Source organism: Grus americana, chromosome 14, assembly GCF_028858705.1.
Source record: "Grus americana isolate bGruAme1 chromosome 14, bGruAme1.mat, whole genome shotgun sequence".
NCBI classification, from domain to species: Eukaryota; Metazoa; Chordata; class Aves; order Gruiformes; family Gruidae; genus Grus; species Grus americana.
In genome coordinates, this window is record NC_072865.1 from 1,921 (window position 1) to 72,336 (window position 70,416).

Below are 70,416 nucleotides of genomic sequence, written 5' to 3' on the forward strand. Positions count from 1 at the left end.
GCGATGAGGTCACCCCTCGGCCTTCCCTTCTCCAAGCTGAACAAACCAAGTGACCTCAGCCGCTCCCCCTAAGTCTCGCCTCGGAGACCTCTCGCCATCTCGGTCGCCCTCCTCCGCGCACGCTCCGAGAGCGTTGTTCGGCGGCACCGCTCTCGACTGGAACCTAACGCTGCACGTAACTCAACTGAGCGGAAAGGAAATGACGGGCTAAAGGGACAAATACACGATTTAAGGCAGCCGCAACGATGGCAGATGTCTGTCCGTAGCCCTTCTATTTATTTCACAGCGCTCCTGCGTATCAAACGAACGGTACCAGAGCAGAAAAGGTATACGGCGTGGCCACGTTACCCCTCGGGGAGGACGGCGAAAGGAGAGAAGATCTAGAAAGAGGAAGCAGCTGGTACTTCGCTTTTGGTAACAGAATTAACATCAACACGTTCCTTCCCTTTGAAATTGAAAACGCCACCCAATTCTCTGCCACTGTTGACCACCGACACTTGTAAATTTCTAGTGAAACAGCTGAGGAAAACAAAGTTTCAGGTCCCTGGCTAGGGGAAGAAACCAGGCAAGCGCCGCCGTTCCTTCCCCCCGACAACACTAGCAAAAAAAACCAGCCGCTGGGGGCGAGCGTTCCTCCGAAAGAAAAATCAGGTGAGAAACCGCATTTTTATTTTCAGCTTACCTACAGGATAAATGTCTTTGTAGTTGCTACAAAACGTGTAAACTGCACAAAGATTAAGTTTTGTAACCGATCTAAGGTTCAGTACGAAAAAATACCTAAAGGAGTACGCAAAGTCCCACTCATCAACAATTATCTGACCCTGTTTCATATTATAAAAAAAAAAAAAAAAAAAAAAAGTAACGCTAATCACACAGACAAGCCCAGGAACCCTCAACATGAGAATCTTTCCGTTCAGCCGGAGGCAGAACGAGTACTTACCACGGGCATCCTCATCTGGCTCTCCGCTGCTAGCAGAGCGGCACGCCAACGCTGTCCGGTACACGCCGTAGTACGCCTAGTTGCTTCTACGTATTTACCGCCGCCTGATTTGATACTCTCACAAAGAGATCGACGAAAAAGCCACCCTTTCTTTGAAAAAATAAAAACCAAAACCACACAGTTAAGGAACGGTAGGCGAACGTATTTCTAAATCATAACCCACGGCTTGCAGGCAGACCAAGAGCAGCTCTGACGATGCGGTACGCTCATCAAACATCTTTCACGCAGGAATAACAGATGTACTCCTTTACCACGGGACGCAGCCGGCACAGGGACAAATTTCATGCTGGTTTTGTCACACGACCGTCCTTCTGCACCAGCCAGTGGGTTCAGAATTAAGGACGGGACAGGCTAAACGCTCACACGAGCCTCCTATCCGTAAGAAACTATTAAAAATAGAAAAAAAAACTTCCACGTTTTAGATCGCGTTGCCTTAGGGACTGCCTCCTTCAAAGCCTGCCTGTTGGGGGGGGGGTGGGGGGGCGCGTGTGCGCGCACGCACGCGCGTGAGGCGTGGAAATCGGTCGCAGAATTCAGTTGCCTAACGAGAGACGGCCCTTCTCCTCGCAAGGCAAACGTTTCAAAACGTCGTACTCTTTTCCGATTTTACCGGCTGGTACTGGGGTTGCCCTACCAGCATGAGTTGGGGACCCGTCCCTCTGGGTCCGTGCGACGCCAAATTAAATATTCTGCAAGTAACCGAGCAGGAGATGGAAAGTAAGCTAAGATACTCTCTGCCGTACAACGTTTGTTCGCCATCGTCCCCGAGGGAATCGCACAAAGCCCACGCTTGCCGAACCGGTACGTCGGAGGCCCTACGGGAAACGGCGCTGACGTTTCGCCAAGCTCTTCTCCTGTCAAGAAGAGGACCTTTTCTGCGGCATCCCTATTGGCGTTCGGCCTGCTTTCGGCTCATTCTGGCAGGTCAGCTTTCAGAGAAAGCCTGAGATTTCAAACCGCCAAGCAACATTCACCATTCTTGCTCTCTGACTACGGGGAATTTCAGCGAATCGGAACGCTACTTGGAGCCACGTTCCGGGTCTGTTTCGCCGCAAACCAAATATCTAAGCCACGGACCGGGCGCCCGTAGAAAAATTACTTTAAAAGATTAAAGACAAGCACAGTACTCACTTTTCTGAAATTTCTTCCGGTAGCGCCATCAATTTAGCGGCCGAACCCAGCCGTCGAAATTCCGGTGCAACGGAGCGAGCAGGAACGCGTCCGTGCCGCTCTTCCCTGGCCACGGAGCCTTCCGCTCTACCCGTTACTGCGAACGTACGGAGCATCGGCGCAGCGGCACCTGTGGAATAACGCACCGCCCACAGCTATACAGAAGAAGAATCCGAGACGACGGTAGAAGACCCCAGACCAAAAGTCACCGCGGGACTAAGGGACGCGCGGACAGCGCGCGAGGGGCGGGTGTCCGGGACCCAAGCGGGATCGGCCCGGGATTTCTTTGTTCGGGGTCCCTCTCTTTGGAGGCGCCCCGCCCGGGCCGATCCCGCTGCTGCACCTTTCAGTTACGTTAATTATTTTACAAAATCCGACACCCGGAGACTGCTGCCGGAAGCCTCGGGTCGAGCCCGAAGGAGGAGGAGGAGGAGGAAGCGCGCCCGAGAAGAAGCGTGCGCGCGACACCGTGAACGGGGTGCGACGCTGGGGCGGCAGCTGCTCCTCCTCAAACAGAGACAGAGAGAGAAAGAAGAGGGGGAAAGCCACAGGGTACAGAGGGCGGAAGTGGAAAAGAGGGGCCGGGAGCCGGACAGAGGGAGGTGGAGAAAGAGGCCGTCGGAAGGGAAGGGACGGGCTGCGGGGCAGAGGGGGACTTGCCAGCGCCAGGTTCGCGTTTCCACCCGATAATCGTAAAGGTCTCTGCCAACCTCGACGATTCGGTCGCTTTAAAAAACAATCGGGATCTCGAGGCGGACCGAGAGAGAGAGACGGAGAATATAAAAACGGTCGCGGCTAAGAGGGCAGAGAGGGAGGAATCGCGAGACAGGGAGAGGCAAGCCGGGCAGGGGAAAAGTCCCGACAGGCTTCTGCAGCGACAGGGAGGAATTGAAGATTCGAGAGAGGGAGCTGGACAGAGAGAGAGACGGGGAAAGGTAAGACGGTGGCGAGCTACCGGGCAGAGAAGCAGAGTTTAAAGCCGGGGACCGGGAGAGGGACAGAGAGGGAAGGAGAAAGGAACGAAGGGACGGGCTGCGGGGCAGACAGGGAGGAAGGAAGGAAGGAAGAAAGAGGGACAGGGAGCCAGACGAACCGCGACGGGGAAAGAAAAAGGTACCGACGGGCTAGGAGGCAGAGAGGGGAGACTTTAGAAAAACAGGGACGGGGAGCGAGACGGAGCCAGACCGAAAAAAGGAACCATAGCGACGGGTGCCGGGACAGAGAGGCGGGCCTTCAAAACGAGGGGCAGGGAAGAGGCTCAAGAGGGACGGAGAAAGAGAGAGACTCACGACGACTCGCTACGGAGCCGAGAAGGAAGACCTCGAACAACAGGAACGAGGAGCCGCACAGAGAGAGCCAGAGACGGCAGAAATACCGACGGGCTACAGGACCGAGGGGGGAGGAATGCAGAAACAGTGGCTGGGGGCCGGACAGAGAGACAGGGAGAGAGAGAAGGAAACAATAGCCACGGGCTACGGGGCAGAGAGAGCGAGGACCTAAAAAAAGGTGGGGACAGGCAGCCCGTCAGAGCGAGATGGAAAAAAGAACATAGCGGGGAGCAGAAAGCAAACCAAAAAACCCCACAGCGGGGTGGGAAAGCGAGGGGGCAGAGGAGGGCCCGCGACGCAGAGGAGAGGCGATGGGGCCCCGCGGGCCCAGGACTCACCGCAGCTCTGGCTCTCGGCGCTGCCGGGAGAGCTTGCCAGCGCAGACGCTTCTTTCTCCGCTCTCCGCCTTTCCTTTGCTGTCACTCCGGTCGCTCGGCTGTCCTCCGCCTAAGAGAATACACGGGTGTCTTACAGCTCCGAGGAGACGAGTCTGCCTAGATGAGTAGCCTGCCTCCTGCCTCCCTCCCTCGGTACGCGGCCGCACCGTGCTTTGGATTACGCGTGGCGACCCTGCGGTGCCCGTCGGCAGCCTGACCTGCCGCGGAGCGCAACGAGGGATCTTTCCTCACCCGGCGAGGCAGGCGCTCTCTTGCCTGCAGCGGGAGGCAGCTGCCGGCCGGAGAGCCTTCCATCTCTTCTTCTTCTTCTTCTTCTTCTTCTTCACCTTTCTCTGGCCATTCCAGCTTCCCTTAGGGCAGCTGCTGTCCACGGCCGGTAAGCGCTCCGCCGCCTGTCCCTTTTCGCCCCCACGCCACGAGGCGAGCCAGGCCAGGCACAGGCGAGGCGGGTGCAGTCGACGGCATCCCCAAGGGAGGGACGGGCAACCACGTCCTCAGCGCGGCCTGGGAGAGGGAAAGAAAAAGCAGTGGCCGTTACTACCGGAGGTCGGCCCTGGCCGGAGACCCTCCTCCTTCTGCAGGGGCTTCCGGAGACGCCGCTCTTTCCCCGCGCTGCTGCCGCTGCCGCCGCCGCCAGCACCCCCGTTCAGGAAGAAAGCGGCACAGGCGAGGGCCAGCTTGCCGCCTTCACGCCAGGGCTCGGGGGCGGCCTGGGGCTGCCGGACAGGCTTCCGGAGAGTCCGACCGGTAGCGCTCGTCTCGGGACACCGGGCAACGCCTCACCGCGCGCGCGCGCTCTCGTAGCACGGCCGCACCGCTGCTCGGGAGCGGCTGGAGCCTGCAGAAAACCACTCGAAACCGGCAAAAAAACCCCAACCTCGCGCTCCTGCGAGAGCAAGTCGGGCTGTCCGGCAGCCCCGTCCGCGAAAACGACGCCTCCCGGCACGCACTGGCAAGCGCCGCGTGGCAGCCATTAGAGTGCCGTAAGACTACACTTCCCGGCGTGCTCCGGGGAGCCAATATGGCCGACCAGCAGCCGCGTGCCCCAAGACTGCAACTCCCGGCGTGCCGCGGGAGGCAGCCTTCCACGCTTCCTGACCCTGCGGGGACACCGTCCCGTGCCCTCACCCGAAAGCCGACTCACCCGAAAGCCCCGCCGAGCCGCGACGGCAGCCCCGAGCTCCGCAGCGCGGCTCCGGGCTGGCGCCCCCCCCCCCCCGCCCCCGCCCCCGCCTCCCCTCAGCCACCTCCGAAAGGCGCGGACGCCCGCCGGCTCCGGGCAGCCCCCGCCGCGCGGCTCCGGACGGTCTCCCCGCCCGGTTCCGACACGGCGCGCACCCCCCCCCCACCCGCCGCACGGCTCCGGGCAGCCCCCCTCCCCTCTGTGACACGGACCCCGCCGCCCCCCCGCCTCTCCTCGGAGGCGGCACCGCTGCCGCCGCCCTCCTCGGGGCTTTCCCCGGGACCCGCCGGTCCGTCCCGCTGCCCCGCTCACCTTCTCCCTCCGTGCAGCCGCAGCCCGGCGACGCCTCCGCTCCTCCCTCGGCTCACAGCAGCCCCTGCACACCGGCTGCCGGCAGCCGGTTCCGGGGAGGGGGCGCGGCGCTGCACTGCGCATGCGCGGCGCTGCCGCTGCAGTACCGAAATTTGGTCGCTAGGCGGCAGCACCGAGCGAGCAGGCGCTGTGCGCTGCGTGAGGGGCGGGGCTTGGCGTGCGTCGGGGGCGGGGTTTGCGTGAGGGGGCGGGGTTTGCGTGAGGGGGCGGGGTTTGCGTGAGGGGCGGGGTTTGCGTGAGGGGCGGGGTTTGCGTGCGGGGGCGGGGTTTGCGTGAGGGGGCGGAGTTTGCGTGTGGGGGGGGGCTTGGCGTGCGGGGGGGCGGAGTTTGCGTGGGGGCGGAGTTTGCGTAAGGGGCGGAGTTTGCGTAAGGGGCGGAGTTTGCGTAAGGGGCGGAGTTTGCGTAAGGGGCGGAGTTTGCGTAAGGGGCGGAGTTTGCGTAAGGGGCGGAGTTTGCGTAAGGGGCGGAGTTTGCGTAAGGGGCGGAGTTTGGCATGGGTCAGGGGCGGAGCCAAGAAGCATCACTTTTGGATCCCCAGGATACGAGCAATGTGACCTTGTTGAATACGTTAATACCCCCACACACACCTCCTCCCCTGCCCTCCGTCACGGCCCCTCGCCCCCCCCGCAAAGGAAGCGCCAACGCAGCCGGCACGGCAAAAGAGACCGCAAGCGTTTATTCAGTCACACACAGAGCCGGTCCCGGGAGAGACTCCGCACCGGGGCTCGGGGCCCGGCCCTGGGGCACCTCGGCTGTCCTACCCAGAGCCACGCTCGCCAGTCCGGCGTGGAACAGACACACGGTCGGTCCGTCAGGCTGCTGGAGAGCTGGGCTGCTATGTGCAGGCTGCCGCCAAAACCGAGGAGCCAGCTGCAGGACGCTAGAAGAGAGGAGAAAAGGGGCAGCCAGCTGGATGGGGGGGCGGCGGCGGCGAGCGAGAAAGCGCGAGGCAAGGAAAGGGACGGCGAGTGAAGGACGGGGACAGGGAGCCCGACAGAGAGGGAGGAAGAAGCGGCAGGAAGAGAGGCAGCGGGACGGCGACCGACAAACCAGGACGGGGAGCGGGACAGAGAGGCAGAAACGACCCTGGGCGGGCAGCGCCACGGCGAGGGAGGAAAAGAGAATAAGGGCAGGGAGCCGGACCGAGAGGTACGGCGAGGGACAGCGGCACGGGGAGCAGGACAGAGCAACAGAGAATAAAAAAAGGAAGCGGGAGCGTGAGAGAACCGGGCTGGGGAGCAGGGAGAAGGAGAGATAAAAGGAGAGAGCAACAGAGGGAAAGAGGACCGGGGAGCGGGACGCTGGGGCAGAGTGAGAACAAGAGGGGCAGGGAGCAGGACAGAGGGGCAGAGGCAGAAGGAGGACAGAGGGACAGAGAGACAAAAGAGGGAGACGAGGACTGGGCAGAGGGGAGAGAAAGACGGGGGCAAGGAGCAGAGACACAAAGGTGCCAGGAAAAGGACGGTCAGATGGAGCGAGAAACAGGGTCGGGGAGCAGGACAAAAGGACAAAGAAAAAGGCGAGGAAGAAGGAAGGAAGGATAAAGGTGGGACAGGGAACGGGACATACGCAGTGAAACAAAGCAGAACAGAGAAGAGAGGACAGGGATTGAGGAACAGAGAGAGAGACGCAGGCTGGTACACAGAGACGGCGAAGGTAAGCAAAACCAGCGACAGGCAGGAGGACCTGGTTCTGACAACCCATCGCTCCCGGTGTCGCTTCCACGGCCTCAAAAAATGCGACGTGCCGCAAGACAAGAGAATGGGAGAGTGAAAGCAAAGGCACGGGAAACTTAACGCTCTTAGTAATTTCACTGAGCATCACAGCTTACAGTTACTCAATGTCTTCCGGTGTCACAGGGTGAGGTACAACTGATTTCGTCTCCATATCTCTGGACAGAGCTTTTCTCATATCTGGGGGGGGGGGGGGGAAGAAAAAAAAAAAGATATTCTAAGACGACAGTCCTTGCACAAAGCCACGTTCAGCGAATTCTCTATTACAATAAGGTCGTTTCTAACCCAGAAGATTTCACAGAATCATAGAGTATCTCAAGTTGGAAGGGACCCATACGGATCGCCGAGACCAAGCCCCCGCTCCACGCGGGACTACCTAAAACTAAACCGTGCGACTAAAAGCATCGTTCAGATGCTCCTTGAACTCCTGACAGGCTCGGTGGCTGCGACCGCTTCCCTGGGGAGCCTGTTCCATGACTGACCGACCGCCCTCTCAGTGAAAAGCCTTTTCCCAACGTCCGGTCTGAACTTGCCCTGACGCAGCTTCGTCCCGTTTCCTCGGGTCCTAGTGCCGGTCACCGGAGAGAGCGGAGGTCAGCGCCTCCCCCTCCGCCGTCCCCCTCGAGGAAGGTGTAGACTGCGATGAGGTCACCCCTCGGCCTTCCCTTCTCCAAGCTGAACAAACCAAGTGACCTCAGCCGCTCCCCCTAAGTCTCGCCTCGGAGACCTCTCGCCATCTCGGTCGCCCTCCTCCGCGCACGCTCCGAGAGCGTTGTTCGGCGGCACCGCTCTCGACTGGAACCTAACGCTGCACGTAACTCAACTGAGCGGAAAGGAAATGACGGGCTAAAGGGACAAATACACGATTTAAGGCAGCCGCAACGATGGCAGATGTCTGTCCGTAGCCCTTCTATTTATTTCACAGCGCTCCTGCGTATCAAACGAACGGTACCAGAGCAGAAAAGGTATACGGCGTGGCCACGTTACCCCTCGGGGAGGACGGCGAAAGGAGAGAAGATCTAGAAAGAGGAAGCAGCTGGTACTTCGCTTTTGGTAACAGAATTAACATCAACACGTTCCTTCCCTTTGAAATTGAAAACGCCACCCAATTCTCTGCCACTGTTGACCACCGACACTTGTAAATTTCTAGTGAAACAGCTGAGGAAAACAAAGTTTCAGGTCCCTGGCTAGGGGAAGAAACCAGGCAAGCGCCGCCGTTCCTTCCCCCCGACAACACTAGCAAAAAAAACCAGCCGCTGGGGGCGAGCGTTCCTCCGAAAGAAAAATCAGGTGAGAAACCGCATTTTTATTTTCAGCTTACCTACAGGATAAATGTCTTTGTAGTTGCTACAAAACGTGTAAACTGCACAAAGATTAAGTTTTGTAACCGATCTAAGGTTCAGTACGAAAAACTACCTAAAGGAGTACGCAAAGTCCCACTCATCAACAATCATCTGACCCTGTTTCATATTATAAAAAAAAAAAAAAAAAAAAAAAAAAAAAGTAACGCTAATCACACAGACAAGCCCAGGAACCCTCAACATGAGAATCTTTCCGTTCAGCCGGAGGCAGAACGAGTACTTACCACGGGCATCCTCATCTGGCTCTCCGCTGCTAGCAGAGCGGCACGCCAACGCTGTCCGGTACACGCCGTAGTACGCCTAGTTGCTTCTACGTATTTACCGCCGCCTGATTTGATACTCTCACAAAGAGATCGACGAAAAAGCCACCCTTTCTTTGAAAAAATAAAAACCAAAACCACACAGTTAAGGAACGGTAGGCGAACGTATTTCTAAATCATAACCCACGGCTTGCAGGCAGACCAAGAGCAGCTCTGACGATGCGGTACGCTCATCAAACATCTTTCACGCAGGAATAACAGATGTACTCCTTTACCACGGGACGCAGCCGGCACAGGGACAAATTTCATGCTGTTTTTGTCACACGACCGTCCTTCTGCACCAGCCAGTGGGTTCAGAATTAAGGACGGGACAGGCTAAACGCTCACACGAGCCTCCTATCCGTAAGAAACTATTAAAAATAGAAAAAAAAACTTCCACGTTTTAGATCGCGTTGCCTTAGGGACTGCCTCCTTCAAAGCCTGCCTGTTGGGGGGGGGGGGGGCGCGTGTGCGCGCACGCACGCGCGTGAGGCGTGGAAATCGGTCGCAGAATTCAGTTGCCTAACGAGAGACGGCCCTTCTCCTCGCAAGGCAAACGTTTCAAAACGTCGTACTCTTTTCCGATTTTACCGGCTGGTACTGGGGTTGCCCTACCAGCATGAGTTGGGGACCCGTCCCTCTGGGTCCGTGCGACGCCAAATTAAATATTCTGCAAGTAACCGAGCAGGAGATGGAAAGTAAGCTAAGATACTCTCTGCCGTACAACGTTTGTTCGCCATCGTCCCCGAGGGAATCGCACAAAGCCCGCGCTTGCTGAACCGGTACGTCGGAGGCCCTACGGGAAACGGCGCTGACGTTTCGCCAAGCTCTTCTCCTGTCAAGAAGAGGACCTTTTCTGCGGCATCCCTATTGGCGTTCGGCCTGCTTTCGGCTCATTCTGGCAGGTCAGCTTTCAGAGAAAGCCTGAGATTTCAAACCGCCAAGCAACATTCACCATTCTTGCTCTCTGACTACGGGGAATTTCAGCGAATCGGAACGCTACTTGGAGCCACGTTCCGGGTCTGTTTCGCCGCAAACCAAATATCTAAGCCACGGACCGGGCGCCCGTAGAAAAATTACTTTAAAAGATTAAAGACAAGCACAGTACTCACTTTTCTGAAATTTCTTCCGGTAGCGCCATCAATTTAGCGGCCGAACCCAGCCGTCGAAATTCCGGTGCAACGGAGCGAGCAGGAACGTGTCCGTGCCGCTCTTCCCTGGCCACGGAGCCTTCCGCTCTACCCGTTACTGCGAACGTACGGAGCATCGGCGCAGCGGCACCTGTGGAATAACGCACCGCCCACAGCTATACAGAAGAAGAATCCGAGACGACGGTAGAAGACCCCAGACCAAAAGTCACCGCGGGACTAAGGGACGCGCGGACAGCGCGCGAGGGGCGGGTGTCCGGGACCCAAGCGTGGAACGGCCCCGGGATTTCTTTGTTCGGGGTCCCTCTCTTTGGAGGCGCCCCGCCCGGGCCGATCCCGCTGCTGCACCTTTCAGTTACGTTAATTATTTTACAAAATCCGACACCCGGAGACTGCTGCCGGAAGCCTCGGGTCGAGCCCGAAGGAGGAGGAGGAGGAGGAAGCGCGCCCGAGAAGAAGCGTGCGCGCGACACCGTGAACGGGGTGCGAACGCTGGGGCGGCAGCTGCTCCTCCTCAAACAGAGACAGAGAGAGAAAGAAGAGGGGGAAAGCCACAGGGTACAGAGGGCGGAAGTGGAAAAGAGGGGCCGGGAGCCGGACAGAGGGAGGTGGAGAAAGAGGCCGTCGGAAGGGAAGGGACAGGCTGCGGGGCAGAGGGGGACTTGCCAGCGCCAGGTTCGCGGTTCCACCCGATAATCGTAAAGGTCTCTGCCAACCTCGACGATTCGGTCGCTTTAAAAAACAATCGGGATCTCGAGGCGGACCGAGGGAGAGACGGAGAATATAAAAACGGTCGCGGCTAAGAGGGCAGAGAGGGAGGAATCGCGAGACAGGGAGAGGCAAGCCGGGCAGGGGAAAAAGTCCCGACAGGCTTCTGCAGCGACAGGGAGGAAGTGAAGATTCGAGAGAGGGAGCTGGACAGAGAGAGAGACGGGGAAAGGTAAGACGGTGGCGAGCTACCGGGCAGAGAAGCAGAGTTTAAAGCCGGGGACCGGGAGAGGGACAGAGAGGGAAGGAGAAAGGAACGAAGGGACGGGCTGCGGGGCAGACAAGGAGGAAGGAAGGAAGAAAGAGGGACAGGGAGCCAGACGAACCGCGACGGGGAAAGAAAAAGGTACCGACGGGCTAGGAGGCAGAGAGGGGAGACTTTAGAAAAACAGGGACGGGGAGCGAGACCGAAAAAAGGAACCATAGCGACGGGTGCCGGGACAGAGAGGCGGGCCTTCAAAACGAGGGGCAGGGAAGAGGCTCAAGAGGGACGGAGAAAGAGAGAGACTCACGACGACTCGCTACGGAGCCGAGAAGGAAGACCTCGAACAACAGGAACGAGGAGCCGCACAGAGAGAGCCAGAGACGGCAGAAATACCGACGGGCTACAGGACCGAGGGGGAGGAATGCAGAAACAGTGGCTGGGGGCCGGACAGAGAGACAGGGAGAGAGAGAAGGAAACAATAGCCACGGGCTACGGGGCAGAGAGAGCGAGGACCTAAAAAAGGTGGGGACAGGCAGCCCGTCAGAGCGAGATGGAAAAAGAACATAGCGGGGAGCAGAAAGCAAACCAAAAAACCCCACAGCGGGGTGGGAAAGCGAGGGGGGCAGAGGAGGGCCCGCGACGCAGAGGAGAGGCGATGGGGCCCCGCGGGCCCAGGACTCACCGCAGCTCTGGCTCTCGGCGCTGCCGGGAGAGCTTGCCAGCGCAGACGCTTCTTTCTCCTGCTCTCCGCCTTTCCTTTGCTGTCACTCCGGTCGCTCGGCTGTCCTCCGCCTAAGAGAATACACGGGTGTCTTACAGCTCCGAGGAGACGAGTCTGCCTAGATGAGTAGCCTGCCTCCCTGCCTCCCTCCCTGCCTCCCTCGGTACGCGGCCGCACCGTGCTTTGGATTACGCGTGGCGACCCTGCGGTGCCCGTCGGCAGCCTGACCTGCCGCGGAGCGCAACGAGGGATCTTTCCTCACCCGGCGAGGCAGGCGCTCTCTTGCCTGCAGCGGGAGGCAGCTGCCGGCCGGAGAGCCTTCCATCTCTTCTTCTTCTTCTTCTTCTTCTTCACCTTTCTCTGGCCATTCCAGCTTCCCTTAGGGCAGCTGCTGTCCACGGCCGGTAAGCGCTCCGCCGCCTGTCCCTTTTCGCCCCCACGCCACGAGGCGAGCCAGGCCAGGCACAGGCGAGGCGGGTGCAGTCGACGGCATCCCCAAGGGAGGGACGGGCAACCACGTCCTCAGCGCGGCCTGGGAGAGGGAAAGAAAAAGCAGTGGCCGTTACTACCGGAGGTCGGCCCTGGCCGGAGACCCTCCTCCTTCTGCAGGGGCTTCCGGAGACGCCGCTCTTTCCCCGCGCTGCTGCCGCTGCCGCCGCCGCCGCCAGCACCCCCGTTCAGGAAGAAAGCGGCACAGGCGAGGGCCAGCTTGCCGCCTTCACGCCAGGGCTCGGGGGCGGCCTGGGGCTGCCGGACAGGCTTCCGGAGAGTCCGACCGGTAGCGCTCGTCTCGGGACACCGGGCAACGCCTCACCGCGCGCGCGCGCTCTCGTAGCACGGCCGCACCGCTGCTCGGGAGCGGCTGGAAGCCTGCAGAAAACCACTCGAAACCGGCAAAAAAACCCCAACCTCGCACTCCTGCGAGAGCAAGTCGGGCTGTCCGGCAGCCCCGTCCGCGAAAACGACGCCTCCCGGCACGCACTGGCAAGCGCCGCGTGGCAGCCATTAGAGTGCCGTAAGACTACACTTCCCGGCGTGCTCCGGGGAGCCAATATGGCCGACCAGCAGCCGCGTGCCCCAAGACTGCAACTCCCGGCGTGCCGCGGGAGGCAGCCTTCCACGCTTCCTGACCCTGCGGGGACACCGTCCCGTGCCCTCACCCCAAAGCCGACTCACCCGAAAGCCCCGCCGAGCCGCGACGGCAGCCCCGAGCTCCGCAGCGCGGCTCCGGGCTGGCGCCCCCCCCCCCGCCCCCGCCCCCGCCTCCCCTCAGCCACCTCCGAAAGGCGCGGACGCCCGCCGGCTCCGGGCAGCCCCCGCCGCGCGGCTCCGGACGGTCTCCCCGCCCGGTTCCGACACGGCGCGCACCCCCCCCCACCCGCCGCACGGCTCCGGGCAGCCCCCCTCCCCTCTGTGACACGGACCCCGCCGCCCCCCCCGCCTCTCCTCGGAGGCGGCACCGCTGCTGCCGCCGCCCTCCTCGGGGCTTTCCCCGGGACCCGCCGGTCCGTCCCGCTGCCCCGCTCACCTTCTCCCTCCGTGCAGCCGCAGCCCGGCGACGCCTCCGCTCCTCCCTCGGCTCACAGCAGCCCCTGCACACCGGCTGCCAGCAGCCGGTTCCGGGGAGGGGGCGCGGCGCTGCACTGCGCATGCGCGGCGCTGCCGCTGCAGTACCGAAATTTGGTCGCTAGGCGGCAGCACCGAGCGAGCAGGCGCTGTGCGCTGCGTGAGGGGCGGGGCTTGGCGTGCGCCGGGGGCGGGGTTTGCGTGAGGGGGCGGGGTTTGCGTGAGGGGGCGGGGTTTGCGTGAGGGGGCGGGGTTTGCGTGAGGGGGCGGGGTTTGCGTGAGGGGGCGGGGTTTGCGTGAGGGGGCGGGGTTTGCGTGAGGGGGCGGGGTTTGCGTGAGGGGGCGGGGTTTGCGTGAGGGGGCGGGGTTTGCGTGAGGGGGCGGGGTTTGCGTGAGGGGGCGGGGTTTGCGTGAGGGGGCGGGGTTTGCGTGAGGGGGCGGGGTTTGCGTGAGGGGGCGGGGTTTGCGTGAGGGGGCGGGGTTTGCGTGAGGGGGCGGGGTTTGCGTGAGGGGGCGGGGTTTGCGTAAGGGGGCGGAGTTTAGCATGGGTCAGGGGCGGAGCCAAGAAGCATCACTTTTGGATCCCCAGGATACGAGCAATGTGACCTTGTTGAATACGTTAATACCCCCACACACACCTCCTCCCCTGCCCTCCGTCACGGCCCCTCGCCCCCCCGCAAAGGAAGCGCCAACGCAGCCGGCACGGCAAAAGAGACCGCAAGCGTTTATTCAGTCACACACAGAGCCGGTCCCGGGAGAGACGCCGCACCGGGCCTCGGGGCCCGGCCCTGGGGCGCCTCGGCTGTCCTACCCAGAGCCACGCTTGCCAGTCCGGCGTGGAACAGACACACGGTCGGTCCGTCAGGCTGCTGGAGAGCTGGGCTGCTATGTGCAGGCTGCCGCCAAAACCGAGGAGCCAGCTGCAGGACGCTAGAAGAGAGGAGAAAAGGGGCAGCCAGCTGGATGGGGGGGGCGGCGGCGGCGAGCGAGAAAGCACGAGGCAAGGAAAGGGACGGCGAGTGAAGGACGGGGACAGGGAGCCTGACAGAGAGGGAGGAAGAAGCGGCAGGAAGAGAGGCAGCGGGACGGCGACCGACAAACCAGGACGGGGAGCGGGACAGAGAGGCAGAAACGACCCTGGGCGGGCAGCGCCACGGCGAGGGAGGAAAAGAGAATAAGGGCAGGGAGCCGGACCGAGAGGTACGGCGAGGGACAGCGGCACGGGGAGCAGGACAGAGCAACAGAGAATAAAAAAAGGAAGCGGGAGCGTGAGAGAACCGGGCTGGGGAGCAGGGAGAAGGAGAGATAAAAGGAGAGAGCAACAGAGGGAAAGAGGACCGGGGAGCGGGACGCTGGGGCAGAGTGAGAACAAGAGGGGCAGGGAGCAGGACAGAGGGGCAGAGGCAGAAGGAGGACAGAGGGGCAGAGAGACAAAAGAGGGAGACGAGGACTGGGCAGAGGGGAGAGAAAGACGGGGGCAAGGAGCAGAGACACAAAGGTGCCAGAAAAAGGACGGTCAGATGGAGCGAGAAACAGGGTCGGGGAGCAGGACAAAAGGACAAAGAAAAAGGCGAGGAAGAAGGAAGGAAGGATAAAGGTGGGACAGGGAACGGGACATACGCAGCGAAACAAAGCAGAACAGAGAAGAGAGGACAGGGATTGAGGAACAGAGAGAGAGATGCAGGCTGGTACACAGAGACGGCGAAGGTAAGCAAAACCAGCGACAGGCAGGAGGACCTGGTTCTGACAACCCATCGCTCCCGGTGTCGCTTCCACGGCCTCAACAAATGCGACGTGCCGCAAGACAAGAGAATGGGAGAGTGAAAGCAAAGGCACGGGAAACTTAACGCTCTTAGTAATTTCACTGAGCATCACAGCTTACAGTTACTCAATGTCTTCCGGTGTCACAGGGTGAGGTACAACTGATTTCGTCTCCATATCTCTGGACAGAGCTTTTCTCATATCTGGGGGGGGGGGGGGAAGAAAAAAAAAAAAGATATTCTAAGACGACAGTCCTTGCACAAAGCCACGTTCAGCGAATTCTCTATTACAATAAGGTCGTTTCTAACCCAGAAGATTTCACAGAATCATAGAGTATCTCAAGTTGGAAGGGACCCATACGGATCGCCGAGACCAAGCCCCCGCTCCACGCGGGACTACCTAAAACTAAACCGTGCGACTAAAAGCATCGTTCAGACGCTCCTTGAACTCCTGACAGGCTCGGTGGCTGCGACCGCTTCCCTGGGGAGCCTGTTCCATGACTGACCGACCGCCCTCTCAGTGAAAAGCCTTTTCCCAACGTCCGGTCTGAACTTGCCCTGACGCAGCTTCGTCCCGTTTCCTCGGGTCCTAGTGCCGGTCACCGGAGAGAGCGGAGGTCAGCGCCTCCCCCTCCGCCGTCCCCCTCGAGGAAGGTGTAGACTGCGATGAGGTCACCCCTCGGCCTTCCCTTCTCCAAGCTGAACAAACCAAGTGACCTCAGCCGCTCCCCCTAAGTCTCGCCTCGGAGACCTCTCGCCATCTCGGTCGCCCTCCTCCGCGCACGCTCCGAGAGCGTTGTTCGGCGGCACCGCTCTCGACTGGAACCTAACGCTGCACGTAACTCAACTGAGCGGAAAGGAAATGACGGGCTAAAGGGACAAATACACGATTTAAGGCAGCCACAACGATGGCAGATGTCTGTCCGTAGCCCTTCTATTTATTTCACAGCGCTCCTGCGTATCAAACGAACGGTACCAGAGCAGAAAAGGTATACGGCGTGGCCACGTTACCCCTCGGGGAGGACGGCGAAAGGAGAGAAGATCTAGAAAGAGGAAGCAGCTGGTACTTCGCTTTTGGTAACAGAATTAACATCAACACGTTCCTTCCCTTTGAAATTGAAAACGCCACCCAATTCTCTGCCACTGTTGACCACCGACACTTGTAAATTTCTAGTGAAACAGCTGAGGAAAACAAAGTTTCAGGTCCCTGGCTAGGGGAAGAAACCAGGCAAGCGCCGCCGTTCCTTCCCCCCGACAACACTAGCAAAAAAAACCAGCCGCTGGGGGCGAGCGTTCCTCCGAAAGAAAAATCAGGTGAGAAACCGCATTTTTATTTTCAGCTTACCTACAGGATAAATGTCTTTGTAGTTGCTACAAAACGTGTAAACTGCACAAAGATTAAGTTTTGTAACCGATCTAAGGTTCAGTACGAAAAACTACCTAAAGGAGTACGCAAAGTCCCACTCATCAACAATCATCTGACCCTGTTTCATATTATAAAAAAAAAAAAAAAAAAAAAAAAAAAGTAACGCTAATCACACAGACAAGCCCAGGAACCCTCAACATGAGAATCTTTCCGTTCAGCCGGAGGCAGAACGAGTACTTACCACGGGCATCCTCATCTGGCTCTCCGCTGCTAGCAGAGCGGCACGCCAACGCTGTCCGGTACACGCCGTAGTACGCCTAGTTGCTTCTACGTATTTACCGCCGCCTGATTTGATACTCTCACAAAGAGATCGACGAAAAAGCCACCCTTTCTTTGAAAAAATAAAAACCAAAACCACACAGTTAAGGAACGGTAGGCGAACGTATTTCTAAATCATAACCCACGGCTTGCAGGCAGACCAAGAGCAGCTCTGACGATGCGGTACGCTCATCAAACATCTTTCACGCAGGAATAACAGATGTACTCCTTTACCACGGGACGCAGCCGGCACAGGGACAAATTTCATGCTGTTTTTGTCACACGACCGTCCTTCTGCACCAGCCAGTGGGTTCAGAATTAAGGACGGGACAGGCTAAACGCTCACACGAGCCTCCTATCCGTAAGAAACTATTAAAAATAGAAAAAAAAACTTCCACGTTTTAGATCGCGTTGCCTTAGGGACTGCCTCCTTCAAAGCCTGCCTGTTGGGGGGGGGGGGGGGGGGGCGCGTGTGCGCGCACGCACGCGCGTGAGGCGTGGAAATCGGTCGCAGAATTCAGTTGCCTAACGAGAGACGGCCCTTCTCCTCGCAAGGCAAACGTTTCAAAACGTCGTACTCTTTTCCGATTTTACCGGCTGGTACTGGGGTTGCCCTACCAGCATGAGTTGGGGACCCGTCCCTCTGGGTCCGTGCGACGCCAAATTAAATATTCTGCAAGTAACCGAGCAGGAGATGGAAAGTAAGCTAAGATACTCTCTGCCGTACAACGTTTGTTCGCCATCGTCCCCGAGGGAATCGCACAAAGCCCACGCTTGCCGAACCGGTACGTCGGAGGCCCTACGGGAAACGGCGCTGACGTTTCGCCAAGCTCTTCTCCTGTCAAGAAGAGGACCTTTTCTGCGGCATCCCTATTGGCGTTCGGCCTGCTTTCGGCTCATTCTGGCAGGTCAGCTTTCAGAGAAAGCCTGAGATTTCAAACCGCCAAGCAACATTCACCATTCTTGCTCTCTGACTACGGGGAATTTCAGCGAATCGGAACGCTACTTGGAGCCACGTTCCGGGTCTGTTTCGCCGCAAACCAAATATCTAAGCCACGGACCGGGCGCCCGTAGAAAAATTACTTTAAAAGATTAAAGACAAGCACAGTACTCACTTTTCTGAAATTTCTTCCGGTAGCGCCATCAATTTAGCGGCCGAACCCAGCCGTCGAAATTCCGGTGCAACGGAGCGAGCAGGAACGTGTCCGTGCCGCTCTTCCCTGGCCACGGAGCCTTCCGCTCTACCCGTTACTGCGAACGTACGGAGCATCGGCGCAGCGGCACCTGTGGAATAACGCACCGCCCACAGCTATACAGAAGAAGAATCCGAGACGACGGTAGAAGACCCCAGACCAAAAGTCACCGCGGGACTAAGGGACGCGCGGACAGCGCGCGAGGGGCGGGTGTCCGGGACCCAAGCGTGGAACGGCCCCGGGATTTCTTTGTTCGGGGTCCCTCTCTTTGGAGGCGCCCCGCCCGGGCCGATCCCGCTGCTGCACCTTTCAGTTACGTTAATTATTTTACAAAATCCGACACCCGGAGACTGCTGCCGGAAGCCTCGGGTCGAGCCCGAAGGAGGAGGAGGAGGAGGAAGCGCGCCCGAGAAGAAGCGTGCGCGCGACACCGTGAACGGGGTGCGAACGCTGGGGCGGCAGCTGCTCCTCCTCAAACAGAGACAGAGAGAGAAAGAAGAGGGGGAAAGCCACAGGGTACAGAGGGCGGAAGTGGAAAAGAGGGGCCGGGAGCCGGACAGAGGGAGGTGGAGAAAGAGGCCGTCGGAAGGGAAGGGACGGGCTGCGGGGCAGAGGGGGACTTGCCAGCGCCAGGTTCGCGGTTCCACCCGATAATCGTAAAGGTCTCTGCCAACCTCGACGATTCGGTCGCTTTAAAAAACAATCGGGATCTCGAGGCGGACCGAGAGAGAGAGACGGAGAATATAAAAACGGTCGCGGCTAAGAGGGCAGAGAGGGAGGAATCGCGAGACAGGGAGAGGCAAGCCGGGCAGGGGAAAAAGTCCCGACAGGCTTCTGCAGCGACAGGGAGGAATTGAAGATTCGAGAGAGGGAGCTGGACAGAGAGAGAGACGGGGAAAGGTAAGACGGTGGCGAGCTACCGGGCAGAGAAGCAGAGTTTAATGCCGGGGACCGGGAGAGGGACAGAGAGGGAAGGAGAAAGGAACGAAGGGACGGGCTGCGGGGCAGACAGGGAGGAAGGAAGGAAGGAAGAAAGAGGGACAGGGAGCCAGACGAACCGCGACGGGGAAAGAAAAAGGTACCGACGGGCTAGGAGGCAGAGAGGGGAGACTTTAGAAAAACAGGGACGGGGAGCGAGACGGAGCCAGACCGAAAAAAGGAACCATAGCGACGGGTGCCGGGACAGAGAGGCGGGCCTTCAAAACGAGGGGCAGGGAAGAGGCTCAAGAGGGACGGAGAAAGAGAGAGACTCACGACGACTCGCTACGGAGCCGAGAAGGAAGACCTCGAACAACCGGAACGAGGAGCCGCACAGAGAGAGCCAGAGACGGCAGAAATACCGACGGGCTACAGGACCGAGGGGGAGGAATGCAGAAACAGTGGCTGGGGGCCGGACAGAGAGACAGGGAGAGAGAGAAGGAAACAATAGCCACGGGCTACGGGGCAGAGAGAGCGAGGACCTAAAAAAGGTGGGGACAGGCAGCCCGTCAGAGCGAGATGGAAAAAGAACATAGCGGGGAGCAGAAAGCAAACCAAAAAACCCCACAGCGGGGTGGGAAAGCGAGGGGGGCAGAGGAGGGCCCGCGACGCAGAGGAGAGGCGATGGGGCCCCGCGGGCCCAGGACTCACCGCAGCTCTGGCTCTCGGCGCTGCCGGGAGAGCTTGCCAGCGCAGACGCTTCTTTCTCCTGCTCTCCGCCTTTCCTTTGCTGTCACTCCGGTCGCTCGGCTGTCCTCCGCCTAAGAGAATACACGGGTGTCTTACAGCTCCGAGGAGACGAGTCTGCCTAGATGAGTAGCCTGCCTCCCTGCCTCCCTCCCTGCCTCCCTCGGTACGCGGCCGCACCGTGCTTTGGATTACGCGTGGCGACCCTGCGGTGCCCGTCGGCAGCCTGACCTGCCGCGGAGCGCAACGAGGGATCTTTCCTCACCCGGCGAGGCAGGCGCTCTCTTGCCTGCAGCGGGAGGCAGCTGCCGGCCGGAGAGCCTTCCATCTCTTCTTCTTCTTCTTCTTCACCTTTCTCTGGCCATTCCAGCTTCCCTTAGGGCAGCTCCTGTCCACGGCCGGTAAGCGCTCCGCCGCCGCCTGTCCCTTTTCGCCCCCACGCCACGAGGCGAGCCAGGCCAGGCACAGGCGAGGCGGGTGCAGTCGACGGCATCCCCAAGGGAGGGACGGGCAACCACGTCCTCAGCGCGGCCTGGGAGAGGGAAAGAAAAAGCAGTGGCCGTTACTACCGGAGGTCGGCCCTGGCCGGAGACCCTCCTCCTTCTGCAGGGGCTTCCGGAGACGCCGCTCTTTCCCCGCGCTGCTGCCGCTGCCGCCGCCGCCAGCACCCCCGTTCAGGAAGAAAGCGGCACAGGCGAGGGCCAGCTTGCCGCCTTCACGCCAGGGCTCGGGGGCGGCCTGGGGCTGCCGGACAGGCTTCCGGAGAGTCCGACCGGTAGCGCTCGTCTCGGGACACCGGGCAACGCCTCACCACGCGCGCGCGCTCTCGTAGCACGGCCGCACCGCTGCTCGGGAGCGGCTGGAAGCCTGCAGAAAACCACTCGAAACCGGCAAAAAAACCCCAACCTCGCGCTCCTGCGAGAGCAAGTCGGGCTGTCCGGCAGCCCCGTCCGCGAAAACGACGCCTCCCGGCACGCACTGGCAAGCGCCGCGTGGCAGCCATTAGAGTGCCGTAAGACTACACTTCCCGGCGTGCTCCGGGGAGCCAATATGGCCGACCAGCAGCCGCGTGCCCCAAGACTGCAACTCCCGGCGTGCCGCGGGAGGCAGCCTTCCACGCTTCCTGACCCTGCGGGGACACCGTCCCGTGCCCTCACCCCAAAGCCGACTCACCCGAAAGCCCCGCCGAGCCGCGACGGCAGCCCCGAGCTCCGCAGCGCGGCTCCGGGCTGGCGCCCCCCCCTCCCCCGCCCCCGCCCCCGCCTCCCCTCAGCCACCTCCGAAAGGCGCGGACGCCCGCCGGCTCCGGGCAGCCCCCGCCGCGCGGCTCCGGACGGTCTCCCCGCCCGGTTCCGACACGGCGCGCACCCCCCCCCACCCGCCGCACGGCTCCGGGCAGCCCCCCTCCCCTCTGTGACACGGACCCCGCCGCCCCCCCGCCTCTCCTCGGAGGCGGCACCGCTGCCGCCGCCCTCCTCGGGGCTTTCCCCGGGACCCGCCGGTCCGTCCCGCTGCCCCGCTCACCTTCTCCCTCCGTGCAGCCGCAGCCCGGCGACGCCTCCGCTCCTCCCTCGGCTCACAGCAGCCCCTGCACACCGGCTGCCGGCAGCCGGTTCCGGGGAGGGGGCGTGGCGCTGCACTGCGCATGCGCGGCGCTGCCGCTGCAGTACCGAAATTTGGTCGCTAGGCGGCAGCACCGAGCGAGCATGCGCTGTGCGCTGCGTGAGGGGCGGGGCTTGGCGTGCGCCGGGGGCGGGGTTTGCGTGAGGGGGCGGGGTTTGCGTGAGGGGGCGGGGTTTGCGTGAGGGGGCGGGGTTTGCGTGAGGGGGCGGGGTTTGCGTGAGGGGGCGGGGTTTGCGTGAGGGGGCGGAGCTTGCGTAAGGGGGCGGAGCTTGCGTAAGGGGGCGGGGTTTAGCATGGGTCAGGGGCGGAGCCAAGAAGCATCACTTTTGGATCCCGAGGATGCGAGCAATGTGACCTTGTTGAATACGTTAATACCCCCACACACACCTCCTCCCCTGCCCTCCGTCACGGCCCCTCGCCCCCCCCGCAAAGGAAGCGCCAACGCAGCCGGCACGGCAAAAGAGACCGCAAGCGTTTATTCAGTCACACACAGAGCCGGTCCCGGGAGAGACGCCGCACCGGGCCTCGGGGCCCGGCCCTGGGGCGCCTCGGCTGTCCTACCCAGAGCCACGCTTGCCAGTCCGGCGTGGAACAGACACACGGTCGGTCCGTCAGGCTGCTGGAGAGCTGGGCTGCTATGTGCAGGCTGCCGCCAAAACCGAGGAGCCAGCTGCAGGACGCTAGAAGAGAGGAGAAAAGGGGCAGCCAGCTGGATGGGGGGGGCGGCGGCGGCGAGCGAGAAAGCGCGAGGCAAGGAAAGGGACGGCGAGTGAAGGACGGGGACAGGGAGCCTGACAGAGAGGGAGGAAGAAGCGGCAGGAAGAGAGGCAGCGGGACGGCGACCGACAAACCAGGACGGGGAGCGGGACAGAGAGGCAGAAACGACCCTGGGCGGGCAGCGCCACGGCGAGGGAGGAAAAGAGAATAAGGGCAGGGAGCCGGACCGAGAGGTACGGCGAGGGACAGCGGCACGGGGAGCAGGACAGAGCAACAGAGAATAAAAAAAGGAAGCGGGAGCGTGAGAGAACCGGGCTGGGGAGCAGGGAGAAGGAGAGATAAAAGGAGAGAGCAACAGAGGGAAAGAGGACCGGGGAGCGGGACGCTGGGGCAGAGTGAGAACAAGAGGGGCAGGGAGCAGGACAGAGGGGCAGAGGCAGAAGGAGGACAGAGGGACAGAGAGACAAAAGAGGGAGACGAGGACTGGGCAGAGGGGAGAGAAAGACGGGGGCAAGGAGCAGAGACACAAAGGTGCCAGGAAAAGGACGGTCAGATGGAGCGAGAAACAGGGTCGGGGAGCAGGACAAAAGGACAAAGAAAAAGGCGAGGAAGAAGGAAGGAAGGATAAAGGTGGGACAGGGAACGGGACATACGCAGTGAAACAAAGCAGAACAGAGAAGAGAGGACAGGGATTGAGGAACAGAGAGAGAGACGCAGGCTGGTACACAGAGACGGCGAAGGTAAGCAAAACCAGCGACAGGCAGGAGGACCTGGTTCTGACAACCCATCGCTCCCGGTGTCGCTTCCACGGCCTCAAAAAATGCGACGTGCCGCAAGACAAGAGAATGGGAGAGTGAAAGCAAAGGCACGGGAAACTTAACGCTCTTAGTAATTTCACTGAGCATCACAGCTTACAGTTACTCAATGTCTTCCGGTGTCACAGGGTGAGGTACAACTGATTTCGTCTCCATATCTCTGGACAGAGCTTTTCTCATATCTGGGGGGGGGGGGGAAGAAAAAAAAAAAAAGATATTCTAAGACGACAGTCCTTGCACAAAGCCACGTTCAGCGAATTCTCTATTACAATAAGGTCGTTTCTAACCCAGAAGATTTCACAGAATCATAGAGTATCTCAAGTTGGAAGGGACCCATACGGATCGCCGAGACCAAGCCCCCGCTCCACGCGGGACTACCTAAAACTAAACCGTGCGACTAAAAGCATCGTTCAGATGCTCCTTGAACTCCTGACAGGCTCGGTGGCTGCGACCGCTTCCCTGGGGAGCCTGTTCCATGACTGACCGACCGCCCTCTCAGTGAAAAGCCTTTTCCCAACGTCCGGTCTGAACTTGCCCTGACGCAGCTTCGTCCCGTTTCCTCGGGTCCTAGTGCCGGTCACCGGAGAGAGCGGAGGTCAGCGCCTCCCCCTCCGCCGTCCCCCTCGAGGAAGGTGTAGACTGCGATGAGGTCACCCCTCGGCCTTCCCTTCTCCAAGCTGAACAAACCAAGTGACCTCAGCCGCTCCCCCTAAGTCTCGCCTCGGAGACCTCTCGCCATCTCGGTCGCCCTCCTCCGCGCACGCTCCGAGAGCGTTGTTCGGCGGCACCGCTCTCGACTGGAACCTAACGCTGCACGTAACTCAACTGAGCGGAAAGGAAATGACGGGCTAAAGGGACAAATACACGATTTAAGGCAGCCGCAACGATGGCAGATGTCTGTCCGTAGCCCTTCTATTTATTTCACAGCGCTCCTGCGTATCAAACGAACGGTACCAGAGCAGAAAAGGTATACGGCGTGGCCACGTTACCCCTCGGGGAGGACGGCGAAAGGAGAGAAGATCTAGAAAGAGGAAGCAGCTGGTACTTCGCTTTTGGTAACAGAATTAACATCAACACGTTCCTTCCCTTTGAAATTGAAAACGCCACCCAATTCTCTGCCACTGTTGACCACCGACACTTGTAAATTTCTAGTGAAACAGCTGAGGAAAACAAAGTTTCAGGTCCCTGGCTAGGGGAAGAAACCAGGCAAGCGCCGCCGTTCCTTCCCCCCGACAACACTAGCAAAAAAAACCAGCCGCTGGGGGCGAGCGTTCCTCCGAAAGAAAAATCAGGTGAGAAACCGCATTTTTATTTTCAGCTTACCTGCAGGATAAATGTCTTTGTAGTTGCTACAAAACGTGTAAACTGCACAAAGATTAAGTTTTGTAACCGATCTAAGGTTCAGTACGAAAAACTACCTAAAGGAGTACGCAAAGTCCCACTCATCAACAATCATCTGACCCTGTTTCATATTAAAAAAAAAAAAAAAAAAAAAAAAAAAAGTAACGCTAATCACACAGACAAGCCCGGGAACCCTCAACATGAGAATCTTTCCGTTCAGCCGGAGGCAGAACGAGTACTTACCACGGGCATCCTCATCTGGCTCTCCGCTGCTAGCAGAGCGGCACGCCAACGCTGTCCGGTACACGCCGTAGTACGCCTAGTTGCTTCTACGTATTTACCGCCGCCTGATTTGATACTCTCACAAAGAGATCGACGAAAAAGCCACCCTTTCTTTGAAAAAATAAAAACCAAAACCACACGGTTAAGGAACGGTAGGCGAACGTATTTCTAAATCATAACCCACGGCTTGCAGGCAGACCAAGAGCAGCTCTGACGATGCGGTACGCTCATCAAACATCTTTCACGCAGGAATAACAGATGTACTCCTTTACCACGGGACGCAGCCGCACAGGGACAAATTTCATGCTGTTTTTATCACACGACCGTCCTTCTGCACCAGCCAGTGGGTTCAGAATTAAGGACGGGACAGGCTAAACGCTCACACGAGCCTCCTATCCGTAAGAAACTATTAAAAATAGAAAAAAAAACTTCCACGTTTTAGATCGCGTTGCCTTAGGGACTGCCTCCTTCAAAGCCTGCCTGTTGGGGGGGGGGGGGGGGGGGGGGCGCGTGTGCGCGCACGCACGCGCGTGAGGCGTGGAAATCGGTCGCAGAATTCAGTTGCCTAACGAGAGACGGCCCTTCTCCTTGCAAGGCAAACGTTTCAAAACGTCGTACTCTTTTCCGATTTTACCGGCTGGTACTGGGGTTGCCCTACCAGCATGAGTTGGGGACCCGTCCCTCTGGGTCCGTGCGACGCCAAATTAAATATTCTGCAAGTAACCGAGCAGGAGATGGAAAGTAAGCTAAGATACTCTCTGCCGTACAACGTTTGTTCGCCATCGTCCCCGAGGGAATCGCACAAAGCCCGCGCTTGCCGAACCGGTACGTCGGAGGCCCTACGGGAAACGGCGCTGACGTTTCGCCAAGCTCTTCTCCTGTCAAGAAGAGGACCTTTTCTGCGGCATCCCTATTGGCGTTCGGCCTGCTTTCGGCTCATTCTGGTAGGTCAGCTTTCAGAGAAAGCCTGAGATTTCAAACCGCCAAGCAACATTCACCATTCTTGCTCTCTGACTACGGGGAATTTCAGCGAATCGGAACGCTACTTGGAGCCACGTTCCGGGTCTGTTTCGCCGCAAACCAAATATCTAAGCCACGGACCGGGCGCCCGTAGAAAAATTACTTTAAAAGATTAAAGACAAGCACAGTACTCACTTTTCTGAAATTTCTTCCGGTAGCGCCATCAATTTAGCGGCCGAACCCAGCCGTCGAAATTCCGGTGCAACGGAGCGAGCAGGAACGTGTCCGTGCCGCTCTTCCCTGGCCACGGAGCCTTCCGCTCTACCCGTTACTGCGAACGTACGGAGCATCGGCGCAGCGGCACCTGTGGAATAACGCACCGCCCACAGCTATACAGAAGAAGAATCCGAGACGACGGTAGAAGACCCCAGACCAAAAGTCACCGCGGGACTAAGGGACGCGCGGACAGCGCGCGAGGGGCGGGTGTCCGGGACCCAAGCGTGGAACGGCCCCGGGATTTCTTTGTTCGGGGTCCCTCTCTTTGGAGGCGCCCCGCCCGGGCCGATCCCGCTGCTGCACCTTTCAGTTACGTTAATTATTTTACAAAATCCGACACCCGGAGACTGCTGCCGGAAGCCTCGGGTCGAGCCCGAAGGAGGAGGAGGAGGAGGAAGCGCGCCCGAGAAGAAGCGTGCGCGCGACACCGTGAACGGGGTGCGAACGCTGGGGCGGCAGCTGCTCCTCCTCAAACAGAGACAGAGAGAGAAAGAAGAGGGGGAAAGCCACAGGGTACAGAGGGCGGAAGTGGAAAAGAGGGGCCGGGAGCCGGACAGAGGGAGGTGGAGAAAGAGGCCGTCGGAAGGGAAGGGACAGGCTGCGGGGCAGAGGGGGACTTGCCGGCGCCAGGTTCGCGGTTCCACCCGATAATCGTAAAGGTCTCTGCCAACCTCGACGATTCGGTCGCTTTAAAAAACAATCGGGATCTCGAGGCGGACCGAGGGAGAGACGGAGAATATAAAAACGGTCGCGGCTAAGAGGGCAGAGAGGGAGGAATCGCGAGACAGGGAGAGGCAAGCCGGGCAGGGGAAAAAGTCCCGACAGGCTTCTGCAGCGACAGGGAGGAAGTGAAGATTCGAGAGAGGGAGCTGGACAGAGAGAGAGACGGGGAAAGGTAAGACGGTGGCGAGCTACCGGGCAGAGAAGCAGAGTTTAAAGCCGGGGACCGGGAGAGGGACAGAGAGGGAAGGAGAAAGGAACGAAGGGACGGGCTGCGGGGCAGACAGGGAGGAAGGAAGGAAGAAAGAAAGAGGGACAGGGAGCCAGACGAACCGCGACGGGGAAAGAAAAAGGTACCGACGGGCTAGGAGGCAGAGAGGGGAGACTTTAGAAAAACAGGGACGGGGAGCGAGACCGAAAAAAGGAACCGTAGCGACGGGTGCCGGGACAGAGAGGCGGGCCTTCAAAACGAGGGGCAGGGAAGAGGCTCAAGAGGGACGGAGAAAGAGAGAGACTCACGACGACTCGCTACGGAGCCGAGAAGGAAGACCTCGAACAACAGGAACGAGGAGCCGCACAGAGAGAGCCAGAGACGGCAGAAATACCGACGGGCTACAGGACCGAGGGGGAGGAATGCAGAAACAGTGCCTGGGGGCCGGACAGAGAGACAGGGGGAGAGAGAGAAGGAAACAATAGCCACGGGCTACGGGGCAGAGAGAGCGAGGACCTAAAAAAGGTGGGGACAGGCAGCCCGTCAGAGCGAGATGGAAAAAGAACATAGCGGGGAGCAGAAAGCAAACCAAAAAACCCCACAGCGGGGTGGGAAAGCGAGGGGGGCAGAGGAGGGCCCGCGACGCAGAGGAGAGGCGATGGGGCCCCGCGGGCCCAGGACTCACCGCAGCTCTGGCTCTCGGCGCTGCCGGGAGAGCTTGCCAGCGCAGACGCTTCTTTCTCCTGCTCTCCGCCTTTCCTTTGCTGTCACTCCGGTCGCTCGGCTGTCCTCCGCCTAAGAGAATACACGGGTGTCTTACAGCTCCGAGGAGACGAGTCTGCCTAGATGAGTAGCCTGCCTCCCTGCCTCCCTCCCTGCCTCCCTCGGTACGCGGCCGCACCGTGCTTTGGATTACGCGTGGCGACCCTGCGGTGCCCGTCGGCAGCCTGACCTGCCGCGGAGCGCAACGAGGGATCTTTCCTCACCCGGCGAGGCAGGCGCTCTCTTGCCTGCAGCGGGAGGCAGCTGCCGGCCGGAGAGCCTTCCATCTCTTCTTCTTCTTCTTCTTCACCTTTCTCTGGCCATTCCAGCTTCCCTTAGGGCAGCTCCTGTCCACGGCCGGTAAGCGCTCCGCCGCCGCCTGTCCCTTTTCGCCCCCACGCCACGAGGCGAGCCAGGCCAGGCACAGGCGAGGCGGGTGCAGTCGACGGCATCCCCAAGGGAGGGACGGGCAACCACGTCCTCAGCGCGGCCTGGGAGAGGGAAAGAAAAAGCAGTGGCCGTTACTACCGGAGGTCGGCCCTGGCCGGAGACCCTCCTCCTTCTGCAGGGGCTTCCGGAGACGCCGCTCTTTCCCCGCGCTGCTGCCGCTGCCGCTGCCGCCAGCACCCCCGTTCAGGAAGAAAGCGGCACAGGCGAGGGCCAGCTTGCCGCCTTCACGCCAGGGCTCGGGGGCGGCCTGGGGCTGCCGGACAGGCTTCAGGAGAGGTGCTGGAATTGGGGGCTGCTGCACAAGCTGAGCGGGGCCGGGGGAGGCTCGGGGGGAGCTCCGGCGAGTCGGGGAGGTGCCCTGTGCCTGGGATGGAGTCCACCTACTTGCTCCCCTTCCATCCTGTCAGCTCCCGGGTAACTGCCTGGGACTGCCCTGACGCGGCTCGCCTCCAGCGGACCGGGGGCCATCCTCAGCGGAAGTTTGAAGCTTCCGTCCCTCCACCCCCGGGCTGCCAGGGCAGGAGATATCCCCGCATCCGCCGAAGGGGCTAGCTCACCTCACCGGTGGCCTCAGCCTCACTCGCCGTCGCCGGCGGGACCCGCACCCTGCACGCCGCCATGCTGCTCCCGGGCAACGCGCATGCGCCGGCCACCGACGGCACGCCACAAGGAGCCACAGCTGGCGCGCGAACTCCGGGCTGCAGTACCGCGCTTCGGCCATGAGGCGGCCACTTGCCCGCGGGCCGCACCGGCGGTGCAGTTCTGCGTTTTGCGCGCCGAGCGCCCGCGGACACCGCGCGCGTGGGGCGACAGCGGAGTTTCCTTACCGAGAGGCAGCAGCGAGCGCGGCGGCAGCACCCCACAAGCACCTCGGTATCGCATTGCCGTTACCAGCAGACAGCAGCGTGGAACACGGCGGCGCCACCGCGCATGCGCGAGTCAGCGGTGAGCTGCGCACGCCCCGCTCTCGAGACGGAAGTTTCGCGTTTTGGTCGCCGGGTGACAGCAGGGAGCGCGGCAAAGCGCAACACCGCGCATGCGCGGCACCGAGACGCGGTAGCAGCCTTCAGCCGCCGAGCGCCAGCATCGCCTTACGGATCCTTTTCTGAGCGCCTAACGCTGCCGCAGGCGGTAACTACTCACTGGGCGTACAGGGCTTAAACTTCTCCGCCCTCTTCCCACTTGCAGCCCAGGCAGCAATACTCGTTGCCTCCGTTCCGAAAAGCATCCAAGTAGCTCGAGCGTTTCAGTCCCTTGCATTTGACTGCTTTAAAAGTCTGGTGTTTGTTTCTGGTCATGCCCCCCCCATTATCTAGGGAGGAGAAGCAGCACATGGAACCTGTGGGACAGAGGGCTTTTTCCCCCCGGAGTAAGCCCCAGGCATTGGTGTACCGGTCTGCGTGTGGCATCAGGGTTGTGGGAGTGACAGCGGCGAGTCAACAGATGCTGGCGAGAGATCTAATAAAAATAAGGCAACGCAGGCAACGTCCTGAAGGCAGGAGAAGAGAGACTCAGAGTTGCTTTGCGCAGAGAGGGGCAGCTATGTTGAGCGGGAAACAGCGCGGCTGAGCAGACCAGATGCAAGCGTCTGATCTGCGTGTGAGTGACAAACTGGTGATGCTGGGGCTTTGCTGTGTCGTTTGCACCTTTCCTCACCGCTGTGCTATCAGTAATCTGCTCTCCTAATCCTGCATACACACAAGGCTTCCTGTGCAGGGTTTGTCACTCAGGTAAGACACTCTACGATGTTACGTACCCCCCTGTCCTCCAGCATGCAAATTAGATGCGAAGCAGCGAAAGCAAAGAGGCATGTCGGTGTATTAGGTGTCCTTAGCAGGCGGCCGTAGAGCCCTAGAGGTTCCATGTTTGCTCTGCACAGGAGCGTAGCTCTGCACTCCTGTCGGCAAGCATTGCAGTCGCACTTTGCTGCCTGCAACGTGCAATATTTGGTAGGCTGGGTGGTCTGTTCTGTCAACGTGTCAGGCGAGCAGCTCAGTGCCTTTGGCTGCCTAATTCACATCCTTAAAACAAAGATTTCAACGCTCGCTTTTTTGTTAATTCAGATCCCTCTACATATCTCCTGGCCTGCAAGCCATTTTCAGCTAGCAACACAGCTGAAATACAGTGCTGGTAGAAATCTAGTTGTCATTTTGCTTTGATGGCAAAAGGCTTTTGTAACTTGAACCCCTGATTGTTTTGGCATCAAGACTGCGAGGCAAGAAATATGCCACTATTTGAACAAGCAAGACACCTGCCAAATAGCTGTGCCCAGTGATATGCGGCTGCCTGTGACTGACACCTTTTTCTGCTAAAACTAGATCACAGTTCCCTGGTGAAGAGCCATTCGCAGTGCAGAATGTACCTCCACTTTCCCTGCACTGGGTCCCCAGCAACTAAGCACTGCGCAAGCCCTCACTCACTACCCCCCCCACAGTAGGATGGGGGGAGAGAATCAGAAGGGCAAAAATGAGAAAACTTGTGGGCTGAGATAAAGCAGTTTAATAATTAAAAAGAAACCACCACCATGAGGAGTTGGGGGGGGGCACAAGATAGGAGGGCAAGGGATGCGTGGGGCGGGTGTCATGGAAAAAAACTTGCATGAAAAACAGTGAGGGGCGGACAGCAGGATGAGGGTAGAAACATGCATGGGGGGACATATGTGAGGATGATCTACACCAGAGGGTTCACCTGGGACAATCTACAGCAGATAACTCACCTGAATAACCCCCAAGAGAAAATCCACTCTGTATAACTGACCCACACCGGACAACCCACACCAGATAACCCCTAGCAATGCCCCTCAAACTGCCAGCATTTCACTCTAAATTCGGGTGGTTTTGGTTTGTTGGTTGTCCCCCCCTTAAAAATGTGGGGGGGTGTACTTTTCCAAAATACTCAATTTTGGGGTGTTTTGGTGCTTTTCCACAACATAAAAATCAGTGACTTTTGCATTTGTGCATGACAATGTGGTGAGGTTTTTTGCTTTCTGGCTGCACAAATCCAGGCTGATTTGCTTTTCTCGGGACCTCACATTGGGATTTTTTTCCCCCCACTGCAACCCAGAATCAGGGGGTTTGGGGTATTTTTGTGCCATGGCAGTGGCTCCTGCTCTGTGCGTGTGGCCCCGCAGGTGAAAGTCCCCGTTTGAGGGAATCAGCCCCAAATTTACACTTAAATAGCCATTTACACTTCTTATATAGAACATCTATTTAGACTAGCTATCTGTTCAGACATGTATTTTGACACTTTAATTTTTTTTTAGACTTCTCTATTTACACTTAGATACAAGGGCATGTAGTGATCGGATGAGGGGGAATGGTGTTAAGCTGAAGGAGGGCAGATTTAGCTTACATATTAGGAAGAAATTCTTTTCTGTGAGGGTGGTGAGGCACTGGAACAGGTTGCCCAAAGTAGTTGTGGAGGCCCCATCCCTGGAAGTGTTCACGACCAGGTTGGATGGGACTTTGGGCAGCCTGGGCTAGTGGAGGGTGTCCCTGCCCACGGCAGGGGGGTTGGAACTAGATGATCTTTAAGGTCCCCTCCAACGCAAACCGTTCTATGATTCTGTATCTACTTACAATCATATTTATTTAGACACTTATCTATTTACACTTATATATAATCTCTATTTAGATTACATATAATATCTACTTAGACTTATATGTAACACACGGCAAGCGTAGATAGCTCTTCTATTCAGACTTCTACGTTAAATCCCTTGTATCTTTTTTTTTTTGCATTTTAAAGTCCTTTATTTTTTAATTTATGTATACATGAGTTATTTTTGTATTTTAAACCCCTGTATATCTCTATTTAGAATTTTTTATATTCTAAAATCCTTTATATCATATAGTAGATGTGGGTTTTATTTTTAAATTCCTTTATATATATGTATACATTAGTATTATTTTTCAATATTTATAAAAACGAGAGATTTTTCTCTATTCCAATGCCTCAAATATTTTTTTAAACTCCTCACCATAAATTTTCAGGAACTTGGGGGCTGCGATCCCCTTTGTTTGGGGGACCCCCACTGTGATCCCTCCACCCGCTACTCACCTGCTCCTCCACTGCATCATCGCCCCTCCTGCCTGTGACACTGGGGTGCACCAAATGATGTCATCACCCCCTCATACTCCCCCATCCCCCCTCGTTTTATTCATCCCCCAAAACGGCACAAAATGAGGCAAATGGCCCCAATCAGCAGGTCATTACTTTAATAGCATCATTTATATATGTACACACCCCAGCCCAAAAAAGGGGGAGGAGCTCTGCTAGAAAAATAAAGGGAGGGCAGCCCCTCCAAACCGTTGCAGCCCCCCCGTCCCCCAGGCTGGGGCAGGGTGCGGTGTGCGAGAGGACGGTGCCGAGTCTCTCGCTCAGGCTCTGCTCCCTCTCCGTTTCGGTGCTGGCACGGTCACCCTAGGACAACCAACCTCCCCGGTCCCGGTTGGCCCCGAACTCTCCCCAGCAGACAGCTCTAGTGGGGGGCACCCACTAGAGACAGAGCCAGGAGCCTCCAGACATGGGGCTGACCCCTTACCTTCAGTATGCTTAACGACCGGGAGGCAAACCTGGCCTGCAGGGTACCTACTGAGCATCACGAGATGCTTACAACATGACATCTGAAAAACAAAAATCCCAAATTCTATTTCAGCATATTAAAAAAATAGCACAGAATAAAGTAGAGGAATTCAGTCAGAATACAGGAGAAGATAGTAGTTGAGCTAGAGGAAGACTCTAGGTAAACAGGTCAGCTCCACATAGAAACACATCCTTTAAAAGCTAGAGTGATTCGAACACTTAAAATCAATATTAAGACTAATTGATATGATTTTGAATACATTCTTAGCATAAAAGTCAACACTCTTGCTGGTGTTGGAAAAATGTCTCCTTCCTTCCTTACGCCACTGCTGCAGGGAGATAACCCCGGGAGGCTGCAGGACGAGGTTGTACTCTAATGAGAATCTACGCCTACAGATCCACCACGACAGCTACGGCCGTTGTGCTGCTGCTGCACCTTGCTTGCTTGGTCAATAAAACTGAAAGTGAAGTGTAAGACTTTAAATAGTAAAATAAAGATCAAATCTCATTAATTCACTTTATGCTAAGAAGGTATATGTATGTTTATATACATCCAATAAAAATACTTATACTATAAAAATATTTTATTTCCCTTTTGCACTAATTTAACTTGCATAGCTGTGAATTGATACCATTATATTATCTATCTCCAAAATACAGAGTTATAATTTGACTAGGGGTTTTTTTTGTGCGTCACATAAGGACAGACATCTGCCCAGCTGCACTGCCCAAGAGAGATGCTACTGAACCACCAGGGAAACACACCATTGAAAGAGAGACAGAAATAAAGTACTTTGGAGCACTCCATCAAAACATTGGAAAAAATCCCGTAACATTCAGTTGCATCTCTTTTTAAACATTTAGAACAAATACCTAACCACTTAAATAAACCTAATAAATTGTACGCTACAGCTATTCGGCAGTTACAGTTTAAACAATGCAAGTTAGTTTATAAATTATATAATTTTAGCTTTTTTTAAAGTTTCATTTATGATAGAAAAACCAGTGGGATAAGAGATCCCCCATATGGTTTTACTTTTGGGGGAAAAAAAAAAAAAAGTAAAAAACACAAACCAAACCCCACCACAAAATCAATTCCTCAGTGCTGCAATACATAAGGCTACCAAAAAGGACTGGCAGATTTGCTAATGCTTTTGGCTGTACCGAAGCGTGCAGAGGAACAGATTTTTACGGTATCTCAACTGTTACAACTGAGAACCCAAAGACCAGCGATGCCATCAACTTTTGGAAGACATGCTGTGCTTGGGTCTTTGGAAGGAAATTTACTTTGGTGGTGGTGGTTGTTTTTTTTAAAGAGAATGAAAAGTCTTGTTGCTGATGACTTCTACTGCCAAGTACATCATCTCTGAAGATCTGCTCTGATTGGAAGTTCATAAAATACCACTTCTTTCAATGAGAAAGATTTCCATTCTGGAAAATGTCTTTCCGACTGACATTGAAGTAAAAAAATATGAGGCAAAACTATTAAACTAAATAAAATAAACTAGAATAATAAGAAGAAAGGATTGCAGAATACTGTCCACACTGCTGAGAGGCAGATTTTGTATTTTGGGAGCCATCACATTCAGAAATGAGGACTGTGTTTAATTAATATGCAATTATCTAATTCTGGGTCACTTGCACATGTTTCTGGGTAGCATCTCTGCCTCATTCCAGGCTCATCAGGACTTCCCTTTTTTTACTAATAACATCACAGTAATTTGATGGGAGTTTGAGAAATAAGCCTTTTACAGAAGTCCATCCTTTCTACCACCACTGCCAGAATAATGTGATACTGATAGAGCTAAATAAGCAGTGCAGTTTCTTAAAGCAAACCACAGGCCTTGCGATTGTTTCAGATTTCTCCGTTAGTTTCCCTACAAGCCTATGAAGCATGTGAAATGTTGGAGAAAATTTTAGTTTTCTACCCCAATTAAGCTGTCCTTCAACTCAGTGCAATAAAATTAGGTTATGTCCAAGAGTGAAATTACCACAAAATAGCCAAGATCAGCTGACTGCCCTTCTCCCAATTTCTCCAAACTGTACTTTCCATTTTAGGGAAACTCACTGGCTCGCTCACTTTTCAGACACTTCAGGACAGCTGGGTACCTTGGGTACTCCTGGAACTGACAGCCTCCCTTCATCACCAAGTTCCGGAGAGCACAGCTACGATGCGGGAGAGATCGAGATGTTCCTCAACCGTCATTTTCCCAAGCAGCTTCAGCAGAAAATGGGTGATCATTTCCAAAGGCTCCTGCAAAGGCAATGGCCACACTTCAGACTCCCTATAGCGTCACTCCAGCTTGACACGTGTATGAGGTTTACACATAGGCAAGGTTTGGTAGCGGAGGAGGGATGCAGGGTGGCTTCTGTGAGAAGATGCCAGAAGCTGCTCCCATGTTGGACAGAGCCAGCTCCCGCCAGCTCCAAGGAGGACCCCCCTCCGACCAAAGCCGAGACCGTCAGTGACGCTCGCAGCGTCTGGTTCTGACGCCACCATGCGCTCTGCTGTCTTTTGAACCTCAAAGGCTGATTTTTTCAAACATCATCAGCGTGATTCAAGACAGAAATAAATGTTTCCGCAAGTCAGACTGCAACCCTTACGATACTGAGAGGTTCCCCTCTCAAGTTCATCAGTGATCAAGAAACCGGGAACTCAAAAGGGCAATTCATTTTCTGAGGGTACCCGATCACTGCAAAAAAATTGTACCACGCAGGAAAAGTGAAGCAAGCCGTTGGTGTGTTGAAGCCCCCACGTGCACCAGGTAGGGAACTTCCAGCATCTAGTCACAATTACAATAAAAACGATACACGCAGTAACTGGACGGAGATTTATACTTCATCTCTCCCCAGACGTGCCAGTAGTTCTATCGAACAGAATCCTCTTTTATTTTTCATTTAGACCATTTTAACAGAACGTCAAAACACACTTTCCTTTCCTCGATGTCGCTGCAACCACAAAGTTGCACGGCAATGCACGTATGTATATTATCCCTAGAATGCCTCACCTGAGAGAAAATTAGCTCAAGGCCGTAACAAGCATGGACATATGCAGTTTGTAATAATTTCCCAGAAATTCTGAGCATACAGGACACTTACGCCCACCTGCTCCACAAGAACAGTACATCTGCAAATAATTTTAACAGACAATCAGCCTGTTTATGCGGTTGCAATAGCCAAGACTTGCAAATTTGTTCATTCTTCCTCTTTCCCAAATAAAAAAAGGAAAGGAAACTATGAGAGAACTCATCACCAGCAGTTACCCTTAATATGACTGATTTTTTGCCTATTTAATTTTAATGCTATTGCTATGGTCTAAAATTTAATTCAGGATCTCATTGTGTGGAAATCTCTCAAGAACTCTCCTTACAACACTAGATGAAAGAAATATCTGCAATAATTCCTTTCACTCAAGTATTCTCTTTCTACTAAGTTCTTTCGTGTTGACTGATGGGTTTTACAGGCATTCATTTGGGGGGGGGGGGAAGTGAATAACCCTACCAAAAGATATTTTTCTCCATTGAACTCACAGAGATAAGGACTCTCTGGGTTCTTTTCCATTCTGCTTTCTGCTCTGGAGCTGATTTTCTTCTGAAATAGCTTGCCTTTGGCACCAGAAGCCATAAATGGACAGAGAGGAACTTTTCTGATGTGCCGAGAGACCTGCATTCGATTAGAAGTTATAGCTGGTTGTTCAGTCTGCCTGACCACTGTGTATTATTATGAAACTGCCTCCTTTGTACAGAATCCCCTTCTGCAGCAATTCCATCCCATCAGACGTAAAAAGACTTCATGTCTCCCATCTCCGGGTTCTTCTGTCATCCCCTCAACGAAAACCTCTCATTCCTCTTAAAACAGATCGAATAGAAAGAGTATCACTTTCAATTTCTCATCTGAGCTTGCCAAATATTATGGTTTAAATACCAGAAATTAAATCGCACGCACATCAAAATTTCCGTCATAGAACTCCCTGCCTTCGCTATTTAGAGGTGCTTTTGAAAGACCTTCTTCAACAAGAAGCTTCTCAGCAGGCTTTTAGTCTCTATTACTAACTCCTATTGAAACCTAACATCTTCTGAAATTGAAGTGGTGTTTTATACAAATATTTTTTGTAATTTGGTTTCCACTGCCCACAGATGTTACACAGGTATTTCCCCCAACACACTTTTTTAGTGGAAGTGTGCAAAATGCCAGAATAAATGCTTGCACTGATTCTTCATTTCAGCCACCATTTGTTTTGGTCATGATTTAGAGATGTATGCCGCTAGTAAATCCTGTAGAAGGGCAGCTCTGAATCCACATGAGATGGCTCTGACTAATGGCTGTTTATCTTCAAAATAGTTGAGCACTATCTAGAAATGCTATCAGGCTTTTGGACTATTAATTCCACAAAGCCCTTTTCTTGCCCTTCCTCTGCCTTCTTCATTTGTCTTCAGGAATTAATTTCCTGGATTATATTAACACATCCATGAATCTCTGCTTTGGATAGCTTTGCCTTTGTAAAGATGCCTCCTGTTACCCTAAGTCAAACCGAATTTTTGCCCTGAGTGCCTCCTTTGTAACTGACCTTATTCATTCCAGTGTAGGATCTGTTCCCGTTCAATTTAAAAATCTTTTCTTTGCCATGCTGCAAATAGTACTGCATCCTCAGTGTGGGTTGGTTTTGGGGTTTTTTTTTAACTCATTATCAAGTTACTTGCAATCTTGCTGCAATTATCAAATACCATTGAAACAACGCTGCGGTACAAGTCACGTGAACGGCATGGGCTTCAGGGAGGCAGGTTCCTCTACTCAATGACCAAAAAAATACCGCGGTCCTTTGCATATGTTGTGTCAGTTTGATACAAACACTTGCTTTCCATTCAAACTCAAAACACTCTGATACAAATTCCTCAGTTGTACTTACATTTTTATGGCCAAAGGACTAGCGAAAAGTCTTTAAATCACCCCATTTGGTAACAGTGCACAGAAATTGCCTGAAATACAAACATCTGACCTCACATGAATGTGAAAAACAAGGTCAAAATCCATTCAGCCACCTCCTCGTCTTGAGACCTCCTAAGGTCTGAAAAGGGAGACTCATCTCTAGCCTTTTAACTGTATGCCTTTGGGGCACTTTTTGTGTTCTTTCTACTAAACACTCCTGAGATTCCCAGACTAGCACGATTGAGTTAATGTGTCAGCCAACTCCTCCTTCATGACATGAAGACATGCATTAATCTTTTCTCCAATGGACACTATATTCACAGAAAAAGGATTGAGATTTGATTTATGAACTCACCTTTTTTCTCCAAGGGCCCACATTTTCGGAGATATTTAATAGCCTAAGATGTTATACATGCATTTTAGCAGGACCTTCTAAACATCCAGGAAATCCTGGGCTTTCTAAAATCCGGTCTCGATACCATCAAGGCTGTGTGACTTTAGCACTCTAACTCTGTCTTCCCGGCTGTAAAATTCTAGTACCACTGCCTAAAAGGACTTCTATTACAAGCCTGTTGTGGAAACCATTCATACTTTACGAGATACCGTTCACACGGCTTTGAAGGATTTTTCCCGCAAATTTGTCACTTCATTTTGATCATTCCTAAGATGAGTCTTCCTCATTCAGAGCGGGGAAAAGTACCAGCTGAGACTGGTTTCTTGTCATAGTTGCTTACCACTGAACAGATGGAAACCAAAATGCTCGGCAAACACTGGAGAGCCAAAATTTAAAGCGTGCCTTTCAGACCGACTTCATTAGACATTACTAAATTTGTCAACCTCACTCCCCCATCTCCTTTGTTGCACTCTAAAACTGATGGGAATTGCAAATTAAGAAAATGCAAACAGTGGCAGGTATCTCCACTGCAACCAATACAGCAATTAACATAATGAGGGAGATCTGGATTCCAATTTATATTGTATGCACAATGACATCCCCTTCACTTCTTCCCAGAATTATATTGCAGTTGTTGATGCTCATATTTGGCCAGGGTTCACTGTGTTGTGGTTTTGATTTAAAAAAAAAAAAAAAAAAAAAAAAAGGTTTACTTCACAGAAATGCTGTGGCATCCCTATTGTGCTAAGGAATTACAAGACTAAAAGTATGAATTTTGAATTGGAAAAAGTTAATTGTAATACTCCTCTCTTTTTATTATCATCATTTCACTAATGCAGTAAAGCATATAAGCATTTAGGTCATACTGATATATAAGAAAAACATTCATTTCTCAATCAACTAACACTGGCTTTATAAACAAAGATCTGTTATCTAGGAACTAACTGTAGCTATCAATATTATCAAACTACAGAGAAGTGACCAGCATCTTTGTCCCACTAGAAATCGAGAGAAAACTGCGAGAAACACGGCCTCTGTAATCAAGTCGTGGTATTCTGAGGTGCTGAGCACAACTTCACCATCAGCCTGCACTAAAAGAATACGGCATCTGTCAGAATCTCCCAACGTCAGGGAATGAACGAAAGGATTCCACAATGAAAACTGTGCAACACTGGACCGCCAAGGTTTTCATCCCTTGGGTACCCTGCAAGTACTTGGGTAACCTCGTGAAATGCCAATGGTAACTTCCAGATATGCGATGCTCTGACTGTGCTCGAGCAATAAGGAGATCATAGAGATGTACTGAGGCTCCACTAAGGACCGTTTCAGCAGCAACGCTGAGCAACTCAAAGGAATCCCTCGCCCTTGAGTTTAGGGGAGGCTGGGGACTGCTTTAAACTCAGTCCGAGCTGATTACAAACACAAGTCTGTGCAGTGCTACCTGCCGTGTTTTCTGACACCGGTGAGAACTATCCCCTAGCACAATCTAGTTTGTGGTAAACAACTGAAAACTCAGTTTGGTCCTGGCAGCCCTTTAATTCCTGTGAGCAATGTGTTCCGCATGCATGGATTGCCCATCACTGAAAAGGAGAAAAAAAATTAAAAAAGAAAATCTTTTTGAGAGCATTCTCCCAAGTATGGCAAAGCACATTCTCATTTTTGTTCATAGAATGGTTTGGGTTGGAAGGGACCTTAAGGATCATTCTAGTTCCAACCCCCCTGCCACGGGCAGGGACACCCTCCACTAGACCACGCTGCCCAACGCCTCATCCAAGCTGGCCTTGAACCCTGCCAGGGATGGGGCCTCCACGAGGTCTCTGGGGAACCTGTTCCAGTGTTGTTACAGTGGCATTTAGGAGCACACTAGCAAGGCTGTCACAGAACAGGTAGATTTTAACTAGAGACAAACTACGGTAAGCTGCTGAGTCAGCCAAGTCCCTCCCCTCATGGGAGAGGGGAGCCTTTCAGACAGACACCAGCCTCCAAGTCGCCCAAGGGGACAACTAATTCGTGCTCCCGTTTCCCACCACACACGAGACTCTACTCATTTTCCAGACACTGCTACCAGAAAAGGAGGGGAATCCCTGATACACAACTCTCAATGCTTTTCTGTTCTGTTGTTCTCACAATGTATATTTCTCCTACATTTTTGTCCACAGCTTTACAAAATCACAAGGCATCTTCATCAAACTGGCACCTTAGGAAACCAAATTGAGAAAGCTGGACAAAACTGCGTCTGAAACTGAATCCCTTTTTTGTGTCCTTCCCCCAGCAAGCATCCAGATGGAGTCATGTGAGGAGCAGCTACCGGCTCCTTCTCCAAGTGGTGCCTGGTGGCAAGGTTTTCTGGCCAGGTTCCTGTGATTAACTGAATGGATCGTGTCCGTGGTTCTGACTTTATGCCTTATGCTTCATTTTCTTGTCTTCTGCTCCATGTTGCTTGCTGGCCTTAACCATCCCCTCGCCTCTAACAAGTGAGCGACGTTTTCATGGCCAAACCGCTCTTAACTCTGCATATCAATTTTCAAATATGCCAAAACTTCCCATCCGTATTATTCTCATTAAAGGCTACCTGCTTATCTAACTGTTCTATTAGAAAGTCTAGATTTGACAGTAACTTCAGTGATTAGGTAAAAGCTTTAACTGAACAATTTACTTTTCAACCTTTTACTTCAGAAAGATAGAGAAAAACCCTACTTTGATCCCGAATAAGTTAAGCAAACAAAGATTTCACCTTGAGGAATGCAACGGTCTATTTCTGCTCCAACGAGGAAACCACCCACTCAACCCTCAAGAGAACCTAATGCTTGTCAGCTCTCCCAGCAGGTCTTTCTCAGCAGGCCACTGGCATTTGTCAATTTTACTGTATTTAGGTACAGAAGAATCTTACCAACTGGCCCTGGCTCCCAGCCGACAGGATTTTAAGGACTGGATTAGAAAATTAGCTATGTCTATATTTACAAAAGGTTACTGCCTCGTGTAAACAGCTTGAGAGTATGCTTTGATACAGGCATATACAACGCAACTCACACCTTAGGGTGGTTGCAATTACTAACAAAATCACTCTATGCATAAATCTTGCACTGTATATCTGTGGATTTGATAAATGGATGCACATGGTATTTACGGTTTTTAAATTAAAAAAAAAAAAAGGACACTGAGAAAATTGGATATGGATTTAAAACAAAGAGCAGCGCTACTGAAATAATCCCTCAGGATTACCTTGAAGGAACACCTTGAACAGCAGTGCCCTCTCCAGACGAGTTCTGCAATACTAAGACATGATCACATACATCTATTCTTCACGCAAATAAAACCAGCTCGTTCAACCTCTCCTGGCAGGATTTTCAAATCAAGATTTTCATAGTCTGTCTGGACTGGGTAGACTGACTAGGTTGGTCTTCCATTTTCTCCAGGTGAGGTTTGCAAAACAAGAGACCAGTACTCCAGGCGAGTTACTGTACGAGCAGAACTGAGAAGAACAGAAGCATGACTGCTCGTGCCTTACGAGGCATACTGTTATTGAAACAGCTTCACATGGACTTTTTCTTTTTTTTTCTTCTAACAACAGTGGAATGTTGACTCATCCTAGCCTGTGACCCACTAAAACCCTGAACCTTTACTCCAAGCAGATAAAAAAATATCTTCCTATTAAACATCATGCACGGGCAAAAAAATGTAGAGATAAAACCAAGCATCGCTATTTCATAACAAAACTTGAGGTTACTTGGCAAATTCCTAAGAGCTGAAGTCCTTCTTTGGAGCTGCTCTATGATCTTTCTAAGTCCTCCTGTCACTCCAGGACCACTGAGAACAAAGCACCTTCTGTCTGTCAGTGCTCAAACCAGGGAAAGAATTTCATTTCCCAGTTTCTCCTCTCTGCACATCTGGACAGCAGACCAAATAGTCAAGAGCCACCAAATGATGCTGATAACATCTTTCCAACAGGCATCACCCGAGTTCTTCAGCATTCAAAAAACAGAAATTGTTTTCGTCCTTCCCCAGCCACGGTACAGATTTGTCAGTGAAAACAGAAAGATGAAAGTTTACTGCCTGTAGACAAACTTTTTTTTTTTTGAATAATGTTTCCATACGATACATTGTACCGTGGCATTCTGTGTCACCGTTAGGGCTTCCATATACTGTAGCACTACCAAAGCTTCTAAGCACACACCAGGACTCTATACAGAGCTGTCATCTCCTCGAGAGCTGTCCCCTTCACAGACTATGATCTATAAGATACAGTTTGTTTTGAAGCCTTCCCCTCCACTTTATCTTTGCTGCATCGCTACTACAGGTGAATTTGTTGTAGCACCACTGTGAGCAGTGTTAGGTTCTTGGTCTGGCACTCTTATGACAAGGCTCTAAAGCGCCATGGCTGGCTTGGAGAAGACAAACAGTAATACCAAATTTTGAGTTACTAGATCAATTTACTATAAATTGCTGAAAACTCAAACTTTAAAAACCACAAATATCTATTAATGTGAAAACAGTGCAGAACTTCAAATTAAAATCCGATTTACCAAAAAAAGTCCTGGTCTTTTTACTAATTTTCACCCGGTAGCAAGTCTTCATCATTATATGCCGAGCTATGGTTATGTATATATGTAGTTCAACATGGAGAAAAGCTTCTGTGAACGCCCTCATGTTTTCTCCACTGCACGATAAGCGCGCACTTAACGCACAGGCTACTAGATCTCAGTGCAAGACAAAGAAATTAAAGAAAAAAAGCTGAAGTTTTAATTACCTTCTTTTACATTTTCTAGGATTAAGATTCATAGCTTTCAGCTAAAAATCAAGACTCTGACTGCAATTTTTCTTCACATAAACTGGATTTAAAATTATTGAGCGTCGTCCGTGTATAGTAAGCACAGGCGTATATAGTTCACCACACAGCAGTTCTGCCTGAAACAGAACTAGTTATTACTGTATCCATTGCAAATTTTTAGATCATGTAGCAGAAGGAATTCAGAGAAATTCAAGGTAAATTCTTAAGTGTCATGGATGAAATTCATATCCTAGAAGTAATTAGCCCTATTTTCACTTTTTAACAGTTCAGGCAGTGCGTGAGCCTTATGCAGGCTTGTCCTCCTCTACCCCAGAACGGATTCCATCACTCAGGATAAACTTTTGTTACAGGTCAGCTAGAACATCTGCCATCACACCACAAGAAGTTGTAGCAAACGTGGTATGATCATACAATGTCTCATGTCTGGAATAATTTAAAGGGCAGGGGGGTCCCCACTGCAAAGTGACCATCTGCAATCATAGTTTTGTTTAACTCAAACGCTCCTTTTCCAGTTTTGTCCTTCAAACGGCACCTAGAAACCTAGCTAAGGCTTAGATTCTCACCCTTCAGAAACTGCGTGGGAATTCAGAAGTCAATTTTCTATTTCCTTCCAAATGCAGAGAGATAGCTGGGTCTGTTCACGTATCCTCACTGCTGCCAGAAGGCAGACTCTTGTTTAAAGAGAGCCTTTCCGATGCAAGTTTCTTCCGCTAGACTTCTTTCAGGTGTTGAAAAGATCTATCTAAGGCCAAGTGTTCAAAGAGGCACTGAGCAATTTTGACTCTTTCAGATGCACCCGGGCGGTACACAGAAATGTGCAGATGAAGGGAGAACAAAAGCACTTTTTGTCCTACCTAGCCCCATTGGAGAGAGACGGGCATCCCAGACTCCAACGCGCAGCGAAGGCTCTTTAGCGTCGCTCAGTGCCTTTCGCAGATGCTGGAAGCAGCGTGGCTAGTGCCCCTTAAAGCAAGGATCTGGAAGCGTGGAGTTTACACAGTGCCTCACGGAGCATTCTTGGCTCTTCTGGCTGTTGCCAACTGACAGCAGGAATGAACCATTAAAAGCAGTGTCAGAAAATAGAAGATATAAACGTCTAACTGTAAGTCATGCTCCTTATGTTATGCTCCAAAGATATGCATTCCAGCATTTGTCTCCAGGCACCCTGAACTAGAAAACAAAACAGCTTTCTACTCCTTGCGAGTTCAGGGAAGAACTAGGGAGGAGGAAGAAAAACACCCACACAAATGGGGAAAAAAAAACCCCAAACCAAAAAACAACCAAGAGCCTTAGTCTCAGATTCCTAAAGGAAAGCAAAGGAATCCAAACTGCATAACGTGACATGACTGTTTTCATACTCAAGACTAGACCTACAGTTACAGGGTCACTTAAGCATTATTAACAAAGGCATTTCCTAGAACGAATATCCAAGTTGGCTTTGTTTCTGAACATAAGGTGGCAGCATACGGACACTAGTATCTAAAGCCTAGTAGTGCCATCGCTGAGAAAGCCAAACAGCTCGGTTACATGAGTATGACATGAGCTGTTCTCTCTGAAGTTGAGGAATTATCAGAGCTCTCTGCAGCCTTCACAAAAGAACTTTGAGCGTAATTCTTTCATTTGCTACCACTTGGCTGTGCCTGCCCTTAAAAGCAACTGTAAGCTACCACTATCCTAGAGGAAAAGTGGAAAATCCCTGTCACTTCCTGTCCTGCCAGTCACCGCAGTCGGGTAGCCAGTCTTTCAAGTCCGTGAACAAATGCTATCCATTCGAGCAACTTTCCTTCTCCTTTCTTAGAACCACAATAGCCCCTACTAGAAAAAGCATAAAAAGCAGCCCTAAAAACAAAACAAACCCCAACAACAAACCAACCAACCAACCAACCTCTGGAAGACCTTTCTTTCTGTCCAGCATTCCTGCTTCAGAAAAGGAAGCATGTTCCCTGCTTCTGAGCATTTGTCTCCTTCAGACACAACCCAACTTGCAAGAATACTGTGTGGTTTGGTATTTCTAATGGAACCTATATACATTTATGTCCTGTCAATTTCTGTTTAAGCTAAAGAACATCCTCTGGTTGATTATAAAACATAATAGCAAAATGGCAAAATGTATAGCTAGCTAATTGGAGAATGCATGCAGTTTTGAATATCTCTTCTAGCTTACCTCATTCATTCTGGGTAGAGACAGTTTTGTTCTCTTCTGGAGCTCGCTTCTGCCTAAAAAAAAAAAAATTCAAATTTTACAATTATTTTTATATATATATTTTATAAACCCATCCACCTTCTTTGATGATTATGGGCAAAACCTTAGCTGTGCTGACAAACTTCCGTTAACATAGCTTGATCATCTAAATGACTTTGATGCAAGACAGACACCTGTGCAACAGGGACACAAATGGTTATTACGACTCTCAGTATCGCCTCCATCACATTACATCAATCAAATGGATTCCAAATCCATTGCACCAATGGTTGTTGAATTACCAGCCCCAGAGACACAGGACACAGGCAGTGCAGGATCCTCACGGAAAAAGTCTGGATCTCGAGGCCAAGGAACTCTAGGAGACCTATGACACCTTTGGGACAGCAACTTAAGCTGACAACATCAGTACTGTGAAAGAGGAAGAAAGTCCTGTGGTAAGAAAGTGCAAGTCTGATGACAGGGAACAATTCTGGGGCAGATTCTCCTCAGCAGGAAAAGGCTTTGTCACTGAGGATACCACCTGAGGGCAGGGATGCTACCATGAGAGAGACAGAGGTAGGCTGTAGTGACATGCAATGCAATTACCAGCCACAGACTACCTAAGATTATGACTTGTCAGCCACGTGCAGAAAATAGGAACTGAGGAGGAGTTCAGGCAGACTTTTTGGAAATCCTAGGGAAGCTACATTAATGTTTATTTGTCTGGAGACAATCAGGTGGAAAAAAAAAAAAAAGGGGGAGCATTTCTGGAAAGAAAGCTTAGTCCATTAAAAAAAAAAACAAAAAACCCAAACCCAAACAAAACCAAAATCCACTGTCAGGGAGACCCTAGTCTTCAACTTCATATTTTAGCTATGGCCTCCCTGACAGTTTTGTTTGTTTGTTTGGGGTTTTTTATGCTCACACTACCCGAGGACCAGAAATGCAGTGTGACCATGCATGGCTAGAAAAATATAGCGCAAGGAAGAGAGATTCAGAATCACTAGGAACTAAAGGAATCTTTAAAAATAGAAGGACCCTATACAGGAGGCGTGCCCTTCATCATAAGACACATGCAATCAGGATACTGACATTTGCAATAAAATTAAAAAAAAAAAGGCACAGGAGAGTTTAACCTAAGAATCACAGAAACCGTGTTAAAAAGCACACGGTTTGGGGTGATACACACAAACCTCTGTATTTTCTTAAGTAAAGCACAGAACAGCATTCATCAAAACACAAGAACAGTTCAACATCCTTGCAAGAGCAACAAAAGCCAGATATCTACTACAATAGGCCATAGTTTCAAAAAGGGAGTTAAACCTCTTTATTTTTAAATAAAAAAAGTAGTGCTGCAGTTAGAAAAGTAAAAGTATTTTCTAGTGACAGGAAAACTATTCAAAGACATCATATCAGCAATTGTGCTTTATTGCCTGTTAGGAAAGGCTAAGAACAAATCCAAAGTAATTATTCTGACAAGGGGGAAGAATGACATCCCTCAAAAAAAAAAAAAAAAAAAAAAAGAAGTTATGCTGAAATGCAGAAAACAAACATGGCTGCATACTGTCATATTAAAACACAGTATGGCAGGCCAGAAATAGGGCTTGGGGAAGACAATTTGCAGACAGAAAGAGAACTGATGACTCCTCCTTTCTCAGCTGTATCAGGGAGTTCATAAGGCCAACTGATGGTCTAAACATAAGGAGGGCACCAAAAGTGACTTTTGCACCCATTTTGCTTCAGACAAGCTTGGAAAAGTTCCGGTGCCAAAAGTTTCCTTTACAGGACTTGCATTACAGAATATTTTAAACTGAAGTGTCTGTAGGATATATTACAGAAGGGATTAAGCCATCAAAATGACCAAAAAGAAGTCGTTAGACCATATGGTATCCCTTCAAATGCTCGATCTGAGGATGAAATAACAAGCACAATAGCTGTGGCGTTCTACCTCGGTACCAGGGGACTGGATGGTACCATACATAACATGAATTTTTATAAAGGTTTCAGAAAGCTTCAGGCTTATAAATCCTATGTCCATTCCAGGCATGCTAGCAGAAGCACACAAGTAGAAGCTAGCTAGAAGAATTAGTGGGTACATGAATAAGTAGTAAATGTAGATAAAACATCAACGCAGTTTTTGTGAAGGAAATTCATGCCTGAACAAATCCTTTGGAATTATTTGGAATAATCAGTAAGCACGTGCATACTGGTTTTGGCTGGGATAGAGTTAATTTTCATCATAGTAGCTAGCATGAGGCTATGTTTTGGATTTCTGCTGGAAACAGTGTTGATAGCACAGGGATGTTTTTGCTATTGCTGAGCAGTGCTTACACAGAGCCAAGGGCTGTTCTGCTCCTCACACCACCCCACCAGCAAGTCGGCTGGGGGTGCACAAGAAACTGGGAGGGGGCACAGCTGGGACAGCTGACCCCAATGACCAAAGGGATATGCCATACCACACGACATCACGCCCAGCATATAAAGCTGGGGGAAGAAGGAGGAAGCCGGGGGACGTTCGGAGTGATGGCGTTTGTCTTCCCACGTCACCGTTACACGCGATGGAGCCCTGCTTTCCTGGAGATGGCTGAACACCTGCCTGCCTATGGGAAGTGGAGAACAAATTCCTTGTTTTGCTTTGCTTGCGTGCGTGACTTTTGCTTTACCTATTAAACTGTCTTTATCTCAACCCACGGGTTTTCTCACTTTTACCTTTCTGATTCTCTCCCCCATCCCACTGAGGGGAGCGAGCGAGCACGTGGCTGTGTGGGGCTTAGCTGCTGGCAGGGGTCAAACCACAACAATGTGGACATGAGAAATTCACCCAATGTACTGTATTTGGATTTCCAGAAACTGTTCAGTACAGACACTCGCCAAAGGCTCTTAACCTATGTTGTGTGGGACAACAGAAACAGAGAAGCAACTCATTAAAAGACTAAAACAGTTTGTAGTTGGGCAAAAATTGTCAGCAGACTCATGCAGAGATCTCTGCTTAGCCCTAAGAAACCATACTTACAGAGGATTTGAAAAAGTCAGGTGAATAGTGAGACGACAGAGACTTCTAACAATGTCCTTCTGTGCAGTTACAAAAATGCCCCTATAGAGTTGCTGCAGGGCTAACAATATTGTGGGAACAGACAGTAAAGCTGCATATGAATTTCAGTGTGGATAATGCAAAAAACCCAAACAGGCACAGGGACATGGGGTTCAAAGTTTTAACATTATACCATTGTATGGTAGTCTCCGAGAAAACCTGAAAAAGATCTTGATACTTAACAGCTTTAAAAGCTCATTGCTCAAAAGCCAGACAGAAGGTTTAGAAATTCTCGGAAAAAAAGAGAAAATATAGGAGGAAAAAAAAATTTACACCACAATTAATCCACATCATTCCTCCATCTTGAATATGGTGTATGGTGCAGGCCTCCACCTCTCAGAAAAAAGAGCGCAGCATGACAAAAAGTACATGAAAGAATCATATGAGATACAGACCACCTGCTGTACAAAACAGACCCTGCTTCTTCAACCAGAAAGAGAGCAAACTGGGAAAGGAGTGACAGAGTTCTGTAGCTATCGTGGAAGTGATATTATTCACCATCTTCTATAACGTAAGTCCTAAGAGGCGTCAAATGAAGTTATGAAGTAGCAAGTTTAAACACACACACACACACCCTCTTTCTTCATGCAGCACCTAGATATGATGAAATTCCCTTTTCTGACAGATATTGTAAATGCTAAAACTTTGTATTGCTTAAAAACTCACTTGCACAAAGTTGGTTGAAATGGGCAAAGACACTGGCTCTACCTCATTGAATTTATCGGCCACAGGTCACAATCACCAGAAGAATATTCCAAGGCTACCTCGGCCAATGGACCAGACCCTGAACTTCCACTGATTGAGTATGACAGTTCTTTTAATAAGCAAGGAAACACTGATGGTGTTTGTTAACTACTCTATTTTAATGTAGGCATGTTTTTTAAAAAAGATCATCATGTGTTCACTTTATGACCCCATAGATACTACAACCACAGTTACGACACCTCAGGTGGTCTGGTTCTGTCCAGAAAAGGCCTGCCTCCTTGAGGAAAAACAGGAGATGTGTGGACAGCTTCTGCCATTAAATTCAAAGCATCACAGCTGCTCTCCAGTTCATTTGAATGCATCTGGAGTTTCTTATAATTCTCGGGCTTATTTATGCAAACAGAAGTAAAAATCATGGCCAAGAGCTTTAATCACAAGTATCATCAGATCAAAATGCTGCTGCTGTACATTTCCTTCAACGTTCTGTCAGATTTCCAATTATACATATTTACAAGTCCAGTTCTCCAGCTAATTAGGAAGAAACCTTTTAGACAGTACTCTAAGAACCACTGCTGATATTTTGTTCTAGAAAATTTGTAGTAAGATATAGAGTCTGTCCCTTCATTTCCTCCTTATGCTCCAGTGTTCTTTCCGGTATTCCAAAGACAAATGTAGTCAAAACTATTAAAAGTGGTAAAACTAAACTCATTCACTCCAGAGTGTTTGTTTTCCAGGACTTAATCACATTTCTTTGACTGATGTTTAGGTTTTACTAAGGTGTGCTTACAGTATTTTGAGGGTTCCCCAAGGCTGCTGTGACTAGAATTGCTGTATATGCAGACAAACCTGGAAGCGTAGTTCCAGGTCACACTCTCAGCCCACAGGATGCCACGTCACAACGCACTAGGCAGCTCACTGACTTAGCACACAGCTGGGCACATTCAGGTAGATAACCTGAGGACTACCCACAGCTGTGCAGTTGAAGGAGTGCAGCAACTGGGATAAACACATTTTAGATGTTCATTATGTAACACGTTTTCAAGAGCTTCTAAAGCCATCCCCAACTAAACTTGTCAGATTGAAGAACAGCCACCGTCAGACAAGTAATGCTCATTCTGCTTAAAAGTTTTTAATGCATCATCACAAGAGGCTGAAGGCATTCACCACCTTTTAAAGATCAAATCAAACTTCTGTCTCCCTGTCCCTCCAACTCTGACATTCGCAAGTCTACTTGTGATCAACAGTTTTATTGTTACGGGGAAGCCCACTATGACAGTAGTCAGGTCATATTACTCAGGTCAACCTTACAGGGGACATTGCATAGCTGAATTTTCATCTATTGACATTTTTACTGGTAGTGTCACCGTATATCATCATTTGTGGTTGGAGATACAAAAAAGTAGTATGAAAAGCTTGCAAAAGAAAGAGATATGCCTGTATGCTTCTTCAAAAAAAAAAAAAAGTTCAAGAAGCATGCTTTAATAATGCTTTTTGTAGTTAAGGAAGTAAAATGTGCATGTTGAAGATACTTCTGCCTAACCCTGCATCATTTTTATTATGGCAGTGCCAAAGAATGATCAGAAATTGAACCCTGCAAAGTGCTAGACACTATGTATAAGCATCAGCCTCTGTTATTTAAGACGACAGAGTTTCGTTAATCAAGTCAAGACCATAAATCATTAAAGTCTCCCGGTCAAGGTGGGATTTTTAAAAACAAAGTCACTTTGATTATAGCAGAACAACATAACTATTTAAAATTTCTTGTTCTTTAGTTATAGCTCCTATTTCATCCTAGAGTCTCAACGCACTTTAAAACATGTAATCTTCCTTCTAGGTCTAACTAGTACTTATCAGGGCTACATTCAGATAATGTACACAGGTAAAAACATGGAATGTTTAGCTCAAGCATAACACAATCAAGCCCTCTTCATAAATGTATTATCTCCACTCATATCTCTTGACAATTCTAGAGCCTACGGGGCCACAAATAGAAAAATTTTGAAAGGAACAACCACTTACACCAAAAAGGTCAACAAATACCCTAGCCCTAGTTAACAGCTTGCTTTAGGAGGAGCTGAAGACATTCTTCATGAGACAGCCTTCAACCACTTCACCCAGCTTTAGTCAAACTCAGCAATGGTGAGGGTGTGCTTAGGGGCAGCTCTTCTAAGGGCATCTACCGCAGCTCAGATCGCCTTCAGTCCCCAGCTATCGGTTTACAAAGTTATTTTTCTTTGGGTTATTTGAGGTCTTTCTCAGATGCACAGAATCAGTCCCTGTGGTGCAGACAGGCAGCAGTGCAAGCCCCAGAAGAAAGGTCCATGATCACATACCTTTTCACTCCAAAGTCTCTGGCTACAGCTCTCTATCCTCCTCGTTAAGTCTCATCTCTTCACTCAGCCACGGCCCGTGACCTACTTCGAGCAATTCAGAGTCACACCAGAAATAGCTTTAACAGTCGCGTCTCACCAGTTTTATACAGATTCTCCGGTAGCAGGTCCGGAGCACAACAGGACACAATGCCACAGGCCACACATAGAATATGACAGGGGATAGCGGCCTCGTTAAGTGTGCCCAAGCTAAACTTCATCTCCTTATTTCTAAAGGGAAAGAAAAATGAAGAATCAGTTTTTCTAGTGTAATTAAAGCATAAAACAGCCGCCTAGGCAAGGATGGCCCACACTTCCTCACGTGAACAGGAGCTTACAGAAAGGTTCTACAGAGGAAAAGACTGGGTGGACAAGGGCACGGGCCTCTTCAGTACTCCCCAGGTTAAACTGCGTCCTACCTATTTTGGAGGCCTGTCGATAAAGCGACTCAAGTCTCTATTAAAGAGCCCGCAACAGCAGCCAGCAGCGAGGAAGCGCTAGAGGCCGGCCTGCCCTCCAACGGTCCTCGGGAGCGCAGGCACGCAGACGACAGTGCCCAGCCGCAGATGCCCGGGACCGCGCCGCCAGCGGGCGGGCGTCTGAAAGGCCCCGGGCCCGCCGCTCGGCCTTGGGCGGAGCAGAGGCTTCCCTTGCCCGGAGCCGCCGGCCGGGCCGGGCCGCCCGTGGGTAGCGCGGAAGCCGACCCCGGCGAGAAGCCCCCAGGGCGTCCCGGGGAAGGGAGGGGACTCCGCCACACAGCACGGCCCCGGGAACACGTGGGCAGGAAACGCCTTTTTTGGCTCTCGGAAGTGCCATAAAAGGCGCGGAGGAAACGCCAAATATGGTCGGCACAGTTCCGGCCGCCGCCGGAGCCGCGTTTCCGCTCGGCCTTAGCCGCCCCGCGCCGCGTGACAGGGCCCCGCCCGCTGGCGCGCTCCCGGCGCTGGCGCGGTGCCGCGCGGTCCCGCGAGCGCAGCTGCCCGGCCGGGGTTCCGCGAGCAGCCGCGGCGTGTCCCCGCCGTGCCCCCCGAGACCGGCTGGGCTGCCGCCAGCGGTGACGCGCGGCTTTTCCTGTCGCTAGTGGTCAGCTCTGAAGTTAGGCTTTAAATCGCAAACAGCTGAGGCTTAAGTCAGACAGATGGATTTTCTGCCAGGGACTGGAAAAGCAAGAGGCCTTCGCTTCCTTCCCCGCCGCTGCATTTCCTGCGCGGCTTCGGGCTCTACCTGCAGGGAAGGCGAGGGGTTTCCCCGGCCAATCGCAACACCTTCCGTTTCCCTGGGAATAGCTTCCTTAAGACCTACTCACACTCTCAGTTAGACTTGGAGCGAATCAGAAATCCTGTCGTCTTCAGACCAACAGCAAACAAAAAGCTCTCGCAGAAAATGTACAGTCAATGCTTTCTCAACCCTGAAATCTGCTTTCATTTTATGGGGCAAAGGCCATGGGAAGAATGGGAGCAAAAGATCCCATGCATTTTCTTTCCTTTATGTTATAAAAAGGGATGGCAAATGCAAAGGACGAGTTGCTGCAGTTTAGGCAAGCTACGGTGCACTGGTACTGAGCCCTTCCCTCAGAACATTGCTGGCTTGCACTGCTCAGCTATATGGCTTTTTGAGTCAGGGTTAACACGGGGCCAACAGTAACCCTACATACCTGGTCCAGTGCCTCTGAACATCCCTGCAGTGGGACACAGCTACTTACGGAGTGCCTGTGATCAGTGCCCACAGCTGTGGGAGGCCAGAATTCTTCCATTTAAAGGGAGACTGCAGCATCCTCAAGAGAAGGCCTAAGAAGGTGATGGGGGTGGGAAGCGTTAGGGTGGATTTTTGGAGGCCTCCACGAGTTGAAAGGATCTTCCATCACAAAGTGGGAAGAGCAGGGGGCAAGTAGGACCAGTGTTTCTTTGAGCTGGAGAGGCCTTGCAGATCCCATCACCTGCCTTGCACTGCTACCTTGACACCCATGGGCCAGTCTCATGTGCAGAGATGGCTAGCCAGACGTCAGAGACATGCCCTGCTGCTAGAAAGGGTGCTCTGGCCTTCATTCCTGAATAGCCCTGCAACACTGCCTGACTCGATCTGCTTTGCACACAATGCACCAAACAGCACTCATCTTCTTTGCTGCCTCTTTAGGCGTGGCAATTACCATCACTGCTCGTTCTTGTACAAAGTGCTCTGGAGAACCTGGGGCACCCTCAGGCTCATCAGGCATTGCTTGAGAGCCCACTTGGTCAGCTTTTAGCACAATCACAGTTCCAGAAGGCTAGACCAGGAGCTAGCAGAGACGAGCTTGAAAAGACAGCAACATCTACAGCTCTTCTCACCGCTATCCAGTGACAGGACAAGACGTGGGAATGGGTCAAAGCTGCGTCCATCGGGGAAGTTCAGACTTGACATGAGTAAGCATTTCTTTACCAAGCGGGTGGTCAAACACTGGAACAGGCTGCCTCGAGAGGTGGTCGATGCCCTGTGCCTGTCAGTGTTTAGGAGGCATTTGGACAGTGCCCTTAATAACATGCCTAACTTTTGGTCAGCCCTGAAGTGGTCAGGCAGTTGGACCAGATGATCATTGTAGGTCCGTTCCAACTGAACTATCCTATCCTATCCTATCCTATCCTATCCTATCCTATCCTATCCTATCCTATCCATCTGAACAGAGCAGTGCCCACAAATCAGAATGGGCTTGGGCTGACTCCAACTGTTTATTTTGCTGTTTACTTTGGGAACCGGAGGTGGGAAAAAAATTGTGGCTAGCTTTACATAATGTTATTTGCTTCCTTCTTTGAAGCACCACATTTGAAGGCCCTTCTTCATTGTCTCATCTTCCATAAGTGGATTTCTGTGGCTTCTGACATGGGCTACATGCGCAGATAGTGCAAAGCCAAATATTCAGCTTGCCCGGTCAATCTGCCTTGGCCGGAGCCCTTTGGGTTGAAAAGAGCTAGTGCTTTTCTCTGAAAAGGCCCAGCAGGGCCAGCTGCAAAGTCACCCGTAGCAGCTTGTGGACCGCACCCAGCACTGCAGGCACAAACCAGCACAGAGACAAAGCAGCACAGGCCCTTCCCCACAGCTTGTCCCAACCAGCCGAGGACAGTCCTGCTTGAGAGATGACAGACTGGGATTTACCAAATGCTCAGCTCTTAGGTGTCTGCCAGAATTGCTGCCATTTGCCAGGGGTGGGCTGCATCCCCAAGAAGAAAGACTAGCCCAGGGGCTTCAGCAGGTTGCCCTTCCTAGCCAGAGGGGTCTGTTTTGGCAAGCAGTAGGGCATGCTGTGTCCGACAGAGGCTGCTTGCCAGTTTACACTGTGCCCGATGCATTCATCTGCGTCCCAGCTCCTCACGTTAGTGAGCTGTACTGACCTCATCTGAAAGGACTGACACCAGAAGCCTCCTCTGTACCTGCACTACCAGTTCTCATGGATGCAAACTTCTCTGAATTTATTCTGCAGAGAATTCACATACCCTCTGAAATGTGTGTAAGGAAGCGCGTTCCTACAAATGCCAAAACATCTATGCTAAAGGCTAGCAGGTCTACGCGCTTACATGCCCTGCGTTGTGTCAAGGAGGAACTTACGACAGTCTTCAGCTGAGCAGGGCTGCCTTCCGACAAACAGCCATTTGGACTGAGCTTTTTGTATTTCCAGCCTAGAAACTGCTCTATTATCTTGCCATCCAGTAAGATTTCTGACTATCTATGAACGCGCAGTTGAAATTCTAATTTTCAGACCTCATTTTCAGCACCGGGAGAATCGTTTTTCTTCCTAAGATTAGCTCACGTGCTTCTGGAAAAGCCCAGAAAACAGAAATTGTGGCTGCTTCAAAAGAGGAGGTAATGCACCTAATGCAAGGGGGGGTGGGGGGTGTGTGTGCGCGCGCGCTCCATCCATGCCTTTGCGAGCAACTGGACTTTGGAGTGATTGGTCTCCTCTCCTTTCTTTAAGAGGGTATTCCTCCAGGAGACGAGCAGCACTTGTTACTTCCCAGCCACTCAAGGAGTCAGGGTTGCTGGGGCACAGTCTTCCTATGTAGGAACTTAAAGGAAAATGTGGAAGTCTGCACGATTTGATATTTTATTTATTTTTTTTCTGAAGAATATTGTACATCAAATATCCCATTGGCAGGAAAGCGCATTCGATGTGTTTAGAAGCCAAACAGTCACTTTCATTTTAAACAAACACAATTACAAAGTAAAAATAAACCACAAAAAAAAATGAACCGCATGTTCATAACATACAAAAATTGCTGCCTACTCAGTAGGTAACTACAACATTCCAACTCCTGAATATATATATATATATATAAATTTACATTTTTGTAACAAAAATAGACTTTGAGAGGTGTGGGGGTTTTTTTTGCTTACATTCCGTCCCCCAGGGCTTTCTCGTGCTCCCCTCCCCACCTGTTCCCTCCTCTCCCTTACATTCTTTGAGTAACATCCCTTTCACTTTAAGGCAAGATGCAAAGCATCCATTCACACAAATGCATGACGTCAGCAAGGCTTCACAAAAAGGCACCAAGACTTGTAACTTTAAAAACAAAACTTCTGCCACATGTGAGTGTCTCATCAGGTGATATTTACATAGCATCACTCTAACATGCTCAAATACAGTAAGTGCTGTTCCCAAAGAAGTTTGAAACTCATTACAGCATTGTCACTGAAGTAGAATTAACATTTACAAAATATGGCCCTGCAAACTCCAAATAATACAATATGGATATGCAAAGATTGTTCACATCAATAGTACCTAAAGGAAAGCAAAACCATGGCACATGTACAATTTACATCAGCTACATACTTAATCAAAAGTCCTTTCTTCCTAATAAAAGACTATTGTTTACGGGGAAAATTATACTGAACTTATATCCACAGTCCATGCAAATTAATTCATTCAACAGAGGTGGAAAACTTAAACGGCAGTTGTTTCAGGCAGCTGAAGTTTAAAGAAAAGTTAAATAGCCTTGCGATGTATGGTGTTGGGGAAGTAATTGGAGACTCCGTTTCTGATAGTACCAATGCAAAAGGTGAATTCTCCCGTTCCAGAAGGTAATCTCAGCAAATCTCAATTGTCCTTGGAGAAAAGGCTGACGTCATGTCTGAAAGTGCTGAGGTCACCTGTGAGCTGAAATTGTTGGTGACCCCTGGAGATGAGAAGGAGGTGGCCACTTGGGTCTGAAAAGTGGCAGTGCCAGAGGGGTAAGTGGTTGCTATAGAAGGAGAAGGGAATGTGGTGTGTGCAGGGGAGGGATAGGAGGAGGGAGCAGGGGAGGAATACACTGTGCGCACCGGCGAGGGGTAAGTGGTGGCAATGGAGGAAGGGTAGGATGTAGTCACAGAGGATGAGTAGGCAGGAATTGGGGAAGCAGTTGAGGCTGGAGCTGCCTTTTCCACTTTCTTGTCCTTCTGCCTAAGGTGGATTTTAGTGTGTCTCTTCCTCTCATCGCTTCTGGCAAACTTTCTGCCACAAATGTCACAGGCAAATGGCTTCTCTCCTGTATGTGTGCGGATGTGCGTAGTCAAGTGGTCGCTCCTGCTGAAGTTCCGCATGCAAATGCGGCACTGGAAAGGTTTCTGTCCCGTGTGAATACGGATGTGCCGTGTTAGCTCATCGGACCGTGAAAACCTTCGGTCACAGGACTCCACTGGGCAGGCATAGGGTCGCTCGTGAGGAGGGGTCTTGCTGGGACGGTTTGGGTATTTCCTCATCCTGCTGGGCTTGATCAGCTGGGACTGATAGTTAGTGTTGAGGGTCTTCAACTCTTGGGAGCCAGTCTGAGTAGCAAACGCCTTAATAGTGGACAGCGGCGTGAGGGAAGGCTGCTGTGCTCTGGTCTCAAGGGCTGGAAAGGGCTTCTGATCAGCCGGAACAAGACTGAGCTCACCTTGTTGCTGAGGGAACAGGTAATCCGGGATCATTGGCACCTGAAAGTTGGTTTTCGCAGTCGGATAGGCTGGAGGTGGATACTGGATGGGGGCTCCAGAGGGGTTGGGAAAAGACTGGGTCTGCGGTTCAGGGAAAATGTCAGAGCTGGAATTGGGAAAAGTTGGTGCGGCTGAATAAATTGGACTGTTCTCGCTGGCTTGGACAGAACAGCTCAGAGGGGGGCTCTGTGAGGAGGAGGATGGTGATGATGAAGAAGGCGTAGAGGTGGAAGGTGCATTAGCCATGCCCACCAGACCACTGACGAGGCTGAAGAGGGGCTCTGGCCATAAGGTGTTGCTACTACTGGGGGCCGGCTCCAGGGAGAAGCGCCCCGTGTAGGTTATTGGTGGCAGTCGCGTCGTTTGGTTGGGATAGCTGGTTTCTGGCAGGGTTTTCTCGTTGTTCAGGGAAATGTCGGGAAAAGTGTCTGAAAAGAGAGGAATAGCGATTACTTCCAGCAGCCACTGCAGCTGCTGCCAGTGCTTCGCGAGCCATCCCCACACAGCGCAGCCCGAGATCCTTGCTTCTGGTTAATTAATAATTGAGCGTAACGTATTGCAGCGCCGCTGGCAGGTCTCCAGCAGCTGCTAGCCCGGAGCCGCTGACGCACACAGGAGAATCCCCCCGCGCAGCCGCCGGGACAGGGGCGCCGCTGCAGCGCGGAGCCCCCCGCAGGCGCCGCTGCCCCCCCCCTCCCGCGGCGGACCGGGACTCCCCGCCCGCCCGGGCGAGGCCAGCGCGCTTACCTGCCGCGAGGTGCTCGAAGTGCTGTTCCCCGGGCTCCCCGGCGGCGCCGAAACCCGCGCTCTCGGGCGCCCCGGGGGGGGCAAGGAACTGCGGGCCCCCGCCGTTGAGCAGCATCATCTCCTCCAGCTTGGGATAGTGAGTGTCCATGGCGGGGGGCGAGTGCGGGAAGGCGCCGAAGGGGTCGGAGATCTGCAGCGGGGGTAGGAGCTGCATCTCTGCCTTGGCCGCGGCCATGAGGGCGCCGGGCTCGGGCTCTGACGGGTGGTGGCGCCGCCGCCGCGGGCCCGGCGGACGGGCCGGCTGCGGCGAGGCGGCCGTCGCCTGCTGCGTACCCTGCGCCGCGGTCGCCCCGGCGCTGCCCGCTGAAAGTGCTCGGCTCCCCGCCCGCCCGCCCGGGGCTCCCCCCGGCTCTGCCCGCTGGAAGCGCTCGGCTCCCCGCCCGCCCCGGAGCCGCCTCTATATATCGGGTCCCACCGGCCGCAGCCCGCCCCAGCCCTGACGTACATGGCCATATATGGAAAGCAGGAAGCCCTAATATGGATGCGGGCCGGAGGACCCCGCCTGGCGTCAGCGCCTGGCACCGGGGAAAGCCGGGCCATGGGGGCCCCGCCCGCCCCGGGCTGGGAGCCCCGCGCCCGTTGCAGGCCTGTCCCCCGCCACGGGCAGCCCCGCCGCAGCGCTGCCGCAGCGCCGCCGGCCCCAGAGCGCGGGGTCCCCGGCCCCCGCCCGCCTCGGCCAGCCCGCCGGAAGCCCCCCGCCGCACTTTCCATATTAGGCAACAACCTTATAAGTCTCGGTTCCGGCGGAGGCTTCCCGCTCCTTATATGGCGATTCCGGCCCCGGGTGGGGGGGGCGCGAGGAGGCAGGTCGCCGCCGGGCCGCGCGCCCGCCCCCGGGCCGCGGGAGCGCGCGGAGGCCCCGGACCACGGGAGCGCGCGGCTGCTGCCGGGCAGGCGGCACGGGGGGGGGGGGGGGGTCTCGTGGAGCACTCAGCAGACACCATCGCCGCCGCCGCGGACTCGCGGGCAGAGCTCCCGCTCACTCCCACCCCGTTTGCTCGGCTCGCGCTACTCGCCTCCCCCGTCTCCGCGGAGGGGCCGCGCGCCGGCGGCTCACGGTCAGCGGCGCCGCGCGCTCGGCAGCCTCGATGCGGAGGAGTTTTCTAGGCGCTGGCAGCGCGCCCCGGGCGGGGGCTGCCTGCTCCCGGAAAAGGGGAATCTCTGGGACTCCGGAGGCCTGCCGGTAGCACCCTGCTCCGCCCGCTCCTGCCGAGAGCGGAGGACCCGCGCCCGCAGCGCCAGATCGGGCCAGACCCAGGCTCTGCGCCGCCCCCACGCAGCGGAGAACGGGGCACTACTAAAACTAGAGCTCCGGGTACCGCACAGCCGCAGCCGCCATTGAGTTCGGCGCGACGGAAAGGGACAGCGCTCGGAACCCTGCTCTCCCGCCCTTAGGGCTGTCCCTTGGCGCAGCTCCCGCCGGCCCGCGCTGCCCGCAGACGCGGGCTGCTCCCAGCACCGACTCCGCACAGAACCTACGGCTGCGCGCGGAGAGGCCGGCAGCCTCGGCCCACCCGAGGCAGAACGCACAGCGCGGAGCCGCGGGAGAGCACCTCCCAGGCCCAGGGTAGTCTCCCGCGCTATAAATAGGCGCTCGACGCGGCCACCGCCCCGCCCCGCCCGGGCGGCCCCGCTGCCGGCACGGGGCTCCCCTGGCGCCGGGCCAGACGGCACCGGCGACGCAGTGCGGCCGCAGTGCGCGTGCGCGGCCGCGAGGGCTTCCCCGCAGTGCGCGGGGCTCCGTGGGCGGGGCCGGGAGCAGCAGCTGCAGCCTCCCCCCCCCCCCCCCATTGCGGCGCGATGCCGGCGGGGGCGCCCCGCGCGGGCCGTGCTGGGGGCTCCACCGGGGGTCTCGCAGCCCCGTGCTCCGGCAGCCCCCTGCTCCGGCGGGCCCGATCCGGTTGAGCCGGGCCCGGAGCCCCGCGTCGCACGGCCGCCCCTGCTCGGCTGCGGCGCGGAGCTTGCCGCGGTTCCGCCTCACAGCCCCCCGCGGCTCCGCGCTCTGCTGCGGACGGCGCTCCCTTCGTCGCAGAGATGGAGGGGGAAGAACAAGCGCCGTTGTTCCTGTTCTCGGCGCGGCCTCCTGGCCGGCCCCGCTCGCAGGCGCTGGCGCAGGGCATCGCCCGCGTCCGGGCAGGGCCACGCAGCCCCGCCCGCAACCCCCACGCCTCGCGGCCGGCCGCAGCGCTAGCCTTTCTTCGCGGAAATTCTTGCGCAAAGCTCGGCGACACACCTCGAGCGGTGGGCAGTCCTCCTTTGCCGTAGGAAGGCAGCTATATAAACCACGATACTGGGCTCTGCCGCCGTTGTGATTTATATGCAGGTTGCGAGCAACGGCAGGGCTCTTGTCTGCCCACTTTTATAGAAGATACACACCTCTGTCGTGTGCACTGTTTTAACTGAGTTGCTATATTTAGGGCTGTGTCTTGTCGGTAGCACTGTGCAGTGCCTCCTGCACTGATGCATTTCCACCCTAAAATCAGTTACAGGTTGCGGTCACACAATACCTCCAGGAAAAAAATGTAGAAAGCTCCTGCTTATCTGCAGCCTGTGTTACACACAGCTAATACACATCTGTTCGTTGGTACTTACTCTTCAGGGAGAGAAATAATACTGGTTTTCAAATGTCAGTGCACTAGGCCAAAGCTCTATTTTGAAAATGTGATTCAGTGCTTTTCATTTCCCCCCCTTTTTTAACAATTCAAATATGCGCTGCAGGTTTTCAGAAGTTGCATACGTAGAATCACAGAATGGTTTGGGTTGGAAGGGACCTCAAAGCCCATCTCGTTCCAACCCCCCCTGCCATGGGCAGGGACCCCCTCCACCAGCCCAGGTTGCCCAAAGCCCCATCCAACCTGGCCTTGAACCCTGCCAGGGAGCCAGGGGCAGCCACAGCTTCTCTGGGCACCCTGTGCCAGGGCCTCAGCACCCTCACAGGGAAGGATTTCTGCCTCACATCTACTCTAAATCGACCCTCCTTCAGCTTAAACCCATTCCCCCTTGTCCTGTCACTACACTCCCTGATAAACAGTCCCTCTCCATCTTTCCTGTAGGCCCCTTCAGGTACTGGTAAGCTGCAATTAGATCTCCCTGGAGCCTTCTTTTCTCCGGGCTGAGATTTACATAATGATTACAGTCAGTCTCTGATTTCCAGCAGCCTGTCAGAGTTTGGAGCCCTCTTAGAAAGGACAGAGTAGAAGAACTTGACTTTTTTTTCTACAAACATTGTAGTTTGTTTTGCCTCCTGAGCGCCTTACTGATGTTGCAGAAGCCATTGCATCCTCCTCTCCCTCTTTTCTTTTTCCCCTTCTCTTTCAAGACTTCGTTTCAACTAGTGCCTGACTCCCAGAGACTTTTACTTGTATGCCCTACGTATGTTTGGCATGATACTCCTTTTTAACTGAAGTATATAACTGAAGTCTTTTCTTTCTTTCTTTCTTTTTTTTCTTAAATCTAAAAATCTCAGAGATGGGAAATCTATTGCTTTGTTTATTTTCAGTTACCTTAATTTTTATCAATGTAATTCTAATTTAACAATCCATATAAAAGAAAGCAAGAGACCCGCTTCAGCATGGCAGACAGAGCACTATAACTAGCTTGAGCTGCAAAATAAATTATAAAGACTGTTATGCAACACATTGTCCACCATTCCAGTGAGGCTTCCTGGTTTCAGTGAAGTACTGGAGAGGCAGCGATATGTACAGATGACTTAACAACCTGGACACTGAGCTAGGAAATCACCTGTTGTCATTCACACACTGGGACAGACAAGGTCGGCTAGTTTTCTGAACTCATGTTCTGTGTGTTATCTGGTAACCATTTTTGAAATAACTTTCCATTTTCATTCACTTTTCTTTGTCTAAACTTTGCCTTCCCCTTAAATTTTACAAACTATTTTCTTCAGTGCCAGGAAATTATTCCCGGTTTTTGAGGCTCCAGTGATATTGCTGAATATATCTGATTTCTGCTTGCTCATACCAACTGTAATCAGGTCATGATCCCTAAGTAACCATGGAAGTCCAGCTCCTGCAGGTAAGTTACTCGTCTTCCCTTGGCACAACAAGGCCGTTCACCTGTGGAGTACATTATCTTTTATCTTAAAACAAACAAACAAACAACAAAAAAAACCCCAGTTACACCTTTAAATTTTAGTAGTTTTAAGTACTGGCAGCATGAGACCTCCTGAATTGGGCTCAATGATAATACCAGATGCAGATTTAGCAGAGAGACCAAAGGAACCGTGACTTTTCTGCCTATAACCACTGCCTCAAGCAAAATGCCCGTTGCAATGTGATGCACAGCACCTCGGTGACTGCACAGCCCCATGTTCAGAGCTGTACCTGTTCGTGATTACACAAATGTCCATTCACTGCAGGTAGGAGATTAAAGAACAACTTGTTCCTTTTTGTTTGTTTGACATAGTTGCCCATAGTAGACCTTGTATACTGTTGTTCCCTTGCCCTAGTCTTTACTGTGTACCACACTAATCCATAGGTATTCCATTCACATCAGTTACCAGTCATGCTACAGCAAGTAACCCATCACACTTATTTTTTTGATAGGCTGAACACTTGGCATCCAGCTATTTTATATATATTACTCTTCCTGAATGAGCAGTACTTGCGAGCTTAACATTATTGATATACAGGAAAAACATTTCTATTAAAAGTGGTATACAGAACTGAAATTAGGAAGAAAAATCACAGTTCAGTAGATAGAACTGACTATGCACAGCTATTATTAAGGAATTTCAACAGTGGTTCACCTTGTGCCTGATTGGGGGGGGGGGGGAATGCTTGTTTATTTATACTACTAGAAGGTGAACAGAGAGTGAGTGGGGGGAGTCACATGCTCTGAGTTTATCTGGCTGAAAATTAGACATCTTGAGTAAGTCAGTATTCAAGGTTCTCACTATTGTCAATGGAACGAGGCAGGACCTGCAGAAGCCAATTCATCCTACCTCATTTATATGCCCGCCGTGAACGAGCTGGATCCCTCTCTGTAGACACGTCTCACAGATGACTACAGAAAGATTCTGCATAATTTTTTCTGCATCCATACGTAATCTTTTTGATGGTTAAAAATTAGCTGAGATGAATTCTGGGTTTTGATTTGCTTGCTTTCTTAGTAAAAGCTGATACAAACTATTTTATATTCAGCTCCAGTGTAACTTTCAGCATTTGAAATTTTTAACTGTTTTTTTTCATTCAAACTAATTTGTTCTGTTATTGTGCTAGTAAAGCATCATGGTGCCTTTACAAAATATATTTCCACACAATTACAGCTTTGTCTTTCAGTTTTTTTTCATAACTGGTGCTTCCGTGACTGCAGCTTTCTTCCAGGTCTCGCCAATCTGTACTGTGACTAAAAGTAAAGTTGTCGCTGTTACTGTTGGCACTGGATTTAACTGAGTTCAACTCTGGATGCAAGGAAAGTTAGCCAACTTCCCTATCTTTGTAATTTGTCTAGTGTTCTAATATAAATTCTGTTGAAATTAGATGCACTTTTCGCTTTATCCACAAACATAGTTTCCATATGAAATGCCCATTGACGTTGGCAAAATTCAGTCATTTTCTTTCAGAGATGTTGGTTTTGCCTGGATATGTAATAGTAATATAGGTAATAGTAATTATAAATAGTATAAATAATAGCACTCGTAATATCTCTAGGTTTCTCTCCAGTTGTTCAAGTGCATGTGCCTTCCATTGTCTTTATCCCAAATCTCCAATTACCTCATTCTGTTCCCTCCTCTATTTCCCCTGAGTACTGTTTTTAATATTCCAGACTGTAAAACAACTTTACATAGATATCCCTTTAAAAAGTTTTTTTTTATTATTCTCTAATTTTATCATTCTCTATTTATTATGTTGTATTATTCTATAAGCCCGAAGAGTTAGAAACAAGCGGGGGGGGGGCCCTATTCCAGCTTTTTAAAGAAGTGCTGTAGAGTTGTTTCTTCCCTCTCAGCCCTTCCAGAACCAAGCCATTTGATTTAAAAAGCTGTGACATTTTTTTATATATTGTACTGTAGGACATTCTACAGATATTTTAAAGTTATTTATAATTAATTTTGCTTTTTGTGCAGTTACAGTCATTACAATGAAAGTCTCACTTTTAGATGGGGGCGCAGAGGGAACAGATATGAATGCACTCAATTTAAAATGAAAAAAATACTTAAATTTAAGCAGCCTTTTCAGTCCTATGAGGAGCGAGAAACAGATTCTTATCAGCACTTTTTGGATGTATGGTTTTGCTCTAATGACCGAGATGGACGTCCCCGGTTTTGCTGCAAAATTCTTACCCCATTGCGGTACATGACTCTCTTCGTTCGGTAAACAGGCGTGGAATGCGTTACGCACCTTGTTTGTAGCGGTATTGTCTGCTTCCCTTTTTCATTTACTGATCAATGGGGTTGTGCTCACTGATGCAGACAGCAGTCCCTGAAAGTGTGTGACTGAACAGGTACAGATTTGCAAAGTTACAGTGTCATAGACAGACATGCTATCCAGTTCAGCAAGGAACACACATCCCCAGCTTACCCTCAAGCGACATATTGGTACGGAGAGATGCTGCAACACCCACTGTTGGAGCAGTGCCTGCTAACTCTGCTGCGCTGTATCCTGAATGTTTCCCAGTCTATAAATTATAGCCAGGGCAGTTGCAGTTGCTTCTGCTGTGGGGTTACCTGTTTTAGGATCTCGTCTCTTTTTGCAGGTTTGTTTCTTTTTTTCTTTTTTTTTTCTCTTTTATTTTTTGGGCAAGAGGGGTTTGAACAAAATCCGCCACATACTAGGCAATTATAAGCATGTTTAGGGAGATATGTTACTAAAATTCAATGACGGGTTAGTTTATGGCCCAGAGTAGAAGTCAGAGTGGTTTTCCAGATTAGACGAGGGACAGAAAAATAAATAAATAAATAAATAAATAAATAAATAAATAAATAAATAAATAAATAAATCTCCTGATACTCATAGCTACTAACAGTTGCTTTAAAAATATTTAGAAAGGAGTGGGAAGCCCCAGAGAAAACAGTAGTTGCATATCTCTTCTTATCTGGCTGAGTCAGAGCATCTTAAATGATAAAGAAGTAAGCTCAATTATGTAAAGTTAATTTCTAGGCCACACCGCTGAGCTAAAGGTCAGAAGGATCACTCTGTGATCATCTGTTCTGACACTAGTCAGTCCTCCCTTTTCTGCTCATAATAACAAAAGGCAAAGAATATCACTGAGCAAGGTCGGCTGTGAAGGCCGCAAAGGCCATTCAAACAACAGCATACATTTCAGAAGAAAAGCAGTTCCCAAGTCCAAAACTTCTGATGCTGGAGAATACACATCTTCTCTAAGCAGTCTCAATATTTAAAAACGTTAGGTGCTTTGGTAGTCTATATGGTTCTAGAGTCAGCTTTCAACTCATCAGTATCATTACATCTTTTGATGGAGTAATAAACCATCTGTTCCCATAGTCCTCCCTTCTTTAGAAGTGCCTTGGAGGTGGCTTTCAAACCATCCTTTAGCTGTAACTACATAAGCATCTTACAACGTGGCAGGTTATCTCGTCTTTGGATCAACCTTGCAGCTTTTCTCCATGTCCTTTCCCATTTCTCAGCACCCATTTTGAAGCTTGGAGCCTAAAACTCAACACATAATCCCACAGCAAGCTCATTAATTCTACTTACAGAATTAATTCCACCTCCTTATTTCTTTTTTTTCTAGTCTCCTACTTAAAGGAATAAGAAATACATTTGTTTCTATAATAATGGCATTGGCTAGTCAACTGATGCCTATTTTAAACATGTCCTTCCCCAGTAGTGCAGCTGCCACTAATACCAAACAGGGTAAAGTTCAGACAATTTTTCCTAAACAAGTTATTTAAAAAATGCCATGAGGCATTTTGTTCAGTTGAGTGATTTATTCAGCCTCACAATTTGCTGCTTTGACAGGTCAGCATTACGTTATTAAGTTAAATGGCACTTTTTATTTGTAAACTGAAAGATTTTTAAACTTGGGAAACTTACTCTTTAGTAAAAGTTTATTTACTTAAATCATACTAAGTTCCAAATCCAGAAAATATTATAAGTTTATGAAAAAAATCTTATTTTTCAGTGGTCGTGGTGGAAGAATTTAAAGATTTTACAGTTAAACAAGTAGAACCAGTATTATGATTTGGATAAATAAAACCCAACTGTACGAGCTTTTATGAACCTTCAGGCACAAAGAACTTATTTTCTTTCAAGATGTTTTAAGTCACTGAAAATAAAATATAGGATATTTCCTCTGCCAACCTCTCAGTAGTATCATTAATACAATGCCACAATGGTCACTAGATACTGCTGGTAATTTCATAGTTGTATGTTTCTCAGAGCAGAAACCATCTTTCAGCCACTGAAAACCACCTCATGGTTGCATTGTTGCTGTTACTGTTGTACTGATTAACAACAACAAAATAAAGGGTAGTAAGAGTTTGTGATAAACAGAAAGGGTAGGAATCTGGTAATCCTAACAATCACCTTTATAATTTCCTTCTTAACCCAGTTCCTTCACATTAATAGTTCCATTCAATAGCTGAATATCTTGGTTTAAGATACGCAGAAAGTCTTTTGCGTTCAATGGCTTCTGGATGCTAGTCTGGTACAAATAAATGAAATAGCAAGGATGATTTTTACAATTCCTTTTCAACTGTCAGCTTTTGGAGCAAGTGCGGTAGACCACAGCAGAATGTTTGAAGTGAATAATAAGTATCTTACGTTTGCGACTTTGCCTCACAATGACTGTAGGTCTCTCCCGTCACCACCACCCGCTTTGAGATACCTAGACAATGCAACTTAAACGTCCTTTCTAGGAGTTGTTTGTAAAAGGCATTGCTTTCACGCGACTTAACATGAAGCTAACAAGCTCAATAAAGACCTGAAATGACTAAAAAGCAAGCAGTAACCTAAGGCCACCCTCCAAAAAGAGCCACTGTCAAACAGCTTTACAGATCTCTTTCCTAGGTAGATGGCAAAAATGGTGGTCCTTAAGACTGTAATCAAAACATAATAGCCTAATCACCTATTAAAGATGGCTTGGTGTGAAAAAAATAGGCATGAATATTTCATAAAATGATTAGACAAACAAGAAAACATGGCCTTGCTTATTCATAAATTCAGCTGTTAGCAACAAAGGTGAAGATGTAATTATTTTGCCAGTTGGTTATGACTGAACTTTCAGCAACTTCATGAATAACCGAGTAAGAAAGAGGTTGATGTGCTGCTGGGTGCAGGCACCCCCTTTTGAATTGCCCACAGTCACACCCGTCTGTCGCTGCGAGCAAGGCCCTGATGAACAGTTCAGATTATACGCCTGCATTGCATCTGTCCACAGGCAGATAAGCTTAATCCTACCTACACTGTTACATAGCCAAGCACTGTTATAAACCCACCTAATTTCAAAAATCCTGCCTTGTGTTGCCACATTTGCAAAGTGGGATCCCAATACAGCAGAATCCTTGGATGTGTACGACTTTAGGTATAAGATTAGTCATACTGGGTTGTTTGCATTCTGGTATCTTCAGGGCACAGGCTAATGTATCAATTCACATGCTCAACGTGAAGTATGTACTTGCATGCTTTTCTAAATTACAGCCTGTATGAGGCAAGTTTGCAGCATTTATTTTTAAATAATGTAACAGAAAGGCAAAGGGGAGTTGCATGAGGACAATTATCATCTGTCATGCAAATATCGAGGTACTGTGATTCAGCCAAGACACAAAGCTCTAAGACAGAAGACCTCACTACTTACATTGCTTAAGAAGGACTGAATTAATGTAAGACCCTACTCGGTGGTTTTAACTAAGTGCTATCTGTGGACTGTTTCTCTCTGGTACTAAGCAAGTGTCTCTGGGAAATGGCAGCACACGGGCAATAAGAATTTGTAGCCTGAAGCGAAAGGGACAACAAAAGAAGAGCATGCCTAATCTTTTTCTTCCATGGGCTTCGGTAGTCCAGTCGGCAAATTTAGTGATTTGACACTGCAGTTTTAAATTATACTTGCTACTTTCTGTAGCACAAACTATGCTACAAGTTGTGTTTATTTACAAGATATCACAAGAGCACAGAAGCAAACTAGACTGACAGCAAAAGATTTGGGAGTTAGACAGCAAAACACTAGGAATTCATAATGGAAATACCCATGAGCTCTTAACTATAATGCTTTTCTGCTTAACCTGGAATATCTATGCAGAATACTCTCCCTCTTGCTACGATGGTTCACTAACAGAACAAAACCAATCCGCTGCTGCGTACTGAGGATGTTATAGCAAGGATGGCGGCATATTGTTCTGACGATTTGTCTTACAATTCTCAAACCCCGTGTGTTGGGTTTTTTCCCCACTCTCACTGCAGTGCTGAATAGGAAGTAGCTTGAAAAAAATGTTTGTGTTATTACAGCAATTTATCTCATATTCTCTCCTGTAATAAGAATTCAGGAGGTGGGAGTTTCTTCTTGGGTGACATTGGCTGATAACCAAATCATAGTACTGAAGAGAGAGTCTACCTCCTTCTGCAGAGGCAATTAACTGGCTTCCCCTTCACAGCAGTAACCCCCCCAGCCACAGTACCCTCCCACGTGCACTCGTGTTTGAAAATGGTCTCTTGCTTGTACTTGTGCACAGGTATCTTTTCCATTAGGCAGCTTCCTATCTTGCGCTACCACATGTTGTAGGTGTAATCATGCACACATGTACATACACCACAGTATGTCAAATTTTTATTTTTTTTTAATTGACTAAACATAGCCAAAGCACATGAAGAATTCAAAGGCAGATCTCTAACCTACTCTATGATGGCAAAGGGAAGTAGAAAACTGCAGGACACCATGCAGTGACCGCAATAGCCATAGTCAGTCTGGCAAATAAAGCAGGCCAAGCCCCCCCTCGTCTCTGGAGAGCAAGTGGCATGGCACTTGGTATGCGTACACGCTCCTTCCACCTCCGCTGTCTGTTCTCCCTCTAAAGGAAGACACAATGGATTTGTCCAGACGTCCCTGGGCTGCTTGACTCACCTGAACTGTGCCTGGGTGCACAGGAACACTCTGAGCAGCAAGCTAACAACTCTGAAGTGTGGACAGCCACAGACCTGTGCCAAGTGTATGATCCAGCTAATAATTCTTAACCATACTGGAGTACTATTCCTTCTTTGTAATATGTAAAAAGTGAAGAGGAGGAATAATTTTTTAATCCATTTAAAGTTCCTGGATGCATTTCCTAAGAGATTAAGTCTGTCATGTATAGAATAGTCCCTTTCAATTCCTAAAAATAGCAGGCTTGCTTTATTTTTGGCTCTTGCCAAAACAAATATGGTTTTTATTTTGCTGTGTTTGCCTATGGAGCTGCCCAGGATGTATAAATACCATTTTAAATAAGTCACTATGAGAGATTAATGGGCGTTTAAATTAAGATTGATAAGCATGCGCATCTTATGGATTTCTTGAGTAGGAGCAACAAGTCACAGATCAAGTATTGAAGACTATATTGTTCAGAAATATTCCCAGTTATACTGCCTTTCTTCATGGACGTTATCAGTGTTCATCCTGTATTTGATAGACTGGTACATGGACTAAATGAGGTGGTGAGTTTTCCCAAATTTCTATACTACAGCAATTAAAAATACAATGCTAGATACTACATTGAATCAAAAGGGATTTAAAAATCCCAAGGCCAAGTGCAAGGTCCTGCACGTGGGTCGGCGCAATCCCAAGCACAACTACAGGCTGGGCAGGGAATGGATTGAAAGCAGCCCCGAGGAGAAGGACTTGGGGGTATTGATCAATGAGAAGCTCAACATGAGCCAGCAGTGTGCACCTGCAGCCCAGAAAGCCAACCGTGTCCTGGGCTGCGTCAAAAGAACCGTGACCAGCAGGTCGAGGGAGGGGATTCTCCCCCTCTACTCCGCTCTGGTGAGACCCCACCTGGAGTACTGCGTCCAGCTCTGGGGACCCCAGTACAGGAGAGACATGGAGCTGTTGGAGAGAGTCCAGAGGAGGCCACGAAGCTGATCAGAGGGCTGGAGCACCTCTCCTATGCGGACAGGCTGAGAGAGTTGGGGTTGTTCAGCCTGAAGAAAAGAAGGCTCCGGGGAGATCTAATTGCGGCTTACCAGTACCTGAAGGGGCCTACAGGAAAGATGGAGAGGGACTGTTTATCAGGGAGTGTAGTGACAGGACAAGGGGGGATGGGTTTAAGCTGAAGGAGGGTCGATTTAGATCAGATGTTAGAAAGAAATTCTTTACTGTGAGGGTGCTGAGGCCCTGGCACAGGGTGCCCAGAGAAGCTGTGGCTGCCCCTGGCTCCCTGGCAGGGTTCAAGACCAGGCTGGATGGGGCTTTGGGCAAGCTGGGCTAGTGGAGGGTGTCCCTGCCCGTGGCAGGGGGGTTGGAACGAGATGATCTTTAAGGTCCCTTCCAACCCAAACCGTTCTATGAAAAACGCACCAAATATCTTTCTTCCTATCACTTTTCTTACATATTTTTAATGAGAGTTCACCACCTATCACTATGTCTGGCAGTTAACTTCTAAGAACTATAATTTGGCTTTTCTGTATTATATTTTGAATTGGCAGGTATAAGTCTTTTTTTTTTTCAGTTTGCTTTCATGAGTGCTAATATACACATTGCTGCTATTAGCTGGGTGAACAACAGGTATGTTGAAACGACCCACACCCCTCCACTACAATAGGTACGCTGCTCTTACTACGTCCTTGGTTATAAATCTGTCCTTCCAGAAGCCTTGCTGTCCCTCAGTAGTTGTCAGAAGCTCAGTAGGCTACAGTCTTTTTCATCCTTTAGTTTTAATATACTTTGGTTTATTCCTAATCGTAGCTTAAAATTGTGCAAATCCCTTGCATTTCTTGTACACAATTTTCTAGATAAGCGTATGGTATTTTTTTCTCCACCTATTCCTCA

General features: G+C 51.4%; 1 protein-coding gene and 2 long non-coding RNA genes across 8 annotated transcripts; all 3 read right to left on the reverse strand.

The window, feature by feature from the left end:
* Positions 1-3,893: 3,893 nt before the first annotated feature.
* Positions 3,894-5,494, reverse strand: LOC129212801 (uncharacterized). The gene is made up of 3 exons (XR_008579290.1): positions 5,392-5,494; positions 4,128-4,400; positions 3,894-3,945 (listed from the first exon to the last, which is right to left on the reverse strand). It is a non-coding gene; the product is annotated as an uncharacterized LOC129212801 (long non-coding RNA).
* Positions 5,495-27,012: 21,518 nt separating this feature from the next.
* Positions 27,013-51,493, reverse strand: LOC129212785 (uncharacterized). 6 transcript variants are annotated; one of them, XR_008579289.1, is made up of 7 exons: positions 50,716-51,164; positions 44,569-44,621; positions 43,259-43,444; positions 34,405-34,549; positions 32,255-32,336; positions 27,486-27,752; positions 27,013-27,294 (listed from the first exon to the last, which is right to left on the reverse strand). It is a non-coding gene; the product is annotated as an uncharacterized LOC129212785 (long non-coding RNA). The 6 variants fall into 6 exon arrangements; XR_008579287.1 differs by lacking the exons at positions 27,013-27,294; positions 27,486-27,752 and adding an exon at positions 51,171-51,493 and having other exon boundaries at positions 31,916-32,336; positions 50,716-50,982; XR_008579284.1 differs by lacking the exons at positions 27,013-27,294; positions 27,486-27,752 and adding an exon at positions 51,171-51,491 and having other exon boundaries at positions 31,916-32,336; positions 34,376-34,549; positions 50,716-50,796.
* A 3,316-nt stretch (positions 51,494-54,809) lies between these two features.
* Positions 54,810-57,852, reverse strand: EGR1 (early growth response 1). The gene is made up of 2 exons (XM_054841608.1): positions 57,421-57,852; positions 54,810-57,101 (listed from the first exon to the last, which is right to left on the reverse strand). Exons 1-2 carry the CDS (start codon positions 57,653-57,655, stop codon positions 55,804-55,806), a joined length of 1,533 nt encoding a protein of 510 aa, XP_054697583.1. The 5' UTR covers positions 57,656-57,852; the 3' UTR covers positions 54,810-55,803.
* Positions 57,853-70,416: the final 12,564 nt, after the last annotated feature.

What these genes read in the sequence shown, in the direction of transcription:
- EGR1 (XM_054841608.1), bottom strand. Translation starts at nt 57,655, where the DNA reads ATGGCCGCGGCCAAGGCAGAGATGCAGCTCCTACCCCCGCTGCAGATC. An exon ending in CTTCGAGCACCTCGCGGCAG is followed by an intron (nt 57,102 to 57,420) that starts GTAAGCGCGCTG and finishes CTCTCTTTTCAG; the next exon opens with ACACTTTTCCCGACATTTCC.